Consider the following 72,089-nt stretch of genomic DNA (forward strand, 5'->3'; position numbering starts at 1 on the left):
CTTCGTTGAGCAAAGAGGACCAACCATCGTCTCTTATACTTTGCAATCGTTGCTTGGACACTTTAACCAATGTCATAGCATTTATAATGTCTTGATCACTTCTTTGTAGAGCTTGAGACAACTCATTAGTAACTCCTAATATACTTTTCATCAAATGTAAATTGAATACAAATTCAAAAGATTGAATATGATTCAATAATTGGCATGCTTCAGCTCTTTGTTCAGGATTATTTCCATCTTCCTCAATAACTTCAAGAACTTCTACCACGGAAGAAAAAATAGAAATCAAGCTAAGTATTGTACCATAATGTGAGCCCCATCGAGTATCACCTGCCCTTTTCAATGTTGTTTCTTGATTTAAGCCACGCCCACTAGAAACATCTCCATTTTGTAATGCAACAATTGTCTTTTGCATTTGACTTTCACGAAGCATGTCTTTACGTTTACAAGAAGCTCCAACAATATTGCACAAACTAGCAAGCAAATTAAAAAGTAGTGCAATTTCGACCTGTTTCTTTGCAACAACCACAAGTGCTAATTGAAGTTGGTGAGCAAAACAATGAACATAAAAAGCACAAGCATTTTCTTTCAAGATCAAACTTTTTAAGCCATTAAATTCTCCCTGCATATTAGTAGCTCCATCGTAACCTTGTCCACGTATTCTTGCTAAACTTAAATTATGCTTTGTTAATAAAGATTCCAAAGCTACTTTTAATGACAACGCATTTGTGCTAGAAACATGGACAAGGCCAAGAAATCGCTCCATTACAATCCCTTCTTTGTTCACATACCGCAAACAAACAGCCATTTGCTCTTTAACAGAGATGTCTCGAGCTTCATCAACTAAAACAGCAAATAAATCATCTCCAAGATCATCAATAATAACTTTAGTAGTTTCACTTGCAGCAGCTCTAACAATATCTTTTTGAATTTTAGGTGCTACTAGCTTAAGGTTTCCACGAGCATTTTTGAAAACACGATCAATCTCTGTATTATGTTGAGCAAGAAAGTCAAGAAGCTCCAAAAAATTACCTTGATTATTTGAATTGTGCGATTCATCATCACCACGAAAGGCCAATCCTTGTCGCAATAAGAACCTAATGCACTCAATTGTTGCTGTTAAGTGAGTTCGGTAATCTCTTTTAGCTTGGTCTGAATGCTTTTGAAAAACAACTTCAATATGTTGTTTTTGCTTCATGAGTGCTTCGCATTTTCTTCGAGCTTGATTATGAGCACTATCATGATTTCCAACATGTGTTTGTAATCGCTCCTTCTTTTTCCAATTTGAAAAGCCCTCTTTTACAAAAGCATCACCACTCGCACCATCAGGTTTCATAAGATAGCAACAAAGACAAAATACAGCATCTTTTGAAATACTATATTCCAACCAATTGCCAAATTCATCAAACCAATCAGCATTAAATCTACGGAGAGAAGTTCCAAAATATGTTTGTGCAAAATCATGTTCTCTTGGTTGACAAGGACCTTTTTGCAAATAAGCTCGTCTAACTTCATCTCTGTCATTTGGATCATAATTTGAAATTTTGGGTCGTTGTCCAGGATCAGCTACCAGACTTTCCACATTGAATTCTAAGAACTTCTTTTTATTAGAAGAGAATAATGGAGTGACTTCAGATTCTAGTGGTAGCTTTCTTTTGAAATATTTCTCCATTACTATTTCTAAAAATAAAAATATATATTCTAAATTAGTAAATTGATCAATTCACTTTAAAAATTTATATGCAATCTAATTACATATAATAGAATAGAACGAAAGATAAACAAATAAATAATAAGGATCACTAAATTGAGAATAAAATAAAATATATAAATTCATGAAAAGAATAAAAAATAGATTAATACTTAAACTATAATTGTTTGAATTAAAATTTGCAATTGAAAATATCAAAAAGAGAAACAATGAAATTGAAAGATACATAGAGTCATAGAGAGCTATATAAAATAAAATAGAGAATTTAAAATTTACCTTTTGATGAAGAGAAGATGACCACTAGACAAGGAATAGAAAAAGAAGATTGAAAATATGAAACTAAGAAAAGGGTTTAAGAGAATAAATGAGTGACGGCTAGGATTTAAAAACAGAAGAAGACTAAATTTAATTAGGTTAACTAATAGTCAAAATCATAAAAAAATAAAATGGGCTTAGACTTTTAATAATTGGGCTTAGTTTATTTGTAGTGGGGTCATTTAAAATTTAAAGTGGGGGCATATTATATATATATATATATATATTTTTTTTTTTTGAGTTTAAAAATATCAAATGTCACTGGGGGCAAGTGCCCCCCCATTCATGAAGGTGGGTCCGTGCCTGACAAGAACACTACCCTGCAAGTCCTTTGAGAGATGACCCGAGGTTTAAATACTTCGGTTTATAGATTTTAGGGGTTTGTACTTGTGACAAACAAATTTTTGCATGAAAGGATTATTGTTGGTTTAGAGACTATACTTCAACGAGATTTCATTTGTGAAATTCTAAACCGTCAAAAATCCGTTCATCACTACTACAAAAAAAATCATAATTTTCTAACCAGAGCAACTAATTAAATAAAATCATGCTAAATTTTTTGTTAATTACCAAATGTAGTCATTGCACCCTAACTTATCAACTAATTACCTATCATTATTAATCATTTATCACTAGTAACTCCACAAACAAACATTAAATTAAATCACACCACATACATAGTTACTGAATTTAATTAAGACAAACAATTTGACCAAATCCAATTTACTAAGTAATAAATTTTAACTCCTAAATTTAATTGATTACCTTATTCGAAAGCTAACACATTGTATTATATTTTACAAACTCTAATTGTTAATCAAAAATCCTCTACATTAATCGCCACCCTAAATCTTTCTTTATTTACTGTTACCAAAAATTTCTATCACTTATACTGTTATAACTTCTAAAATTAATTATGAATGTTAAATAATTAATTATAATTTCTATAATTATTACAAAAATTTCTATACATATATTATTTTTTATTAATCTATAATTGCTCTAACTCAAATATTATGATTGATTAAAATATTCTCCAACCATATTTACATATTATAATAATAATAATAATAATAATAATAATAATAATAATAATAATAATAATAATAATAATAATAATAATAATGTCACTTATATATATACTCCTAACTTGAACTACTAACACCAATAATTTTAATTAAATTTCTAGAAATATTCAGTATATTTATTTCTAAATAATAATAATAATAATAATAATAATAATAATAATAATAATAATGTCACCCTCTTAACTTAACTTGAACTACTAACAACAACAATCTTAATTAAATTTCTAGTAATAATCAGTAAATTTTTAAACAATAATAATAATAATAATAATAATAATAATAATAATAAGCTAAAACGCTAAGACTACTACACCACGCATGCCGCAACAACAACTAACTATAACTAAAAGTCTAACAACTGTAATTATAATTTTAAATAATAAAAATAATAATGATGATAACATTAACAATAATTATAATACTGAGGTTGTTATATATCTTCTAAACTACCTCAAACAATAACTATAATTAACTTTCTAACAACACTAATACTAATTTTGAAATATTAAAAAAAATTAATAAATACACTTACATAATTATCATAATTGAGATAATTTACAATATGATACCCAGGACGATCAACATCTCTATATCTTTTCTTCTTCAGCATCTTGATCTGTTTTGTATGAAGGAGTTGTGTGTGTTGTTGAAGGATGAAGAAGAAGGAAGAATGTGGTTGCTGGGTGGGTGGGGATAAATAAAAACGATGGTTTGAGGGAGTTTCGGAGATAGGTGTGGGAAGTAAAGACTTCAATGCTGGTTGAGGAGGCACCGTCCTGGGGAGCAAGGGGGCTGCGACGCGTGGAAGGCTCTTCACAACTCGGACCCTCCATGTTGTGTGTGCAAGACGGACCGTCCGATTAGCTCCCTCCAACACGCACGGTCCGATTTCGTTCAAGACTGATCCCACACTGCAGGTAAAGCACAAAGCTTTCCCATAACGCTGTGTTGCCCCAACGTGACCTCCATATGAAAATTAATTAGCGAAAATAAACATGTGGTGTTAATGTTATTTGTCAAATTTAGACCGTAATACATGGAGATAGTCAAAAAAATAAAATTTGTTTCTATTGGACAACATAACTTTTTTATTGTACAAGATATAATAAGCACAAAAATATAGATGATGAATAAAAGAAGAAAAAATAAAGATCAAAATTTTAAGTTTAAAAAATAATTGAAGAGAGTAAATCATAAACTTAATTATCTTTTTTAATATGTTATTTTTTTTAATATTACGTACGTATAAGTTGATGCAATTTATGTTAAGTAAAATGAGAATATTTTATTTTTTTAACTTATTATAAATGTATTTAAAAAAATGCGTAAAACATGTATTTTATCATATATATATATATATATATATATATAAACTGTTATAATATTATATTTATATTGTCTATTATATACAACTGTTGAAGTAGAATTGTTCACATCTTACCGTCAATAAATAATATTTGACATGACCGTAAAAAAATGTTAATATTAATATTCATATACTTTGTACATAGATCTATGACACAAATAATTTTTATAGCTATATATCTTGATTTTATATTTACACCAAATAGATAAATTTGAATTCAAGAAGTTGAAAATCTTCTTAATCAATGAATATTTTAAACTTAATTATATTAAAATGATTATTATTATTATTTTGTAATATTTTATAATGATGGTTGGTTTAACTTATTATATATTATTAAAATCAATTTTTTGTACTTAATAATGAAGCTAGCATGTCATGTTTGTGAAAGTGTTTTTAAATTTATTCTTTCATCCACTAAATCAAATCAATTATAATAAATAAATTATAAAAATTGATTTAATAAATTTATATGATTGAATAATTTTTTGATAGTATTTATTTTTGTAACTTTAGTTAGAACGATAAAAAATTTTATATGTCCATACGCGGATGCAGGCCCATACATTTTTCAGAGAGTTGGACCACCCTTGCGCCAACACTAAGCTCCTGGCATAACCTCATGCACGCGTATGCGCACTGCACGCATACGCATCGATACGCACAATTTGCAATGCACGCGGACGCGCACATGCCACATGCGTGTCGATCCACTGACGCAGTTTCCAGGCTTATAACCCGAGAGTTGTGCTGACTCTGGGCTAGCACTAAGCCTTTGGCCCAACTCACCTTGCGCGGACGCGCACAGGACGCTTCCGCGCCACTCACTCATTTTCCCACCCACGTGGACGCGCACCGTGCGCGCACGCGTGGATTAAAATGATTAACCCTATCCACGCGAGGAACCCAGCGCAGTCGCGCAACCTTCACTCCCTCTTCTCTTCAACGTTCACTCTTCCCTCTCATTCTCTCAAACCTCCATAGCCACCCCAATCCCTGTAACCACCCACCACCGTGCCGACGACGCCACTACCGCTGCCTCTCTCCTCCAGCCTCTCTTCTTTTCTCTCTTCTGTGTTCTCTCTCTCACCCTCGGCCTCTCACTCTCACTGCTTCACTCCGGACCACTACTCTGCGCGCTGCTCCCTACGCCGCCGTGAGTCCGCCACCACCACTACTGGGCGGCGCTATCATCAACCATCTGCGTCCTCTATTTTCCTTTTTCATTTCTGCTTCAACATCCCAGGTTACATCTTGCCCCCATTGCTCTGTCTTTACTGTTTTTCATTAACTCTGGTATGATTAGCTTAGTTAGTTAGTTGATTACTTCTGCTTGTTAAGATAGATAGAAATGTATGTTGTTAGTTAGCTAGGTTGTGGTTAGATGATCATAGGCCTGATAATTGCTCCGTATTTGTTAACCAACATGGCTGATTGTACATTGCCTTGTTGAATAATGGATGGTGTGTTCTTCTGTGTGTATACATCTTGTTATTGCTATGCTGCTATGTCACTGCTGCCCTGCTGAATTCTAGTTGTTGAGTTGTGTTTCATGCTGTCTGTGTATGTATTCCATGCTTCTCTCCTGCTTGATGAAATTCCTGGATACATATATGAATTGTTGTTGCTTTTTGTTATTCGGGAACATCCGAATTACTACCGGAATGCTGCCCAAATTTCTGGAAACTGTTTGTTCTTGAAACTTGACACCTAGAACCGAACTTGTAACTTTTAAAATTCAGATTTCTTTACCTCGCCAAGTTCAGTTCATAGGATGAATTGGTCGGCATTTTCATATCTTTACTTTGTTTCCCGTGATATCATTCGAACCTTTACGTGCTTTCACTTTTCAAGTTAATCAAATGCCTTTTGAATTGTGCTACATTCACCATTTGATTTAACTTGACAATTTTCTTGAACACGGTTCGCTCTTTTACAATAATTGGTGCATTTCACTTGTGTAACCCACTTGATTCAAATTGGTTTCTAACTTGGTTTATGTTACACAAAGTGCATTTTACCCTTGGTAACACCAATTATTGCATAATACGCGACCGTGACATTGATTGATGACTTACTTTCAATTAATTGCTTCTTTTGCAATCTCATATTTCATCATCAATGACTTCTTCTCCCTCATGATTGTGAGTATGCTCGTTATCCTTAATTTTGTGCATTTTTCTTAATTAAGCAAATGATCGTCACACCCCTAACCTTTGAACTAGTTTTTCTAACTTTTAACTTGCCTAACATACTGATTTTCTTTTTAGTTTTCAACTAACTCTTTAACCATTCTTTTTTGGTATGATGCTCATTGAGCTTAATGAACAAGCATGATGTGATTGTTGTTGCATTCTTGGTTTGTGACCTTATTTTCTTTTCTACCTTGTGATTACTGGCATTCCAAGAATTATCTCTTCTTCACTCACTTCATGAATATATCTTACCTTGCTTGCTATTCCTCTACTTGGCTAAATGCTTATATCATATCGCATATGTCTTTTACGATGTCGAATAGAGGAAAAGCCAAGACTACTACCTCAAGAAAACGGAAGGCACGTCATGCCTCTACTATCTCCCCTAATGCCAACTATGCCAAGAACCCACTTAATGAAGTGGATAAGGAGAATCAGCAGCTACCGCCCACTGACACAGCCAGGTTTTCCAATCTGTACTGTGAGCTTCGTTTCCCTACTTATCGGAAGAAAAATTTGAACATTGAGAAGAAATTGGCCCTGCCCAACGACCTGAGATGCTCCATTAATCCCTGTATTCAGGGATTGGGCTTAGGCTTTGTTGATAGGGATTTGGGAAGAATAAACACTTCATGGGTTAAGGAGTTTTACTACAACTTCTTTCGCACAACTCTTGATTCAGTCCACCTAGGGCAGATCTTAGTGACTGAGACTGCTATTGAGGGTGTATTGCATTGCCTACCTTGGACTGGTGACACATGTGCATACCAGCAGGCAGAGATAGCAATAAATGCTATGACCTTTGATTATGAGGCACTGAAGTGCGTTATTGCCACACCGAACACCCCTTGGGCGATGGATTCTGACAACAAGAGGCCCAAGGGGATGTTATTTACTTATCTGTCTAGAGAGGCTAGGACTTGGCAACAGATATTCGCCCACTATGTCCTGCCTACTACCCATTTTTTTGAGATTCCGATGGATATGCTTCTTCTGATTGGTTGTGTTATGGAAGGGAAGGAGGTATATATACTTCCTCCGGTTGATCAGGCGATGCATGTGGCGAGCACACATCCGTGGCCTACTACCATTTTTCACATTGATCACTAGGATGATTGAGTTAGCCGGTGCCCTATGGAGCGACGATGACGTGACACCACCCCCAGACGACGACAAGGATGTTACTATTCCGTGGGGTACATGGGTGCACGAGAAGCCCCCATCCAGGCGCCGCTCTCGAGCTAGAGCAGCAGTAGAGGCAGCTAGACCTTTATCTTCTACCGCAGCGGCAGGACCATCTTCTTCAGCAGCAGCAGTAGCACCTTTACCACCACCAGCACCCGAGCCGACCTATCTTCTGGTTCAGCGTCTGGTTCGATTCATGGAGCGCAGTGAGCACCGTATTATGCGGCATCTTGATATAGTGGATCAGGCATTTGCAGCACAGGGTGTTCAGTTACCCCCTCTTCCCGACTCTCCCACTTCCGATGAGGAGGATCACGAGGCAAAGCACGAGGAGGAACATGTTGGGGAACCGACTCAGCAGGAGGCACCTCCACAGACGCAGGCTATCCAGGATACTCAGCAGTCTCCCGAGGAGCCAGTGCCCCAGACTGAGCCCCAGCCGGAGCCAAATGCGACTGTTGACCCTCACCATGAGCCCGATCCGTAGCATTGGGGACGTTGCTTCATCTTAAGTGTGGGGAGGTCACCATCGTCGCCGTCGGTGAATTTGGTGAACATTTTCGGACATTATCTCCTAGTTTATGTTATTTTGTTTTATTTTGCACCTTTTGGATCATTGTACATATTAGTATTGTGGATTGTGGATACTTTTGTTTAGTTTGTTGGATTTTACACTTTTGCTTTATATATGCACTTTTGCTTTATATAGTTGTTTTAGCTTGTTTTAGCTTTTGGTTGTGATTAGAAAAATATTTTGAATTGTTGAGACCTAGTTGACCCTTTTTACATATGACACCGTTTTGATTGAAAAAGGGATTAACTAAGAAATTTTTAAAATTTTTCAATCACAATATTGCATTTGCATTTAGAATAAGCCTAGCCAAAACAAGGAGATCTTTCCAAAGAATTTATCTATAGGGCACCACCCCAATTGATTGAGAAATTTTTGATGAACTTGCATGAATTCATATTTTATGATGCATGTCTTGAGCTAAGAACACAATAATCTTGAGTTTTGAGCCTAATTGTGTGGTTACATCTTATAACCACTTATTTTCCTTCTTGTGTGAAATTGTTCTCTTCCCATGATTGTGATAATTGATTTGCTTAATTCTATATGTCCAATTATTCCTTGTATTCATACATTTATATGATTGAGGTCATTATTTCACTAGTTCACTTACCCAAATAGCCTACCTTTTACTCTCCATTGTCAACCAATTTTAAGCCTACGCTATACCCAATTGTTCTTCATTTTAGCACATTACAAGCCTAAAGCGAAAAACAATAAAAATCCCTTGTTTAGATCTTTGATTAGTCTATGCTAGTGAGAGTGTTTACTATTCAAGTTTGGGGAGATTGGAAACATTGGTTGGGATAAAAGGGTGTTTTGTATTTCTATATTTGGGAATTAGGTGCATACCCATGTATTGATTAAATGTATAGATCTTATACATTGATGTTCCTGTATGTAGCTTGAAAGAAAGAAAAAAATGAGAAAAATAAAAGAAAAAAAAATTAAAAAATAAAGGTGAAAAAAAAAAGAAAGGAAAAAAATGTGAAAAAGAAAAGAAAAAGAACAAAAACAATAAAAATGGGACAAAATATCCCAAAGTAGAGTCCAATAAGAGTCAATGCATAAGTGTTGTGAAAATCAAAAGAAAATGCACGAGTATGTGAAAAGTGAAGGATGTGTAGTTAGGTTAGTACTTAATTGTATAGGTTATTATATAGGTTAGGTGGGAAAGTTTAGGTTAATCAAAGATTCAAATTCTAGTCCACTTATCTATATATGATCCTACCTTGACCCTAACCCCATTACAACCTTATGGAAAAGACCTCATGATATTTGTATGCATGCATTGAATGATTGTTGATTGTTAGATGAAGAACAAATTTTGAAAAGCATGATTAGGGGAGAATTGAGTGAATCAACCCCTAAACACTTGAGTGAATAGAGCGGATACACATCCGGTGAGGGTTCGATTGCTCAATTACATGTATTCACCACTATCATCTATATTCATGCAAGTTTGTAAATCCTTTTGATAATTCAATATAATTGTGGGTTGAATTTGATTTCCATTGTTTAAGCCCTTGTGCTTACATATATTCTCTTGGAGGTTGATTTGTTTTGACCAAGCATCTGCATTCATATAGTTAGTTGCACTTAGATAGTTTGCATTTAGATAGTTTAGTTGCATTGAATAAATGTCATACCCTTTGCTTCATTCTTGGTTTAGCATGAGGACATGCTAAGGTTTAAGTGTGGGGAGGTTAATAAACTCCATTTTTAGGGTTTATCTTGTGTTGAAATTAGAGCATTTTGATAACCTTTCCTCACATTTATTCAATGAAATAGCATGATTTTGTGATTGTCTCCTTATTTGTACTTAGATGTGAAAACATGCTTTTTAGACCTTTAATTTGATTATTTTTTATCTTCCTTTGATTCCACTAGATGCCTTGATGTGTTTGTTAGTGATTTCTGATTGAAAAGGGCTAGGAAAGGATCAAAGGAGTGAAAGGAAAGCATACAAAGTGGAGAAATCATGAAAAGTCAAATATTTGGAAAACGCCCATGGACGTGCGCGCACTATGCGCCTACGCGTGGATCACGAAATGCTCCATGGATGCGTACGCACGTTGTACGCGAATGCGCCGAAGGCCGCACGTGATTCTTTTAGTCAAACTCGTGCCTGGCGATTTTAAGGGGTTTCTGGCCCCATTTGGAGCTGAGTTTTGGGAGAGAAAAGATAAAAGGAACCAAGGATTAAAGGGGAAGGAATCACTTCACACCATGAGACACACATTACAACTTTAGATCTAGTTTTTAGTTTAGTTTTCTAGAGAGAGAAGCTCTCTCTTCTCTCTAGAATTAGGATTAGGTTTAGGTTAATCTCTCCTCTTAGATCTAGGTTTTAATCTTTGCTTTCATCTACTTCTACCTTTTAATTCTATGTTTCTATATCTTGTTCTTTCATTCTCTTGTTGTAATTTCTTCTATTTTGTTTCTATACTTTGTTGTGGATCTACTTTTGTTTCTCTTATTTTTTTTTAATGCAATTTATGTCAATTGTGTTTTCTTTGATTGTTGTTGTTAATTCTTTGCATCTAATTGTTGTTAGAATTCATTCTTATTGTTAAAAAATAATTTATTTTTTCTTGAAAATAGATAAAATTAACATTAGTTAACACAAAAAAAATTAAAATGGATTAAAGTGAGGTTTTTTAAAAGTTATAAAGGAGAGGAATTTACATTTTATAAATAGAAAAGATGAGAGTGTCATTTTAACATTTCATAAGAGAGAAAAGTGATATTTTCTCTAAAATAAAATATTCTTTTTACGGACTCAAATATGCTACAGACATAAACACTTAATTATGAATCAATATCATTAATCTTACTGGTAAACAGAAAATAAAAATTCAAAGTTACTCTACAATCAACAGGGGCAAAGCTACATACATTAAAAGGGGGGCAATCGCCCCCCTAATTTTAATTTTTTACATATAAATTATATGTAAATTTCAGTTTAGCCTTCCCTTAAAATTTTATTTTAATCTTATTTTATTGTGTAAATATTTTTGGCCCCCTCTAATATTTCATCTAGTTCCGCCCCTGACAATCAATAAAATTTACATACATTACAATCTAAACTTAACACGTCAGCATGTAATACTTATTTTGGGCATCCTCACAAGAGAATTTCCCTTCAACATAACCATTTCCTAATTATAGTTTATAGGTAGCATATGCAGTTTTCAACAAGACATACATAGATTGTAGTGCCACTCTTGGGATTTGATTTTGGTCTTCATGAAACGACTCACCGCAGTTGTTCTTCCAACTATATAAGGGGCCACGGGGAGGGATGATGCTACTTTTCATTAACGTACCACAATATACATGGCCACTGCTTTGCTGCTTGTATACATAACTTATGTACGTAATCTTAAGAGTTAACACCTATTCAGTGTGAGATAAATCACATACAATTACTCAATATTTTCAAGTTATAATAAAATCAAAATAGTTATTATTGTTTGTGGGACTTGATTCATGCGAATTGGGGATTCTTGCTCACCAAATATAGCCACAAGTTCACAACTCAGCACATTCTATTCTCAAAAATTTTTTCTTTTTTTTTTTTTCAAATTTTTTTTGGGTCTACAAATTCTTAGATGTGACGTTCGAGCTTCCTTTTTTTTTTCCCTCTTGGAGCTTCCTTTTGTTTTTGGTCCTCAGTGCATAAGCTTGCTCAATGTAAGCATATTGGATCTACGGAAGGTTAAGCCCATTTACAATGGGGGCAAAAGTGAAGAAGAGGCCCATTTATTAGAAAAATCATGTCTAATTTTTTTACCAAGTAATAAATATCCTTAATTAACCAAGTTGGGTTGGTCTAGTGGTTAGCTCACTAGTCCGCTTAAGCAAGTGTCGGGGGTTCGAATCCCGCCTTGTGCATGCAGCAACCCATTGGCCAGCGGCAAACCCTTAAATGGAGCTCAGTACCGCGACGGATTAGTCCTTGATCTGCCGGGTTGGGGGATACCGTGGGAAACCAAAAAAAAAAAAAATAATAAATATCCTTAATTAACCAAAAAAAAAAAATCCATAAAACCAACTTGAATTGGCGAGTAATAAATTAATAAGAAAAAAAGGTATATATGTGAAAAGTTTTAACATTTTGGATGGTGAAAGAAGGCTAATAGGAGAATAAGCTCATGTGAACTTGTTACTGGTATATGTTGATATGTATGTAGTAAGAACTAACCATGTTACGTGTATATTAAAATTAACTATTAAAATTAATTAATAATATAAAATTTATGTTCAAATATAAAATATATATTAAAAATAAATTAAACAATACATATATTTAACATAAATACATAGTGACTGATTTTAATAATTGATGTCAAATATGAAAATAATATTTTTGAATACAAAAAAGAATAGATTGTATAAACCTCTGTATTACTATAAGAAAAATAGCAGCATTAATATGAACAAACTCAACGCATTAATAAGGAATGTTAGGCAATGATTACTAGACATGTATGTATTTAACAAAAATTGCGATTCTTGATTCTTCAATGGATAGTGACAGTGATTTGTGACATGATCTGTGAACGTACGTAACCCATGGATAAACATATAGCTTATCTCCCCTTATACTAAGTTACAAATTTGATTTATTTAGAACTTGAAAGAATTGTCAATGCAAGTTCATGTGTAGACGTGTAACTCACTCGGACACACTTACACTATTTGAGAGAGGATAATGGTTCCTTTTTCCAATTTCAAGTTTCAACCATAAACATTGATTTTTTTGTTGCTATATGGTCTAAGGATATATGGTTGCTGAGGAACAATCAACAATCACCACTCATTTCTTCCATTAACCAAACCAACATTATTCCCATCTTTCTTTCTTTCTTTCTTTCTTTCTTTCTTTCTCTCTTTCTTCAATCATGGCCAAGCTTCCTGAATAATCCCATTCAGATTATACTAGTTAGTTACAAAGAAGACATGAATCTCTCAGCTTATCGCCTCTCTTCAACAAAATCTCCTTCTTTTCTTCCAAGAACTTGTTATCATACCAAAATAATCAACCCAACCACTACTAACACTCTCCAACAAAAGCCTTCTTTCGCCATTCTCAGGTTCAAAGGAGCTTCAAATAATAGCAAACTCTGGGTGAACCCTTTCGCTACCTTATCATCTTTCGCAGAAGGGGAAGAAGAAGAAGAAGAACTGAATGGTCAGCATTCAACAGCAACAGAGAACAAGGAAGAAAAAGTAACAGGTTTTGCACAAGCCTTCAACATTACTTCACGTACAGCTTCAGCTATCACAATATGCATGGCAATGGCTGCACTCACACTCCCACTCTTCATGGGATCTTTGGGACAAGCTTTGCCCTTCAAGACCAAGCTTCTCTCTTACATCTCTCTCCTCTTCGGATTCTACATGGCTTGGAACATTGGCGCCAATGATGTTGCCAATGCCATGGGCACTTCCGTCGGCTCTGGTGCCTTGACTCTCCGCCAGGCCGTGCTCACGGCCGCCGTGTTGGAATTCTCCGGGGCCCTGTTTATGGGGGCTCATGTCACAAGCACAATGCAGAAGGGAATTCTTGTCGCTAATGTATTCCATGGAAAGGATACTCTTCTCTTTGCTGGCTTGCTTTCTTCTCTTGCTGCTGCTGGTACTTGGTTACAGGTAAAAACTATAAATTTCATGCGCTTTCTTATCTCAATTCCAATAATTAATTAAATATACTTTTATTTTCCTACTTGCAATTTGCAATATACAATGTAAACTGCAAACAAATGCTTTTTTTCTTTTTTCAGTGTGATTGATAATGTGAATTTTTCCTAACATAGTACACTGTTTCTCCAGTTGTTTTACTTCAGCAACTAGAGTATTAAAGAATTATAAGTAGACAAAAGGGAAAGCTAATAACAAGATGGCTAGTGAAATTGTAGTTATCGAAAGATCTGTTATTTGAATAACTCAGCTGGATTCAAACACCAAATACTATTCCCTGCCTAGAATTTCAAAGTCAATGAATCACTTTTAATAATCTTTTTGTTATTGGAAAGACATTGGTATAATGTCCCTTGAGTATAATTTGGTACCAACATATAAAGTGTGCGGCTACTTGATTATTTGTCTAGATTTTTTAGTGTAACATGTATGATATGTTCAATGCAGTTTGTCTCCTTTTTCTTTTTTCCCCCCTTAAGATTCACAATAGTGTTGCTGTAATCAGAAAGTTAAAAAAGGATGAACAAAAAAAAAATCAACATTAAAATTGATGATTATGTACTTTTAAACATAGTTTTGTTTATATTTACAACTATAAAATGAGCCTTTTTGACAGTTACTAAAGAACAGAACAGAATGATGTATGCAAAGAAGCAATGCATTTGAATAGGTATTTATGTTATGGTTTTGTGCAATGCAGATTGCATCATACTATGGTTGGCCAGTATCTACTACACATTGCATAGTGGGAGCAATGGTGGGGTTTGGTCTAGCCTATGGAGGCGCTGGAGCGGTTTTTTGGGGTTCGCTGGCGAGGGTGATTTCTTCTTGGGTTATCTCACCACTAGTGGGAGCAGCTGCGTCATTTCTTGTCTACAAATGCATCCGGAGGGTATGCTCTTTAATGCAACTTGCAAAACATTCAAGGTTTTAACTTCTGCTGATTTGGTTTCAATGATATATGATACTTCAGTAAAATTAATAATCAAAATGTTAAGAAAAAAAAAGCAGTATAACATAAGGCTTTTATAGAACAAGGCAGATAATTTACAACTAAGTTTAGACTACTCTATCTGTTTTACAATTATGACATGGGAAATAGATTTGATGGTCAGCACAGATTTATAAAACAATCTTAATAGTTGTGATTTGTGATCTCATGCTTCTACCAATTACAGAAACTTTTTAATTACAAAAAGGAGATCATGAAAACTGCTATTTAAGGTCTCCAGAATCTTATGAAGTTATTTTGGCCTACAGTTTGTGTACAGTGCACCAAACCCAGGACAAGCAGCAGCAGCTGCAGCACCAATTGCTGTATTTCTTGGAGTAACTGCGATTTCCTTTATGGCATTCCCTCTTAGCCAGAGCATTCCTTTGGCTCTGGCACAGGCCTTAGCTTCCGGAGCGGCCGGTGCTTTTCTTGTCTACAGAATCATCAGAAGACAACTTGGACATCTTCTTGCCAAGTCAAACACTCAAGAAGAACATCCTGAGACCAAAGAAGACACTACTGTCCACCAAAACATAGGAGGATTACTATCTGATGTTGCAGGTCCAAAGGGTACTCAACTGGAAATAGTTTATGGTGTATTCGGCTATATGCAGGTCCTCTCAGCATGCTTCATGTCGTTTGCTCATGGTGGCAATGATGTCTCCAATGCCATAGGTCCATTGGCAGGTGCACTAGCTATCCTTCAAGGTGCTGCCAAAGGAGGCACTGCTACTGAGATTGTTATTCCAATCGATGTTCTTGCTTGGGGAGGATTTGGAATCGTCGCGGGGCTAATGATGTGGGGTTATAGAGTGATAGCAACGATTGGGAAGAAGATAACAGAACTCACACCAACAAGAGGTTTTGCTGCTGAGTTTGCTGCAGCTTCTGTTGTTCTGTTTGCTTCAAGGTTGGGGCTACCAATCTCAGCAACACACACTCTTGTAGGTGCAGTTATGGGGGTTGGGTTCGCCAGGGGTCTCAACAATGTGAGAGCAGAAACTGTGAAGGAGATTGTGGCTTCCTGGGCAGTTACTATTCCGGTTGGCGCTGCGCTATCTGTGTTATACACATGGATCTTGACTAAGATTTTGGCCTATATTTTATGAGTTGAGTTCAAAGATGTGAAGAGTGCTTGTGTTTTTGAGATCAATAAATTCATCTTAGTTGCGCCGACTTTCACATGATTTTTTTTTGTGGTATGGATTGGAGATGAGGATTGATGTGGCAGCACAGGTACATTGGGGTAGGTTCTTAACTAAGTTGGTGAGGGATGAATCTTTTATGTTTGGATCCTAAGCCAAGCCTGTGATTAGTTATGCTGATTTCCCATCAGAGATGAACTTACCAAGATAATGTGAGTGACAAGTTGTCTTAGTAGGTTCATGTTACAACTACAGGTTAAAATCAAAGCTTCAGCACAAGCATTGGAAATACATTATATCTGTACTTAATAGATTCACATTAACATTTTTTTCTTCAGTCTATTTCTGTTTATTCGATTGTGTTTCTAGACTTCTTGATGTTATGAAAATTTTGCAAGAGTAGTAAATCAGGCAAGTAGAGCTGAAGTATGAGATGAGCTTTTTTAAGAAGAAAGAAAATTTGTTGAAGATAAACAATGCAGCTAATACCAAAGTAGTAACCAGTAACATCTAAAGCGATGTAAAAAATTGTCCGGTTCAAATTTGGCATTATAAATCCATATTCCATGCAAGAAAATAAAGAAGATAAATTTGAATATTGAGTTGTGATAGAGATATCATAATCCAAAAAGTAGCAGCTGAGGCATTGTTATTCCAAAACTGATTCTACATTTTTACCAGTATTTTCATGTAAATTGCACTACACATCTCCCTCATTTCTAATAAAGTTTCTATCTTATGCATAAGTAAACAGTTTTATCAAATACAAGGGTGGAGATGAGTTTTAATTTTATTAAGAAGATGTAGCAGGACCTATTAGAAATCAGATCCGTGAGATGAAATCAGTAATAAGTGGCAGGCAAGGCATAATACCATACCAGAATAGGGAGTTACACAAAAGAAAAAGTAAAACCTTAGCAAAATATCATGGTGATAGCTCTTTCACACTTGGGAGGCTTGGTTGCCATCCCATACTTCTATATGATCTTCCCTTTGGGAGAGGTGGCACAAAAGGACTCCTCCCCTTTAGCCCTTTTGGTCTCGAACAAGGTCTCGCCGATCTCTTCTCCTTAGGGACATAGAAGTCCCTTGCAGAGGAAAAAAGAGACTGTTCTTCCTCATCTCCACCTTGAGATCCATCCACCATTGTGTCCACTATCTCTTCCTTCTCATCAACTAGTCCATTTGCCACTTTGGCTTGCCCTTTGTTGCATTTTCCACTTGGAGACAAAATTGTCTTTGTTTCCAACCTCTTTTGGCCTGCAAATCCATTTGGCATTTTCATGTTGCCATTCTCCTTTGTGAATGTGATCTCATCATGTGTCTTTCGGCCGGCTACTCCATTCTGAGCTTTGAGTTTGTGTCCACTTGGGGACCTGGCCTTTTTGTCCATCTTTTCCACCGCCACCACCCCATTCGACCTACTGGTTTTGCCTTGCGCCGGAAACTTGCGTTTGAGCTTGTCCACATCCTTGAAGGAGATTAGGATGTACTTGTGACCAGGCTGCAAAACCTCTCCTTCATTGAGCACTGCATTGTGAGGATCCTTGAAGACTTGTGGCAGCGCAATACACATCCCATGATGCTTTCTCATCAACTTTGACACCGGAACTGCATGTTTGTACAGATCCTTTTGTCCACCTACATGCTTTATCTTCACAAATAACTCCCTTGATCTTGAGCTTAGCTCTGAGGAAGCCTTGCTTCCTTTGGCCTTGTTTTTCTTCTTGTAATCTTTCTTAGTGTCCTCTACCAGGCCTAACTTGTGAACAACACGCTTCAGCATAGCCTGCAACCGAAAGTTTTGCAGCCTATCTGATCCAACATGGTAATTTGGGAGATGATGTTAGGTAGCGGAAGAGCGAAAGCAAAGAAAATGGCATTTATAGTATGATTTACCACCAAATATCATCTTGTTTTCAACGGCCGGCTATGAAGCAGTGATGAAACCAAGGCATTCAAAATTCACAAACAAAATTGAGGCATGTCTTTTAGCTATGTCTTCTTGGATGAGAACAAAAACTGTCTCTAGAATAGATAAGAAGGAATTGAATTGGTTCATCAAAATTAACTTCATGGTTTTATAGTGTGCCAGCTCTGCAGGCACATCCTTGTGCCAGAGTCATACTCCCACAAACCTGACATGACTTGGCGCTCAAGCTTCTTCAACCTCCCACTGATCCAGTTGTTGTGGATAATGAAGCATCCTTTCTTCAAACATGCTGCACTCACATTCTTCTTCTGCCACAGATCTTGGTATGCACCATTTGGAAAAAGGTCTCTATCTAAGAAATATACTGTCATGTTTGTTTCGGATTCAACACATCGATTATCATCGACACGGTTGGATCCTCCTGTTCCACACAGCATGTCATAGAAGCTTGGCTGCTCAGATAAGCTTGAAGTTTGTGCATGCCTCACCACTTTCTCCATTGCAGCAATGGTTTGACCATCAGAGTGAGCATAATAGAAGCCAGAGTTCAAGCGTCTCGGAAGGTTTATTGGTCCTGCACAAGCAAAAACAGAAGATCATTTTTAAAACATATTAGAAAAATTGAAAAAATTTTTATGCATTCTTGTTACTTGACTGCTTTATTTTCGAGTGAGATTGAAGAATAAGCACCTTTTTTATTGAATTCATCAGACTGTGCAGCAAGAACAGCAGGACCAAAAGATTGAAGCAAGGGAATTGGGTTTTTGAACCAATATGTATCCACATCACTAAGAAGAACATTGTAACCTAGCTTGAGTATCTTTAAGACCATTCTTGACTTCACTTTTGTCACCCTCTGGAAGCACTTTGTTCCAAAGTGACAGTCATCAAAACTAATATTACTTGGTACTAATGGATCTTTGAAAACTGGAATTCCCTATGGTAACCGAAAGCACGACAAGGGAAAGAGAAAAATTGCATTCAGATACAAAAGTACTACTTTGAAATATAAATTTTTCAGGCAGGAAATCAACACACACCTGCAAGATGGAGAATTGATAAGTTTCCTGATCTAGAGCACAAACAATGAAGTTTTCAATGGACAGTTTTCGCAATCTGCAAACCCAACTCATCAGCATATCCTTATAGCTAAATCCAGCAGTTGTGAGAACAATGGTTTTGGTTTCATCCGCCGAGATCGAAAGGAGTGATTCTAAAGAGAAAGGAATCTCCAGAGGCTCTGAAGTTTTCATTTGACCCTTTAGAGAGCAATCCAATATTCTGATGATCTGTGATTTCAGACAAGCAATGCAATGCATGGTGTTTTTCTCTAACCAAGAAGAGAAAATATTTTCCTTCCACAAGTTCATCTTTCTACTGTGTCGAATCGGATAAACAATGTTCTTATCAGTGTCAAGAATAATGTATTGTTTATAACACTTGAAAAGTTTGGGAATGCTAGAATAATTGGCTTCACTGAAGAAGAATGAGCCATAATGTGCACCTAAATGAGAATTTCCAATGTACTCCCATTCCCTATTTTCAATATCCTGGTCACCATTCAGATGGAAACTTGTGATGGTCAAAGTAGCATCAAACACAAATCTGAACTCAGATGACATTGCTTCATGAATAAGCCAATTGTTGTGTATACCCTTATTGTACAAGAAAGGAGGAAGAACTCCATTATGTAGAGGCGCATCATTGTTGTTCCATGCAATGATCATGCTTGTGTAGCATTGATTCCCCTGCCAATTCTGCTGAAGCATTTTCTGAATCTGAAAGAACAAGCAAAATTCAATATAGTATGTTCAACGAGTTTGTTGATCAATCATTGAGTTACCTTTTGTTACCTCATGGATCTTCACATGTTCCCCATTGTCTAGTAGCCAATGTTTCCCAGAATTGTCCAAATGAAATGGGAAGTGAGACACATTTTGTGATGAAGCAACTAGAAGCCAATCATGGTCAAGTTCATAAGCATGGTTTAAGGTGGAGATGAATCCGGAAAGGATAACAGTTTCAGGATCAACAATAACATATATGTCTGATGTGAATGAGTGTGATCTTGCAATCATGGAATGAAGAAAAGGTGTACCAAGGAAGCTGGAAACATAAATGAACAAACATGGATTAGAGGCCAAAATGAAGGAATGTGCTCCAAGAGTATGCAAATATTTCGCCTAAGCAATCAATATCAATTCATAAATACTATAGTTCAAAGTTAACAAACATACGTGAAATCAATGTTGGTATCAACCAAAACCCGGGAGCCAAAATCTCCAGAAAAGGAAGCAACAGAAGGATCCTTGCTGAACAAAACAACAGCAACATTTGGAGATAGAGCAAGCCATGATTGAACAGCCAGTGACTGCTTTGTCCCAGTGGAGCCCTTAAAAGGTTTAGGAGCAGTGAATATGGTAATCCTCAAACCTGTTGAATCCGATGCGACGTTGTTGTTGAGCTTGGAGATAGTGATTCTGCTCTGATCCTTATTGTGCAAAGGTAGCCTCTGAGTAGCATAGAGAGAAAGACCAATCAAGACTAACCCAGATAGCCAAATTGACCAGAGCTCCACCTTAAAAGATTCCTGCCAAGTAAAAAAAATAACACAACATTGACATGTTACAAAGTAAAATGAAGGACATGCTATGACACAGAAGAATGCAATTCAAGTAACAGAAGAAAAAGAACCTTCATGGTTTGTGTTTTGTTAGGAAGAAACTTTGTGATGGTTGTGTTCTGCCAAGTCTTATTGAAAAAGAGAGAGTGGTGCTTTAACTGAAGGAAACAAAGAAAGAAATTGCAAGCGTAACAAACCCACTAATAACACATGTGAAGTTTGACGTGACAGGTACGTTAATTTGGATGATAACTAATGAATTAATATATTGAATTTGGATACAAGAGTTAAGCTACTAGCTGGTCAAAGGTCAAAGCCGATATTATTTATATGTGAACAAGTTTCAAGAGTATCATAAGTTGCAAGTATTCTGCGTTACGAAATCACGATAGCAGGGGGCATGGCATGTGAATTCTTAAAATTCACTTCAAATTAGCTCATCACCTAGGCAATCTAGGTTTTAAGAAATATATAACCGTACAAGCAACCTTTATTTTAGTGTGATGGTGACACTTTCATTTCATGCTAAGGAAAATATGAAAAAACGGTCTGTTTATTTTGTTGTTCACTTTTGAAATTAATTTCTCAGGCTACACTTATAAAATAGTTCCATTTTAAATTTGTCATGCGTCTATTATTTTGTAATTTCCTTTTAATGATTTGTTACTGTTTAGAAAAATGAAAGCTTAAATTTCATTCTGACAAACAAGAAGGCCTTCCAGTTACATTTTTCAAACATATGCTAAGCAAAGCTTATTAATTATTATGCTTTTTTTCTTATTAATTTGAAAGAAAAATATAGTCTAATTTTGATATAGAAATAGTATCTCCCAAATCGTATTTCACTTTTTAATTTTTATATGACAGAACACTTGCAAGAATAAACATTTCAATTCAATAACATAATAAAGCATCACTGTCATTTTAAAATTTAAACCAATTAAATAAAATAGAATAAAAATAATTTGACACTAAATACTTAGAATAACAATTTGCAGGAATATAAAGTAAGAAAACTAACATCAAGAGCAAATCAAATTAATGAATAAATTATCTGAAAGATTCAGGCTTCAGCCACCACATCGAGCAGCATCGGAACACATTCTAATCTATCGGATATTTAGGTAAGAATTAAGACATTGAGAGAGGAGGGGGGCTAAATAGTAAATACATACCAGAAATCTAATTGAGGACACAGCTATGATTTCCTGTTTTTCCTTTTTACATGAAGAAACATTACAACACATATCCATATGTAGCCCAGTTTAACTACTCTTCTCAAAGAACAGTGACAAACCAGGGTTCAAACCTACAAAAATGGGACAACACGTGTCCTCTCCCAAATATCCTCATCAAGAGTCCTTGCAAATAGCAAACATCACAAACTTCGCTCTGAACACTTCAAATTTATGTTTCTCTTGCTTGGAACCTGTAGATGTAATGCCAATCATCTTTTCACCCTGGCATTCATCTTTGCCGCCGAACAGGTGATCTGGATCTTGACCTCCTTCCTCTGCATGAAAAGCGCACACAGTAAATATACAAAGCAGCATTGTAAAGTAAACATGAAGAAGCTTGACAAATTCACCTGAGTTATTTATTCTTATATGATGATGGAAGTTTTTGTCTCAAAAACATAAAATCTTAATCTTGAAAAACTTATATGCCAACAAACCTGGAATTATCAAGAGAAGAGTAGGGAGAATGCCTGCGCTGAGAACGCTTGCTATAAGGAGACCGCGAAACTTGTCTAAAAATGAAACCACCGTACTGACTTGGTGAGTTAAAAGTGAATGTGTTTATCATAAAAATGTACTCAACCTGGTAGTGTCACAACCCCATTGGGAGTAGCCTATAACCATTAAATCTTTTTTCTGTAACTTATGAATAAAATTAGAAGATACAATCAAAAGTTTACCAGATCTTAGAACCTCAATAATAACTAAAAATCTACCAACAACATACTTCTCTATCCTGATTAGATGCAGGGGATAAAGTCCTTAATAACCACATGCAAATAAATGCTACATTGTACATAAAACTAAGGGTTTTCTAGCATTTCTGTCAGTGATCATAGGCGGATAAATAGAAATAACATGCAAACTACACTAATCCATAAATACAAAAAAGATTATATTTACTAAACAATAAACCAACTGAATGTTAAGTATGAGCTTCAGAATCTTAAAACTCAACACAAATGTCAAGCCTAAATTTGATCGAACGAATAAAATGACTAGCCTATGGTACACAACAAATTATAACATCAATTTCAGAACCAGTAAATGTAATCTCATAAGTTTCCCAGCAGATGCATACTAATGATAGAAACATTTATCTATGTACATATATACCATAACAAAAATATAGACAACCAGAATATTTTATCACCAATAGAAGTAAATAAATTATTACACATGAAACTTGGCAAGTGACCAAAGTTGAAATCCATAAACAGTGCATAAATAAGTAGTACAATCATAAGTAAAGGTAATATGCTGATTTGTGAATGTTGAATGTTCCAATTTTGCTAAACTGACAATTATTAGTGAACGGTGGTAATATACAACTTTCTGGTCTTTATGATGTCAACAGAATCCTTCATCACAAAATTAAGGGATGAAGTTAATCTGCAGGTCGTAAAAAAACTGACCCAGAGATAAATCATTAAATGCACAAAAGTGGATAGTTTCATGGCAACTCATACACAGATGCACAGAAAGTATAAGAATGGCAATACAACAAATAGACTACTTTAGACCAAATTTTAGCACAGATCATCAGTTAAGTAAAGCTGTTTGTCGAATCACCACGATTCTATAAGAAACACAAGAAAAAAAACAAAAAAGAAAGAAGCGCGAGAAGAGAAGTAAAAGAGCATTCCCCAAGTTAAATGTGAATATAAAATAATACCTTCTCTTAGACCTGACTGGAGATGGTGATAAGTCCCGTCTTCTTGAATGTGGCTTCCTGCAATACAAAAAACGAAATGAGGCAACATGTGATAACAAGCTAAACAAGGTTTCAATGGAATCTGTTCTAAACCTTTTTGAGCCATCTGAACCTTCACCGCTTGAAACACCAGAATGGTTAACAGCATGGTCCCTGCTGGTTCTGCCTCTACTGCCTACTGAAGATGAACGTCGTCTTTTGTGCTTATCAGGGTTGCTTGCATCTTTTTGCCTAGATTTATGTTCCCCCTTATCTTTTGTATGTTCCCTTCTCCGGCTAGTATCTTCAAAGCCACTACTTCTATGGGGCTTGTCTGCTTCCTTCTTATCATCCTTGACATCATGAGAGGACTTTTTCCTCTCTGATTCCTTTGCCTTCTCTCCATGCCGTAAATTGAGCTCCTTTCTTTCTTTTGCCTCACTGTTGTAATCTCTTTTTTCCTTTCTCCCACGTTTCTCATCCTTTCTTCTATGGATCTCATCACTTTTTTCATCTGTCCCAGTCTTGTTAACATGTACCTCCTTAACAGACTCCTTTTCAGAACTCCTATCATGTCGATCATTTTTCTCTGATCTTCTTTTGCCTTCCCTAACTGGATTATCATCTATTGCTTTCTCCACGGCAGCATTCTTTCCAGGCAATTCAGATTTTGGTAACCCTGAAGAATCTTTAGAACTAAAACCATTAAATCCATTGTGGCTTCTTTCCAAGGCTTCAGTCCCCCTATTATCTTTAGAATTTGAATTATCCAATTCTCTGGTCACCTTATTACCCTGAAACTGATCAGTAGCAGCCCCGTTGCTAGTTCTGGGTTGTAATGAGCCGGTTTTGACCGGCTTATCCTCTAATTTTGTTTGACTTCTTCCATGCTCTTCAAGTTGAGAGCTGCTATTAACAGGGAAACTATTTGTATCTTCCAAACTTTTCTTGAGCCTTGACCGATTAGTAGCATCTTTTGAAGGAGTTGGCACACTGGAACTCTCAATTTCATCATCTCCATCATCAGCATCAGAACCATAATTTCCAAGACCTAAAACATCTCCAGGAGAGCTGGAATTAGATTTTTCAATGGCAACATCATTCTCAAACTCCTTTGCTTTGACTGGAACTAGAACCTTTGCAGATGCCTTAGGAACTTGAACTGATGATGGTGGAGATGCTGATGGCTTATGGTTTGAAGTGGCACCATTATGACCCACTGCATACAAAAAATTTAAAATTTACATATTAAATTTACTAGACCATGAAGTTGGCACATAATCATTTGTATAGATATATATTTAAAAGGAGAAAAATAGAGCGCATCACACTATCACCTTCAGCAGTCAGACCATCTTCATCAAGAACTTTTGTTGCAATTTCATCAAATAATTCATCAGTAACCTAACAAGAAGATTCAATTAGAACTACCATAAACTACTATTCTGCTACCTAGATAGATTTTAAATGACAGTAATTTGCTTATTAAACTAACCTTTAAAAGAACTTCCGTAAGAACTCTCTTTATTTCTAGGTTGATTGCTGCAGTTCTAGCTGCTTCAGCAAGATCCTACATATTGAACACATTAGATCAAATTTGATGAGAATAATGTTCATGTAAATAACAAAACAGAAAGAATATGAAGGGAATCATTCTGTAGAAGCAAACTGCAATTGGCAGAGAATGGAACCTCTTCATCCTCTTCCTCATCTGATCTAGAGGAATCAATGCTCTTGCTATCTGTCTCATCACCCTTTGCATACGTTTTACCAATGCCATCATCCATAGATGTTTCCGCTTTTGGGTGCTCTGCAGAAGGAGCAGCAATGACTGTTTTCTTTATTTCCTCTCTAAGCCAGTTAGGGACTGAAGCCTGAAAAATAACAACAAAATGAGGTTTGATGATGCATATATTGTCCAAGCAGTAACCTAGGCAATATAGTTACCTTCTTCGGACGTTCTGGAACACCATATGGATCAGCAGAGAAAGCTGCAGTAGGGTGAACTGCAGCTCCTGTGCTAAGAGCAAAGGGTGCACTAGTTGGGGGAATTGCTGGAGGTAGTCCAGGTCCTGGAAACCTTCCAAATGGTGGTGCCACATGACCAGGACCAGAAATAGAAGGATCATGCTGTTAAAATTACCCGAGTGTCAGGCTATGTACATTCATATGAATACATATATGTATCTATGTAAGTAGCAAAAATGGTGACAAAATTAAGACCTGTGGCCCAGAGGCAAGAATTGCAGGTATTGGTGCATAACCACCGGCAGGGGCCACTGGAGCAGCCCAATTGTTCATAGAAGTACCCGAATCATGATGACTATAAGTCGACTGCATTTGCAGGTCACTATCATGACTAAACCTAGGTGCAAAGTCTAACGGTTGATCAGCAAGACTGATAGCAGGGTCCACTGAATTGCTGCCAGGTGCAAAGGTTGCTTGGAGAGGAGGTTGCACATGCTGTTGTTCTTGTGATGAGGAAACCGGTGGTGGGAACATTGTGTATGATTGTTGAATATGCTCAGCAGCCTCCTTACCTGTATATTAATATTCAGGTTACAACAATGGCAACAACAGCGCTTTTCACACTATGTGAGTTCAGCTATATGAGTCAAGCAAATATAGTTTACAAATAGGATTCAAGTTGTTTCACGATGGAGACAGTTTCCAAGGAGAGTCTTGAAGCAGTTTTGATAGTTTTCTTTTTGGTCATCTCTTCGGATTCTGATGGTTTTGAATTTTCCTGCAGGCATTTTTACCCTTTTCTAAACTTTCGGTATTAGTGGCTTATTTTGGAATTGGGTTTCTACGTGTACCTTATCCTCTCTTGTATTTATTCTTATAATTATTGATATTTCTTTTTCTATTTAAAAGAAACTTATAAACTCATATTAGTTGTCTATAACAAAATACTTGCAATAGGCTGATCACATATCTCACTTTAAAAGTTAGGAAGGATGGGGTTGAAAAGGATCTTTCTTTGAAGCAAAATGTAACAGGTTCACATCACATGTACTTCAGTATAGGGAAATGTTAGATAATCATCTACAAGCCATTTCCACAGTATGTGAAACAAAGCTTCACTGGCAATTTCAACATGCTAAATAAATAATTACCTGTAACAGAACTATAACTAGAAGGTACCTCCTGCTGATGAACTGATGGATTTGTAGGCAAGTTTCCCTGTTCAAATGGAACTGTTGGATCTCCAGTGTTGGTTCCATCTCTAGCACCATATGAATGTCCATCTGAAGTATATGAGGTCTCCAAACTGATAGATGCAGCATCCTGGGAATGTCCTGAGAGCCGTTGTGCAGATGCATCCAAGTAGGAAAATTGCTGATAGGTTGATGATGGATGGGACTGGTTTTGAACGTCAGTATAACGTGAGTCAGCAGATTGCTGATACTGGTCATGATAATGGTTTTGCTCTTGCACTCTTCCAGCAGGTGAAAAGTGTGGCTGTGGATGCTGACTTTCCATAGTAGACTTAGCAGCCCATGCTCTGGCCTTAGCAGCCCAATCTTCTTCATTATTTTGGGCTATTATTGCATAATTATTATTATTAAAGCAAAGATATACAAATTAGAAATTCAAAATAGGAGGGGGAGAGAGAGAAAGAAAGAAAAGGAAAGCAAGTTTCCAAAAGGCAAAATGGTGGCATGCAATGGCACACATGAGTCGAGGGAAAATAAAAGAGAGATGCTACATTGTTATCATTTAAATGACTAAATGCAAGTCAGTTATTGTTGGTTACAAACTATAGACGAAATTTTGATCAAGACATCTGTTCTCATCTAGCGCAAAATTCAGTGCCAACTCAAAACTCGCCGTAGTCTTATGGTTACAAACAAAATTAAGGCCACAAGATGCTGAAATATCTAGTAACAACACACAAAAACCGGCACAACATTGCATGCAAATGCTTGCCTCTCAATTCAAAAACGTTTCAGATCCCTACTTTTCCACTGAAGATTTAAACAAACAATATATAAACTCTTTTTCAAAAAAAAATTGATCCTCCAATAAAAAGTACAACAACTAACTAACCAGGATAACCTTGGTTGGCAGGCCAGCTTGGGTTGCTCCATTCCTACAAAAAGTAAGAAATTAAAAAATGAATGAATTAAAACAAAAGAAAGTGTAGAACCAGCTATCAACTAATCAAACTTCAGAATAATCAAAGAAGAAATAAGCCCTAGCCAACAACCAAGAAGAAACAAAACACCAATACTGAGAGAGGGAAAAATAAGGTAGAATTTTCACCTGATGATAGGGCTGCTGAGAAACGTGGGAGTGAGGGGTGAACTGAGGAGGAGGAGGAGGAGGAGCGTGAGAACGAGCGTGGGGAAGGGGAGGAGGTGGAGGCGGAGGAGCATGGAACTGGCTGGGATGGTAAGGGTAAGGGTTCGACGAAGGAGGAGGTGGAGGATACGATGCCGCCGGCGGATAATGCTCGGCGTGTTGCGGCTGCGGAGGCTGAGGCCACTGCGGCGGAGGGGAGGGGGTCTGAGAAGGGTGGTGGTACTGGAATTGAGAGGAGTACCATGGTGCTTGAGGAGGTGCAGGCTGACGCGGCGGAAGCGGCGGAAGCGGCGGCGGAGGCATCTGGTGGAAGTGGTGGTGGGGATCAGGCGGGTGGGGAGGCCTGATGTAGCCGTGGGATTGCTGGAAGGAATCCATGAGGAGAGCGGGGATTTGGGAGAAATGGCGCGTATAAGGTTCCAGAAAATTAGAGAAGCTCCGATTTGGATTGTGATAGGGTTTTGGTTTCGATCGCAAGAGAGGAGAAGACGAAGAAGAAGAAAGTCTTGGATGAAATTGGAAGAGGGTTCAGCCACTCCCCGTGAGGACCAGCGCTTCCGAACATAAACCTTTCGCTTACTCTCTCCTTCTCTATTTTATTTTTTAAATTTTTATATCTCATTTTATTCAATTGATTGATATTGTTTAAAAAATTGTAATCTTTTTTATTTCATTTAAAACTAATTGAGTTTTAATTATTACATTTTAATTTAAAACTTTATATTTTTATAATTTTTAATATTAAAAGTTTAATATTTAAATATGTATATAAAAGTGGGAATATAATATAATTCCTTACAAATATATATACTCTTAAAATGTATAAAAAAAAAAGCTCTTAAGTTTATAAGAATTATAAAGACTTATATTATTATAAATACTATCTAAGTCATAATCATGGTTTTAAAAAATTGGATTGAATCAACCTGTCAGATCGGTCCAATCGCAAACCGAACATCTTTATAATTCGGCTTTAAAAAAAACCATAAATCTAAAATTTATGTATGGATCACTGAATCATTCGATTAGACCAAACTAAGACCTAACCGATTTTACTTAAATTGTGCCGTTTTGAATTTTAATGGGAAAAAAAAACACTTGAAGCCCTACCCAGTTATCCTATCTTCTCCTTTTTTTCGAGTTAAACCCCACTTTAGTCCTTAAGATTGGCAAGTTACACTGATTTAATCCTTGAGATCCCAATTGCACTAAATTAGTCCTCCAGATTGAAAAAAATGCACCACATTAGTCCTTCCCCCTTTTTCCGTCACTGGAGCACTATCGCTGTTAATGACGTGGTCAATTCTTGCCACGCTGGACACAAAGAAACAACATCGTTTGTAATTTGGCGCTAAACACCCCTTTGAACAACATCGTTTGTGTGTGTTGAGAAATAAAACATCATCACCCCTCTTTTGTCTCTTCTCTTCGTCTTCAACTTCTCCATGAGTGATGCAGAAAAAAAAAATCTCTCTTCCATAAATGACATAAGTTATAAACTGGTAGCTGTAATAGGATTTCTAGAGGCCATTTGAACATGATGTACACTATACACTTGTCTGGAGAGTTCGTTTTCCACTGCAAGGATCTTCTGTTTCGTCAACGAAGTTAGTGAGAAGGAGTAAAATTTTATTTTTTCAAATTTTATGGAATGCTTTGATGTTTGTTGATCATGGTTGATTGTTTTGTATATTGTCAGTCCACAACCTTGAAGTGGATTCTATGCTAGGGTTTTATTTTGATGTTTTGGGTGACTGTGTTTAGGAATTTTTTTTTATGCTCTGTTCCGATGGTAGAACAACGAGTATCTTCTCATGATTGATAATTGTGTTTTATTTTGATATTTTTTTGTGCCATCTATGAATGTTATTGATGAAAACTATCTTAAAGTGATCAGCGTGTGTATCTGGTGTTGAAAATAAATTCTTTTGAACCATGCAGATGGATGTGCAGTTAGATATTATGTTTCACCATGAGAAAAAAAAGTGTTAGAAAGATGAAAAATGGATAACTATTTATTTGCTTGATAAGAATGCATTTGTTGGTGACATTGATGTAGATACTTTAGATGTATTTTGGGTGAGAAATTATTATAAGGAACTCGGATATGATAAGATAGAAGAATGTTGGTTGCATATTCCTAGGAGGGGTTTAGACAGCGGTTTAAGAGTTCTGAATTCTGATGATAAATTAAGAGAGATGTGTTTCATGGCTGAAAATAATGTTGATGTTTACTTTGAGCATGCAGTGTCATCACCATAAATTGTTGAGGGGAAGGAGATTATTGTTTATGTTGATGATAACCATGATGAGCTCAGAGTGGTTGGTGATGAACCCGGCAATGAACCCCTACCAAACAAGATCCCAAACCAAGCTAATAAATCCACTGCCTCTGCTGATAAGACTCAATTCTCCAACAACTATGAACCAACAAATCTTAGTGCTAATAAGCTCACTGCCTTTGTTGATAATACCTCACCACCCAACAACACAGAACCAATAAATCTTGGTACTAATAACCCAATATCCCACAACAATGAACCCACTACCACATCCAACTCTAATCCTAACCAAGCTACTACTGCAAAGCCTATTAGCAAGACTCTTCCAATTATCCCAAAAGCTAAACCTAAGTCAAAGGCCAACTCAAAGCCAAAACCTAATACTACATCTTCTTCCAAGCCCAAGCCAACTCAAAGTGTGTGTCCAAACCTAAAATAAATTGAAAGTCCAAATCCAATACTAAAGCCTATTGCACAAGGTCTGTTTCAAGAGTGAGGTAAGTCCAACAACCACACAAGAAAAAATAAGTTCTGATATTGCCTTCTTCTGAAAATGAACACACCATAGAGGACAGTTCATATGAACTTGGGAGAGATGATAGCTCAAGTGGTGGTGACATAGTGGGAAAAATTATAAAGCCAAGAGAAGAGACATTAAGAGGCATGCACCTGCAGAGACTTTTGCAAAGTCTAAAAGGAAGTTAATTAATGATGATGATGCATTAGTGGTGGATGATAAGGAATGTGAGGTGGACTTAAGTTTCTTACAAGTCCCTGTCATAGGAGATGAAGATCTGGACAATGCTTTGGACCCAGTAACAAAATCTGATGAGGCCAACTCTTGGCACTCCGAGGAGATGAAGATTCTCCCCTTTAGAAGATGAATTTTCAGAAGAAGAGCCTGATGATGTTTTCCTAGTATTTAGAGATGGTATTCGGTTTAGTGATTTAAAACTTGAGGTGGGAATAAAGTTTAATACAAAGTATAAGTTCAGAGAGGTAGTGAAGGAGTTTACAATTCAAGAAGGTAGATGGATTCAATTTATTAAGAATAATACTATGAGATATAGGGCTGTGTGCAAGATTGAGGAGTGCAATTGGGTGGTTTATACCTCACGGGATCATGAGAAAACATGTTGGCAAACTAAAACATTCAATAACGACCACACGTGTTCTAGAGAAGCCACCAACCGAGCTGCAAATAGGAATTGGTTGACCAGCAAGTTAGTGAAGAAGGTTAGGAAGTATCCTAACTTTAGACAATGTGAGGCAGTTGTGTACTTTAAGTCTAAGTGTGACCTGGTGTTAAATAGAAGTTCTATTTCTAGAGCCTTGGCATATGCTAGAGCTGTGGTATATCAAGATGAGAAGGCTCAATATATAATGGTGAGGGACTACGGTGAAACACTCTTAAAGTGTAATCGGGGATCAACAGTGAGAATTGACACTATCCTACAACTAGATGGAGAGGTGATTTTTCAGAAGATGTCTGTTTGTCTTAGTGGCTGCAAGAATGGGTTTAAGACAGGGTGTAGACGATTGATTGGATTAGACGGGATATTCTTTAAAACACAAATTGGAGACCAGATTTTATCACCCGTGGGTCAGGACGCAAATAATCACATATATATTATAGCTTGGGCAATTGTAGATGTGAAGAACACGGATAATTGGAAATAGTTTTTGGAGCTACTTCATGAGGATTTCGGAGACTATAAAGAAAACAAATAGTGCTTTATGAGGGACATGTAAAAAGTATATTCATTAATCATCTTTTTTTTCCTTTCATAGTACATTTTATTATTCTAAAATGATTTCATAATTCATATTTTTTAATGTTTTCAGAGTTCTTTGAATTTAGAATTTCTTTACGAGAGGCAAAAATACATGACACTAATTAAAAATGAATTAAAGTTATATGAAATTGATTATTTGTTATTGTTATTTATTTTTCAATTGGAAGCTGGATTATAAGTAGTGTATTTGAGCTTGCTGTTTAGTTGTAGGATTTCAGGTTAATAATTGCTAGTTAATAATGCTGTTCAGTTATTTGTTACGTGTTAGTCTGAAAAGGATTTACTTTCTGAATGAAATATTTTACACGGAGATTGTTATTATTCCATGTGAGTAGTCTAATACATAGACAAAAATAGGAGACGATTTAAAGGTAGGGGACCATTTCAGGTTCATTAAACAAATGTTAGGGACCATTACGGGCTCATTTATTGTATCTCAAGGACTATTTTGTATCATAACAAAAGTTACTTAATTGTTGTGTTCGCATGCAGGGCCTGATTTCTGCTGTCCAGGAGGTCATGTCGCATGTCCACCATAGATTCTGCATGTGGAACCTATGAAAAAACTTTAACAAGTAGTGAAAAGATTTAGAACTGAGGGAGTTACTCTGGGAATGCGCAAGATCAACCACATATCAAGAGTTCTCTGATAACATGAAGAAGATTAAGAAAATTAATGAAGATGCCTGGAATTACTTTAACAAGTGGCCTAGAGAATTATGGACAAAGTCAGCATTTAGTCATAGCCCAAAGCTTGATAACATCTGCAATAATGCATGTGAAGTCTTTAATGCAAGAATTAAAGAAGTAAGGGCCAAGCCAATTATCACTCTACTTGAGGAGGTAAGAATGTTTGTGATGAGAACGATAGCTAAAAATAAGGTTAAGCTTGCCAACCATGTAGGGAAGCTACCATTAATGCTTCAAAGTAGATTGGACAAGATCAGAAAGGAGTCTGAAAATTGGATGCCAACCTGAGCTGAAGATGATGAGTATGAAAAGTTTGAAGTGCATGGATATCCAACAAACATGGTAGCGGATTTGAGCAAGCGGCTGTGCACATGTCAGTTTTGGATGTTAACAGGTAATTTACTAGCATTTATATCCTCTCTTTTTTGCGAATAATTAATACTTTAATGATACATTTGTTTGTTATTTTCTTTATAAATGCCTTGTGTGCATGCTTGTACGGCTCTTGCAAGAGTGAATAAGAGACCTGAAGATTTTTGTCATAAGTGGTTCACTATGGACTCATATAAAGACACTTATATCCATTACAAAAAAATTTTGCCTGGACAAATTTTTTGGGAGAAATCTGAGCACAATAGGCCACAAGCACCAAAGACCAAGAAAAAGATTGGATCACTCACAAAGAAAAGGAAAAAGGATGCAGATGAGAGCAATGGAGGAAGCAAGAAATCTAAGCTTATCGAGGTCCTAAAGAGACGACTTAAATCCTTCACTTGCAGATACTGTCTATAGAAGGGGCACACAAAGAGGGATTGCCCAAAGAAGAGAGCAGTTGATGTTGCAGCTGCAGCTATCGCTGTTGTTAAGACAAAACCCAATGCACAAGGAAATACAACACCAGGATCAACTATTGATCTAAATTCTGTTGCACCAGAAGCTGTTGATGTTCCTGCTCGAGCTCCTCCAGATGCACCTGCTCAACCAAACTACTCAGATGCACAATAGTCTCAAGAGGTAGTTACATTTAGTTTAACAAACCACATGTAAAATTATTGTGCACAATTAGCCTAAATTTATATACTATTTAAATGAAATAGGCTCTACCTACGAGGCCATCCAAATTGTAGACCAGAAGGAGGTCCTCACCACCATCAGGATTGGTCACTATGGATCCACTATAAGAAACAAGCTCAACCACAGCTTCCAGACTGCAGCTTCTTGAAATTTATCTCAACGCCCGACTTCAAGCCACCGAAAAAAAAGAAATGAAGATGTAGTTGATGGCAGTAGATCATTTTGAATGATACTATGAATTTTTTTTGTGAATGATATTTTTATTTTGTGGCTTAAGTTTACGAAAGTAGACCATTTATCTATTTGAATACATTATATGATATGATGGCAGTCTCTATCCTTACTATTGGTTTATTTTAAAACTCATTGTTAAAACTCATTGTTACTTTTCTTGAAACTCGTTGATATGGTAATATATTATTATTATTATTATTATTATTATTATTATTATTATTATTATTATTATTATTATTATTACTATTATTATTATTATTATTATTAGAGTAAAGTATCGTTTTTGTCCCCAACGTTTGGGGTAAATCTTATTTGTGTCCCAAACGTTTAAATCATTCTATTTGTATCCCTAACGTTTGTAAAAGTGATTCAATGTTATTCTGCCGTCAATTACACATCATGAGCACTTTTGTTTGAGTTTTAAAAATCTCTTCTTGAAGTTAGAATACAAATGTCTGAGATAGAATCGATGATCCACTCCGAAAAATAACTCGTTAAAAGTTGAAACTAATTCCTATATAATTCACTTTTCTATGGACATAATTAAATCTAAATACAAATAGTGGGTATAATATTAAAATCGAACACATTCAAGTGAGACCTAATTGAGAATGAATACATCCAAATGAGAATAATTGAAAAATATAATCTGATTTGTTAGTATAATTGGTAGTAGGATAACATTGAATCACTTTTATAAACGTTAGGGATACAAATAGGACGATTTAAACGTTAGGGACACAAATAGGAGTTACCCCAAACGTTAAGGACAAAAACGATACTTCTTCTTCTTCTTATTATTATTATTATTATTATTATACATTTAATTATGCTATTGTAGATTTTTTTTTGCAATATTTTTCAATAATTTTGTTGGATGACAAAAAAAATACTTATTTTATGTTTATAACAGGACTAACAACTTGAACATTTGACAATGACACTTTTTCTTTCTTCTACGACACATTAACCCTAAACACATTAAACAAAATCATGCTCAAACTTTAAATACCAACATGAAACCAACAATAAACATTATAAATAGAACCAACAATAACATGTACTTTTTTGGGTTCTAACTTCAGCTTCTAACTTCTTGATTATCCAAGCCAAATTCACCTTCACTTGGTCAACATTCTCGGTAGAAGTTACCTTTCCACCGGCATCTTCTTCTCCAATGTTAGCCCAGACAAATAAACCACACCACCTCTTTCCATTGACATTGTAGTTAGGACATTCAATGAATGGCTTGTTAGCATTAGTCTCTGTTGTGGATCATCGAAGAACAGGACGACAGCCACACCCACACCATTGTGAAACACTCAATGCTCTACTTTGACTGAGAATCCTTGTGTTAGACCGCATAGAACTCTGACTCCCACTTGCAATCATGATCCTAAAACCAGAAGGGTGCACAACGAGTAAGGAGACGAAGAACCAGAAAAAAATGGGAAGAACAAGAGGAATAAGTAAAGGAAGCAATTTAGGTTATAAAAGTGGACAAAGACCAAATTGGAGCTAATCAAATTTTATGTCATGTCATCTAACCGTTACTGTGTCCAGCGTGGCAAGACTGATGACGTCAGTGCTCCGGTGATGGAAAAAGGGGAAAAGACTAACGTGGTGCATTTTTTCCAATCTAGAGGACTAACTTAGTGCAATTGGGATCTTGAAGACTAAATTAGTGCAACTCGTCAATGTCAAGGACCAAAGTGGGACTTAATTCCCTTTTCTTCAGTTTAAACTTCAAAGTGTCACGCTCAGACACCATCGTCTTCGTCTGGTCGTAGTGTTCGAAGTTTTCAATCCACCAATCGCAGCTTCTTCCTCGAGCTCGGCGTGTTGGATTCTGTTCTTCGTTTGTCAGCCACAACTTCTTCCAACCCACCATCGTCATGCTCGTCGCCTGGCTTCCGTCTCCGGCGCACTTCTACCTCTCTGCTCAGAAGTCAAAATGAAGGTTTACAATTTTGCTAGTGCTATTCAGATTGATATTTTTGTTTATATTTTATTTTTCATTATTGGCTCTTTGTTATTTGATTTAGGATTCTGCTGCTAATAGTGCTATTTAGATTAAATTGTTTAATGATTAGCTCTATCCATTGTTACTGTTTTATGCTATGCTGAAAATAATTTAGCTAAAATTATGCTCATTACTACTAGTTATTGTTAATCTTTGAAAAATTTTATTAATTTTTGTTATTATACTGAAATGATGCTCTTTACTAATGTTCATGATTAATTTTTGAAAAAAATTATTAATCTTTGTTAAAAATATGCTAAAATCATGCTCATTGTTAATCTTTAAAAAATATTATTAATTTTTGTTAAAATTATGCTGATTATTATTGCTCATTGTTAATCTTTAGAAAAATTTATTAATCTTTATGAAAATTATGCTGAAACCTTATTAATACTTGTTAATCTTTGGATTTTTTTTATTTGACTTTTGAATTTGTATTTGCTAAGATTATAAGACTTTAGTTGATATAATATTTTAAATATGGATGACATTTTAATATTTATATTAGACTATAATTATGTTTTAACATATTTACTTATATTTTATTTATAATTTTATTATAAAATAATTTTTTTGATTGAACTGGTTGAACTAATAAACTAGTAACTAAAACGGTTTAATGATCGGTCCAATTTTTAAAACCTTGATCATAATATAATCATCTCTTTCTAAGATTAGTTTTGATATTATTATTAATTTAGGAGTGTTCATGGAGCGGATCCCTATCTGCAAATCCGAAGTGTTTATCTGAATTCAATATGAAAATTTCGGATATTAATCCGATCTGCAAGGCTATCGGATCCGCATATCCGTAGATCTACAAAAAATAAATAAATAAATATTCTTTTATATTTTATTTCAATTAATCAATATCATACATGTTGTATTATTTTATTATTTAAAAATGTATGTTTAATCATATTTTCATAGTAAACTTATTTAAAAGGGTGAAAAAGATGAATTTTATTGACAATTTTGTAATAAAAAAAAGCTTTTCAAAGTATTGTTATATTATGTAGATATATCCGATATCTGATTTGATCCGCATGAAAAAATACGTGAATACTGGATTCGATCCGATAATTTTAATGCGGATCGGATCAAGATTTTGGTCATATCCAATCCGCGTTCACCCCTAAATTTAAATTTGTGCTTAGGGATGTCAACGGGACAGGGCGGGGCGGGGGATATCTCCCTGCTCTCCATTTCCGCCCCTCATATTTACTCCCTGTCCCCATCCCCGTTTTCCACTGTGGGGGAATATTGCTCCCATCCCTATTCCCCGTGGGGATCCTATTCCCCATCTATCTGATAGTTCTAACTAATTATTAATTTTCATATGAATAGAGCTGCAAGTATCCATCTTATACAAAAAACAACAAGATTTTATATAAAAAGTCTAAACGACAGGATGACAACTTCTTTTGAAATGACGTAGTGGGGAGACGTAACGGCGAGCCAGAGGACAGAGCAATGGACGAGGTGGGAAACGCGGCAATAGAAGGGAGAACGGACACAACGACAGAGTTACGGAAAGGAATGCCGCAAATAGAGAGCATGACGCGATGAGGGTGATGGCACGGTGAGGTGTGACGATGCGGTGAGAAGGGAGAGTGGCGAGGGGGTGACTGCAGAGAGGTTGGATAGAGTATGGAGTATGGACAACATTAGGGATCTCTGAATTGAAGAAAGGTTATGCAACTGAGGATTAAGAGTTTTGTGTATATATATATGTTTTGGATTTCGGAGATTAGCAGGGACAGGGCAGAGATTCCCGCTTGGGTCCTTGCACCTGCCTCGAAAAAATTTTATTCCCCATCTCAATCTCTGCAAAAAAAATTTTCACAGTTAAATTCCTATTCGAAGCAGTCTCCGCAAGAATCTCCGCGTCTTAAGAAGTTTTGCCATCCCTATTTGTACTTTAAAAAAACCGGTCAACAAATAAAAAGAAAGAGAGAGCGTCCCATTCGAGTAAGGACATTGTGGGTTGGTTTGAGTCGGTCCAAATTGTCATTGACATGTTAAAAATTGAAACCATGGCCCGAGTTCAATTTTTCCTATGGATAAGATCTAGTAATAAAATTGGGTTCATCTTTATTTAGACCATATGTGTTTATCCACTTAACTTAATAACCAAAAAATTTAACCAAATTTGTTACAATAAAGTGACATTTTTTTTTGTTAATTTTTCTTTTAAAATAACACACCTTAATTATAGAATAACTAAAGAAATAATTGTAATTCATTGTTATTAATTATTTGATCCTTGCTAAAACTTTTTTCCAATTTTTAGCTATCTATTTGATTTTTTATGTGATCAAATAAAATTTATTTTATTTAAACTAATATATTTTCTATATAAATGCCAACAAAACTAATTAAACAATGAAATAAAACATATCTACAATCTAAAACACTTTATAATTTTTTATTTATTAATTAGGCCATTAATTAATAAATTTTTTATTAAACTATCTCATCATTAGTATATATATATTTCAATTTATTTTCTATTATTTAGATATCGGGTATTTTTCGTCTATGTAAAAGGAATTCCAAGTTTTAAATTTTTGATACTTTTATTTTATTTAAAAAAAATTTAAATTGTGTATTCTCTATTTTTTTCTACGACTAAATTATCAAGATAATACTAAAAAATTTACGTTACTCCGAAAAGTAACTTCAAAATGTTAACGACAAATAAGTTTTAAAAAAATTTAAAAATATAACAAAAAATTAAATATTAAATATATATTCTAAAAATAAACTTTAAAGATAAAATTTTGATGCAATTTGTTGTAAATATTATTAGAAAAATAAATTTTTTTATTTTTTAAATTTGATAATTTTATGTCAAGTAAATTTTTAAAATTTTTTTATTATAAATGACTAAATTTTTTTAAAAAATAAAAAAATCTAAAAATTAAATTTCCTTCTAAATTTTTATATATAATTTTAAATATTTATTCAGATATTATCACAAAATTTTAGATAAAGTAAAAAATATAAATATTATTTTATTATTTATAAAAAATATAATATTTATTATTTTTATCATATTTTTAAATAATTTAGAGATGAGAAAGTTTAAGAGCCAGTAATTTTATTAAAATTTGGCCAACACTTAATTAACAAAAGAAAATGGTGTAATTTTGCTATATTAAAAATACTAATAATGATTAATTGATGACTACAAATCATAAAATCTACTGACCTCCTAGCATTCTTCTTTAGACTATGTTTGGTTGGAAAGAAATAAATAACGAAAAAAATTGAATGAATTTTTATTTTCTTTAAATATGTTTGGAAGGAAAAAAAATATTTTAAAAAAATAAGGAATAATATTAAAAGTAAAAAAAAATTAATTTTCTCTCATTTTTTTTAATATTAAAAAAAAATAGTAAATTTCACTAATTTTTTTTTTTAATTATCTCTTCAACCAAATAATATTCTTTTCTTTTTTTAATTTTTTTTCTCTCTTTTCTTTTCTTTCATTTTTTCCTTCAAAGGAATATTAGAGATGATGTAGTCGATAACATGTAACAGACTGTTGGGTGACTTTTTTCTCATCTTATAAGAGCCTTGAAAACGACATCGTTTTGCACGGGAAAGGTGGCACACGGCACTGGCCAACACATAGCCACGTTCCAATATTGCACCAATAACACGACAACACTGGCGCCCATCTTCATCCTTACAAGTCACAACTTCCCCCCCAACATAAATATCTTCTCCCCTCGCTCTTCTCACTTCTCACTCAAACCCCTCCCCTTCCCGGCGGCTTTTCTTTCTTTCTTTTCTCCTTCCTCTTGTTGTTTCTGCCATGGCTGCGAATCTGGGCCACCTGGCACTCTTACTAGACATAGCTTCCCCGCGGAGCATCATTCTCGACAGGAAGCTTATTCGCCCCGCCGGGATCGACGTTGTTTTGAGCTTGTCACCCAGAAGGGACCATGAGGGAGAGTATCGGAGCAGCAACAACAACCTCCGCGCGGTGATGGCCCGGGGGAAGTCCAACTCCGAGAAGAACGGGGTCGGGTATGACGCCGAGTCCAGCGACGAGGACAATAATGGCGGCGGCGGCGGGTTCTGGGAGACTGAGGAGTGGGAGAATGAAATACGGAGGAGAGTGAGGGATTTCGAGGACAGGAGAGCGCTTGAGAAGAAGGCCGAGGAGTTGCAGAGCCGCGGCGGCGATGGGACGCAAGGAGGAGAGGAAGGTACGGAGGAGACCGAGGAAGAGAAGAAGATGAGAGTGAGAAGAGAGCTCGAAAAGGTTTTGTCTGTTTCAATTGACCTATCGGTGATAGATACATGATGAGATGGGATCTTAACTTTTATGTTTAATGAATGAATGTGCCGTGCAGGTGGCTAAGGAACAAGAAGAGAGGAGAGCGACGGCTCAATTGATGTTTGATTTGGGTCAGAAAGCTTACGGAAAAGGCATGTACGGACGTGCCATTGAGTTTCTTGAAGGTGCACTGACTATCATCCCCAGGCCTACTTTATTTGGTGGTGAGGTTGGTTGGCTCACTTCTCTCTGTTTATCTCTCTAATTGATGAGTGTAGGTGGAGGGTTTAGGGTTAATTGTTATTTATTTCAGATTCAAATATGGCTTGCTATGGCTTATGAGGCCAACAACCGCCACAAAGACTGCATTGATCTGTACAAGCAACTAGAGAAGACGCACCCCAGTATTAGCATCCGCCGTCAGGCCTCTGAGCTTCGCTACATTTTGCAAGCGCCCAAGCTCAAGATATCACAAGAGGAGATGGTCACCATACCCTTGATTGGTTCTAGTTACGACAGGTTCTTTCCTTCTTACCATAATCTTTATACAATCCTAGTTTGTGGCAAGAAATTATTTTTCTTCTATGTGGTTTACTGCTCAGTGTCAAGATTTCCAATTATGCTGATGCATGATTCACAACTAGACAATGAACACAAGCAACTTGGCTCGATTTCCACAAATATCATTGCTTTTTTATTCCCTATCAATCTTTTTCAGTGGTTATATTGACCTGTATAGAGTATAGGTGATAGAGAAGGAAATTGCATTTGTTGCAACTTGCTCAAGTTGTTGCATCATACTGTTCATGTCAAATCGTCAATGTGTAATAATCTCTATTCATGTCTTATTGTCAGTGAGCTGTGTCCCAATACACTGAACTGCCATCGGCATTTGTCACATTGTGGTGGATCATAACTATTAACTGCATATATAGTAATTTAAATTGCACTTTGTTACTTTTGTGACTTGGAGCATATTAGAAAAATAATCTTTTATTTGTTGCCATGCAATGTAGCTATGCGGGAACATGGAGTGATAAGTACAAGGACAAGGATCGAATAAGTGGATCGGTTACCAACCAGCTTCCATCTTCAAGAGATTACCTTGGGGATTTTCTTGTATGGAAACCTCCAATTGGGTTAGAGAAAAGTAGAGCTTTCTGGATTGGATTGACAGTATGGTTGGGTTTGGTTGGTGCTGCCCTCATTATTCAAAAATGATCATACACTTATACATACACATTTTGCCGTCTCCAATTTCTCATCTATCCGTTCTACTTAATTACCTCTTAGATTTTCTTTTTGATTTGTATATACATAATTATAATTATATATAGATTCTAATGTGAAGCCCCATGTCACTGTAACATTGTTGTACCGTTTGTACTGGTGGAATATATTTGTAAAATTAATTACATGCCGTCTTATTATTTTCCCAGGCATAGTAATTCTGCTAAACCGTTTCCAGTTTCTAATCACACAAAAAAATAATTATTTCATTATTCGAGTCTGATTCGTATGAAATGTCATCTTTAGAAGGTTTAGGTTCCTCACATCAAGTGGTCTGTAACCAATTGAAAAAAAGAAGAAATGATATTACAGCCGCGAGAGAAGATAATGGAGTGAGTTTACTTGGAATCTTTTTCCAGAAGGGTGGGTTGAACAGCTTCTACTTATTATAACATCACAATATTAATATTACGAGTTTTTATTCACTATTTATTGGTCTTAACCAATCTCAAATTTAAATATACTTATTGCAAGACATAGATGATAACTAATAAACTAAAGCATTGCGTGTATTTACTTGGCACTTAAGAATATGATCTCTGTAGTTGGTTAGTTGTGGACTGTCAAGTGTCGCGTATTGGCGGCTTTTGATTAACTTGATAATTGAAGCTCAATTTTTCCGTATTGTCAAGAGATTAACTTTTTCTTTCTTAATTAAAAGAGATTAACTTGACTATAGTTATACAGTTATAAAATTGGTGAAACAACATCAGTCTGAATGCTCATGGAGCAAATCAAATCAAAATCAAATTAAACTTGTCGTAATTTGATCACCTAAAGAACAAAAATTTTTGTGATGTTTTCTGGGCCAACAACATAACAGGTTCTTCTTTATTTCTGGCCCGACATTATCAAATAAAGGCTCAGAACCCAAATATAGTATGGTTCTTGGCGGCGAAGTCCGAAGTGAAGGCGCCGCGCTTCCGTCCTTGGCGCTTCCGTCTTGGCAACTCAAGCAAGGCGAGAACGACGGGGAGAGCAGCAGGTCCGCCGGCGAGGAATGAGTCTTCAGAAACGGGATAAGGTACCGGTAAGGAGCTACAGCTGCAGATTGGGGAAGGACAGCTCTTCCAACTCCGGGTCGGGTCATAGGATTGGGGATCCGATTTTCTGTGGTTTGGGCTTGTCTGTTGGCCTGGACTCTAAAAAAAAAAAGCCCATAACACCAAAACCCTAGGAGTAAAACCATAAACCAAAAAATCTAAATCCATCGTCACGCAACTATAAAATACCCCAAACCCTAATTCCTCTATCTCTGTCCGCCGAACCCCTACATTCAGAGTGCTCGCTTGAGATCCGAAGATGACAACTCGCTTCAAGAAGAACCGCAAGAAGCGCGGTCACGTGAGCGCTGGGCACGGTCGTATCGGAAAGCACCGTAAGCATCCAGGAGGTCGTGGTAACGCCGGTGGCATGCACCACCACAGAATCCTGTTTGACAAGTACCATCCCGGTTACTTCGGTAAGGTAGGTATGCGGTATTTTCACAAGCTCCGCAACAAGTTCCATTGCCCAATCGTTAACATCGACAAGCTGTGGTCATTGGTCCCGCAAGAGGTGAAGGATAAGGCCTCCAAGGAGAAGAAGGCTCCATTGATCGATGTAACTCAGCACGGTTACTTCAAGGTCTTGGGAAAAGGTGTGCTCCCTCAGGACCAGCCTGTTGTCGTCAAGGCTAAGCTTATTTCCAAGGTCGCCGAGAAGAAGATCAAGGAGAACGGTGGCGCCGTCCTTCTCACCGCTTAGGTTACCTTTTAAACTTCATTTTCTTTTTCTTCATTCAGGAGTTTTAAGTTTTGTGATCTGTTGAGACTCTGGTTTCTGATCGTTTTAATTTTAATTAAATGCTGTTATGGATATTTTCCGAATCGCAATGCTGTCTTATATTGCTAAGGATATATATATATTTTAGAAAAGTTTATTTCATATGCGCTGATCCGTTGTTTCAATTAGATTAGTTAATCTATTAATCCAGTTTGCGCAATGGAAATGGTTCTACAGGAATTCTTGGAGAAATCTATTCTAGGTTTGTCTTTTGATCTGTTTAATTCATATACGCAACCAAATCTATTCTGCAATCTGTTAAGCTGCGGTGGTATGTGCAGAGAAGCTATGAAGTTGCTTAATTTTTAGTAGGCTACGGATTAATAGATTGTGAAGAAGCTTTAATACTCGGGGGGTAATTCACGGTTTTCTTAAAAAAAAAAAATAAATCTGACTAAGTTGTGCTGCACAAAGTGAAATGCTGGAACCCTACCCTAATGGAGAGTGCGATCATTATTTAGGTTTTGCTAACTTAGCGGAAATAAATTGAAGTTGACAAACTTGATTGGCGCTTCACGGTTTCTAATTCTATCAAATAATTAGAAGCACAATGTTATTATTGAACAAAGAATCAATATTTTTAACCGCAAAAGGATACAGAAGGGTGTGGATTGTGGAAGGAACCCCTAATCTAGGAAGCTCGAGCCCAATTGTTGCCTTTTCTATTTGGGTTAGATACAAACATTCTTTCCTTCTTTTCAAGCAATAACTGTTTGCCGCCAACGACACTATGAACGAATTTTACATGGACTCAAGCAATAAAGGTCCAAGGGCCAATTCCTAAAAAAGTCTCGAATTAAGCCACCAATTCTTCCCCTAAGCTAGCATGGAAGCGATTAAATTCATCAGTCCACTAATCAATATGCTTCGGCCTAAAATCAAACTTCCAATGTAATTGTTAAGGATAATCTTGTTCCGCCATTTTCAATAAATAATGCATGGATATTGAAAATACAGTAGTCGTAATAGTATTGGGATTTTACACCATAATAAGTTATCTTCTCACAGGAAGGGGGAAATGTTTTAAGTTTTTACCTCCATTCTCCTGCTGGACTTCGCTTGGACTAGAGTGTGAAATTCAAACTTTTGTTCACTTTTTTTTTTTTTCAATTTATGCAAAACGTATTTGTGTAATATTTTGTTATCATTGGAAGGTTACCTCTTTTTTTTTTTGTTGGTAGAATCATATGGATCTACCTTAAAGTTATATATGATATTTTAATACTATAGTCCCAACACAAAACCCAAGAGCTTCTCTGAAAACCTGATAGCCCATAGAAAATATAGAATTTACAAATCAATTCCATCCCTAATCCTACCCTTCAGCCACCTCAATCAACGATATTTGTTCCAGTAATTCATGGAAACCTGGCCTCCAGTTGGATGACTTAGCCCTCCATTAGATTTTTTCGACTTCTATGGGGAACACAACCTGGATATGGAGCGCTATACTTGGATGCAACAAAGCTACTACTACCAAAACAGAGCAACAACCTCTAAATTGATTCTTTAATTTCCTGCAGATTGCAAGCCGGGAGGCAAAGTAGCATGGTGACATAAAAGAGAGTTCAGAAGGGATGAGTGTTGAGAAAGAAACAGGTGAACTATTGTAAGGCGATAATGGAAGACAAAAGAAAGGAGAGGGAAGGGAGCTGCCGCCGTTGAAGAAAAGGATGAGCAGCAGCAACCCCATCCACTACAGCCCTATCGTTCCAGACTCAGCCACCCCTCAACCTGTTTGAGGGGTGGAGATAGAGAAATGCTAGAGGATTATCACAAAATTTATTGTTTTTGACCATCACATTTAAGTATCAACTCAATTTCTTTGGTTTTATAATTCAGTAACATACTTTAGCCCATATTTTTAAACATTGATAGCTAATTAATGGTCAAAAATAATAAATGTTGATTACTTTTTAGCATTTCTATCATACGAGCCAACGAGGCATAACACTTCTAAATTATACAACTGGGCTAATGTTGGCCCTTGAACACAAGTTTGACAAAATGAAATTAAATACATAAAAAATTTGGTTCTAGAATTTGCAACACTTTCATGTTTGCTGATCATTATTTGCGACACCATTGGATTTTGAATCTTTATGCCCACCCCACTTCTTTATTCTATCTTCTGCAAGGGAGGCCTGCCATCAACACCCAAAACTAGCATGAATATAAGATAATGAAATTGGTTTGCATGCAATGTGATATGGTCTGATCTTCACAAAGATCTTACCTCTTTGTCCCAGTCAGTTCTATATACTATGATGAATAGAACACAAGTTTGGACAATGGTCCCCGTGAGCATCCCAGACCAGATCCCCTGGAAATATCCATCATAACATATCACAGGACTGAATAATAGAGAAGGCAAATAAGGGAAGCAAGAAAAAGGCTTACAATGACACCAAAGTCAAGCGCATAGCCCAAAATAAGTCCAAGAGGAACACCAAAAAGATAGTAACAAGCAATGTTGACATAGGCAACAAGACTCTGCCACCCTGCCCCAACGGCAACACCTGAAAGAACAGGCTGAACATTGTTGATGATGATGCAAAAGGCCAACATTGGTGTCAGCTCCATCACCAGTTCCTTCACCGCTGAATCATTCGAGAACAAGGAAGGGTATTGCTTCCTGAACATGATAAGAACCAGTGACATTGCTAGACCCAGCACAAACGATGTTATCACTGCTACCACTAGCGAGAATTTCGCTGCTCTTGGGTGTGATGCCCCTAGTTCATTTGACACCCTCACACTGCCCACAACTCAACAAAATTAATTCATCTTAATTGAACAATAACCACTTTACTCTTTAGGATGAAGCTTTTGTGTTACACAATAATAAATACCTTACTGCTGCATTCATTCCAAAGGATACCATCACGGTCCAACCCAAGATGTTCATGCTGCAAATCCATTGCTACAAGGTCAGATATGATTTCACCAAACTCAAATAGGCTATTCTCATAGCACAATTAATTAAAGTATCCCATCAGTTAATATTCAAATTAATACTGAAAGATTAAGTATATGACAATTCCAACGTGTGCTTAATTTTTCAAGGACAAATTTAAAAATTACTTTTGGCAAAAACACATAACAAAGTAGTGTGCATGGTCACGTCCCAGAAAAAGTATGCATGCATGGTAAAGGAGGAAGAAACAAAAATAGTTTAAATAAATAAATTAAAAAAAAAACAATTCTTATTGTATTGTATGCAATTTCAGTTTAGATAATACTTAATGGAGATAAATTCCATTGATTTTTCTAGAATTTTAATTTAGAATTGTAGGTGTGTGAGATCCATTACTAAAGTGATCAGAATTTGTATGTAGTTTATACTGGATTTGTAGCATGTGCATCCATATGTATCGGTAAGGCCGTGTGTGAAATGTTCTTTCTGTTTTCCATGAGGTCCTTCTTTGCTTTTCCAAAAATGCTTAAACCATGGTGCTGGTGGGGTCTGTAGCATTGTGATATATATTCACTAGACTCCAAATTAAATAATTGAGGGAGTTTAAAGTTTAAACTTCTCACTCTTAACTCGATCAATCACTTTTATATCAAGGAAAAGAAAGAAAACGACAAATGTTTGTCTTTTTCTTGGGAGGGGAAGGGTGTGGAATGATTCAAAAGGTAGTTTTGCATGAAACATTACTTTAAATTTTATTAAGTTCACACTATGATATAAATACTAATGATGGATAGTGATGAGAAATCATAATTTATATAACGGTAATTTTAAGGAGATAAAAAAATAATCCAAACTTATTTTATTTATTATTTATTAATTAATATAATAATTAATGAATAATAAATAAAATAAATTCTGATTATTTTTTGATTAATTTATTTTAATCATTATATAATTTTATGATAGCTCCCTCTTGGTCCCTGCCTCTATGCTTAAATTAATGAATTTCTGTCGCTTGGCTGAGTGGGAGCAAGTGCCTAGTGGCAGTAAGTTTTCATTTTGAATTTGCTATCTATTCCAAATGTTATATGTAAAAAAAAAATTATTAAATTAATTATTATAATTAAATTAATCACCCAATATTGTTTAATGTGAAGATTCACACATAATTATTTTTATATTAAATTAATAATTAAAAATTTTTATATAATAATTTAATTAAATTTATTAAATTATTTAATAATCTTTAAATATCAATTTAATGTAAAAATACCTGCATCTGAATTTTAATGTTTTTTAACATATTTATTTTTTCAATAATAAAAACTTCACGTAAAGTGTAAAGAAAACTGCATCTGGATTTTTACCTTCTTCCATTCATCAACCAATGAGTGCAATGTTTAGTATGAAATAGGAACTACTATTGGAGGCTGTCCCGTGATTATGATTTTTTCATTTTTTGGTACAATAATAGAACCGAATCCCAAAGCATGCTATTCTCTGCGTTTATTAAGTGTTTTTTTTTTTTATTGTTTTTCAAATTAAATTTATTTTTTAATTTCAAAAGATCATTAATTAATTTTTACCTATTATACCATTTATTATTAAATAAAAAAGTTAAAAGACTAAAACGTTACTAATAATGAGAGAAAATTATATTAAGAATAATTTAATTCTTTTCTTTTGATTATTTATATTTTCAAAAAAAAATAATGATTGTTTTAAGAGAAATATAGAGAACTATACTTTTTATTTAGTTAATATTAATTAATTTTTTTAATTTGAATGTTTTTATTTTTTGTAGGATTTAAAATTTATAGTTTATAACTTAAGATTTAGGATATTAAAGGTTTATTAGAATTTAAAATTTAAAATAAATAAATTTTTTTTAAAAATTAACTAATATTAACTGAAAAAAATTAATTTTCTAACATTGTTCTTTATTTAATATTTTTTCACAACTAAAAAAAATACCTAATATGAAAGGAAGGGGTATTATTTAATAATATTAATTAGTTAGAATGATGAACAGTTGACCAGTTAATTAAACAAAGTTTTATATTTATATTACCTGTAATTTAGCTGACAAGTGGCTTTAAGCCTTTAAAGTAATATAGATGGTTTTATATTGAAAAACATTAGTTTTTAAAGTATTTATTATATAAAAAATAAAAGTATATGTTATATATATATATATATATATATATATATATATATATATATATATATATATATATATATTATTAAATTTTTTCAACAAAATAACCTTAAAGAAACTTCTTAGAGAAACTTTCTTTTAATTAGTGTTTAACTAAAATGAGATGCAATAAACTATTCTTTATCATAAACCTAATCCAGTATCTGACAAAATAGAAAAAGGATAATATCATTTTTTGTTTTTATAAATTCATAAGAATATATAATATAAAAAATCGCATATGTGAAGTAATATTATTAAAAATAACAATGATAATATCATTTTTTTATAAAATAAAATAAAATCATATTGATTTTATTACTATATCTTGCACAATATAAATTTAGATTTAATAATTCATACTCGGGTACGGTATACTTATAATAAAAGATTTTTACATAAATATATTTTTTTATGGCATGCATACTCATTCACTTTAGGTGTTGTACCAACTACCAAGTACGAACTTTATTATGTGTTGAAATCAGAAAGACTTTTATAATTTGTTTCATATTGATTTTGTCATTTATGATGATTCCAAAGGCATGTGGATACGTTGGTTTAATCATTACTGCATTAGGCACTATTGTAACACATAAAATAAATCTTTGTAGCAATAACAAAAGGGAAAAAAGGGTAACTTTAATTTATTTCCGAATGAATATTGATTAGCGGAGTGATTGATGAGAGGGGTCTCACCAGATAGATAAGGCATCAACTGAAACTTCTGCATTCTTCAGATATCCCGCGAACAGAATTAGTGCCATAAAATACCACATTTCCAGGCTGCAAACATATATATACATACTGTTAAAGTAAAAATTATATATATATATATATATATATATATATATATATATATATTATATTAAATTTTTAATAAATTGATTAACTCAAAAAAATATTAATCTAAAATAACAAAAATAATTATAATTGTTCTTACTTTATTTTTAATATAACTAAATATTATTTCTTCATTTATGTTCTTAAATAATTATTTAATTATTCATCATCTCCTACTCAATTATGAAATATGAAATTCACTTGTCATAGTATTTATTATGATATAAATAAAATTTATTTCTAACCAAAATAATTACTCTAGAGTCTACACAAGACCATTTTAATAAAGATTATTAATATATTAATATATAGATGATATATTTAATTGTCTTAACTAAATTTTAAAGAAATACTAATCATTTAAGTTATGTCTAATTAAAAAATTAAGATTCAATTTGATTATTAACTAATTCGTTAGTATGATAAAGTTAATTATCACTATTTATTTTTTTTTATTGAGTTGATTAATTTATTTATTTTTAATATTTATATTAGATCAAATTTAACCAAATAAATTATTATTTCTTAAGTTTAAAAAATAAATTTTTAATATAAAATTCAAAAAAATAATTTATATTTTATTTTAAGAACAAACATAACACCACAAGAGAAATAATATATAAATATTGGTGGAGGCAAGTGCCCCTTTCCACAACGTATATATCAATCAAATTCATCTAATTAATTAGTCTGCCAATTTATATATACAAAAATATTATTTATACATTAAAATTAATTATTAATATATTTATATATAATTATATATATAATTTAATTTATTTTTAATATATAATTATATATTTATATTTTAATATATATTATTTTATACTAATAATTATTTTTAATAATTAATTTTAGTGTATTTTTAATTTAATCGGTATATATATTATGCTAACATTTATTGTACCAATAAATGCCGTCCACATGTATGTCGCGATCTTTGTAGTGCAAGCACGAAGCATGGGAAACGAGTTAGATTCTGTCCTCTATTATTTATATGTTGGTACCAAAAAGCGTCAAATCAAATTAAATTTTTTTTGGGTATGTGAGAAACTTATATTAGGTATGGAGTATGGTCAATGTATTCTTCACATTTATATGAATATTGATTGATGTATGACCTATTTAATTCGTTAGTTATTAGATAAGACATAAAAAATGTTACTTAAACAATTAGAATTTAAAGTCACCAAAAAAAAAAAAAAAACAATTAGAATTTAAAATACATTTCACCAATCAATGCAAGACGGACCCAGGTTAATAAGAAGGGACACTACTTGTCTCCGCTAAGTTTTGAAAAAAATGTTAATAATTATATACAAATAAATATATCTCTTGTCAAATTTGATTTAGTAAAAAAAAAAAAATAAACATTGATAATGCTCTTTCTAAAATTAGTTAATTATCAAACTGAATCTTAATTTTTTATACATAAGTAAAATTAATAGTAATTTTTAAAAAAATTGTTGAGATAAAAAAATATTATTTATACATTAAATAATAAAAAAATCAATTTTTAGACATTCAATATTAACTAACTTTTTTTAATTGTAAAAAATCTTATTTTTAGAGAATTTAAAATTCAGAATCTACCATTTAAGATTTATGATTGAGAGTTTAAAATATAAGATGAATAAAATCATTTTAAAAAAGATAAACTGATATTAATTAAAATTAATTAAAAAATAATTGTTTAATTAAATTTTAATTAATATTTTTTATTTTAATTCTTATATATAATTATTCTAAATATAAGTAAATTTTTTTTCTAATACTTATATACATAATTTTAGTTTTAAATTATAAATATTTTTTCGTGTATTTCAAATTATGAATATACCAATCTTGAACAAAATTTATTTTGTAACTTTGTCTCATATGCATCAGGCAGCATATGACCAAGAAATAAATAAATTTAAATTTTGATACCAGAGCATAACTGCAGATGCAAGGGAGAGACGAACGAATCCCCAGAGATTCTCAAACGCCTTTAGCGAGAAGCCACTCCACGCGTTCCCGCACGTGCCGCTCAGGATGTACACAAGCTGCGCCACCACTATGAACCACCAGGACCCGTTCAGCACCACCGCGGCCCCGACCAGCCCCCAGCCCAGCCTCAGCATGAGCAGCCAGCTGAGCAGCAGATGCATCACAAGCGCCGCCGCTGCTATCCAAGCCATGACCATGATCTTGCTTTGCGCCTGCAGGAACTTCTGGATCGGGAAATTCATGGCGTATGCGAAGAGCTGCGGTATCATCCAGACGGCGAACTCCCCCGCCGCCTTGGATATGGCGGCCGTCTGGCCAATAAAATTGAGGAGCGGCTTGGCGAAGACGTAGAGAAGGCTGAGGATCAAGCAGGTGGTGTTGAGAATGACCCATGATCGTTGCATGTAAATCCCTAACATCCTCAATTGTCCCGCTCCGAACGCTTGTCCGCATAGCGTTTCCAACGCACTTCCCATCCCAAGCTGCATTCATTTCTATCAATTACTCATGCCAAACATCATGCCACATACACTAATTTACTCTAACTTTATATTCAATATTAAATTCAATTTGTTACACACCAGATCAGACTACAAGTACAAATGTACTATTATAACGCCTATATCATTTGAGGAATGTTAGGGGCAGCAATTTTAGTATTTTATAACCATCAATTGATCATTAAGGTAGCGTTTGTTTTGAGGTACTGAGACAGAGACTGAGAGACTGTGACTCAGTATCGTGTTTGTTAGTTCAGAGACTGGTACTAAAATTTCTGTCTCTGTCTCTAAAATTTCAGTATTTCAGTACCTCCAAAAAGTAGGGACACAGGGGACTGGAATTTTTAGAGATGGAGACTGAAACTTTAATAACATTTTATACCTAAAATACTTTCATTTCAATTAATTAATTCCAATTTTACCCTTTGTGCAAATTAAATTAGAGTTTCATTCTTGTTTCAATTCATGTCTCCCATTTTGCACCAAACAGAATACTGAGATTTATTTCAATCCCTGTCTCTTAGTCTCTGTCTCTCAGTCTCAGTCTTTCCGTCTCTGTCTCTCCACCAAACGCTACCTAATAGTGTTTTTAATGGTATAAAATTACATCTAATAGTGAGAAATCACTCACTTTTATTTTAATGGTTAAGTACTAGTCAGAAAACACAAAAGTTGTTGCCCCTATACTTTTCCATATCATTTATGAGTAGCAAAACTCACAAATCACAATACAATATTTAAACAAGAGTTGACAGAGGTCTTGTTGGTATTTAATATCCCTTTAATATAATTACCATGATGCCGAAGCAGAAGCCGGCGATGACGGAGTTCTCGACAGAGACAGCGGCGAGCTCTAAGGTGCCAACGTGGCCAGCGAAGAGCTGAGTGATGGCGCCGAGTGAGTACTGGCAGACAGAGGTGAAGATGGCAGGGCCGGCCAGGTACCAGAGCTTCTTGGACTCGAGGAGAAACTCCCTGCCGAAGATTCTGGGGCTGCTGATCGGAGGGATGTCATGGGATTCTGTGGTGAATACGGCGGCGGGCGGCGGCGGTGTGAGAAGAGGGCGAGTGTAGTTGTTGTTATGATCTTGTCCCTCTCCCTCCATAAATGGATATGGACCTAGCAAGCTGGCTAACTAGAAAAGAACAATTGAAAATTGGGAAGACACGTTTAATTTATATGCATAAACAAAGATGGCCAGCCATGTTAATACACGTCTTATCTTACATCACTCACCCGTAACATACATGTTTTTTCTTTCTACTTATTATGTGGGATTTAATTAATGGGATTTAATATATTCATGGTTATGCCAAACGCTCTATACTACTTTTGTGTTAATGTTAATAAATCAATATATATTTCATATATTAAAAAAAAATAGTAGAACGCCTTTTAATTAATATTATCATTTTTATATTTAAAATATGAAAATATCTACGTAACTTTCAAAACAATAGCATATGTACTATCATCATTTCTTTCCTTTGAATTTCTATATATACTTTTGATAATTGATAATATTAATAAATAACACGAGTTACAACTTGTTCTTTTTTATATACATATCGTGTGTATTGTGTCTTGTTATGCAGATTGGATGTTCTAGACCTTAACATGGTGGTTACTTTTTGAAATTTATGTAGAAAAATTTTGACCGTTTGATTTTTTTATTGGTAAAAATTGGTACATAAATTAGATAGTCTGATTTGTATGAAAAAAAAATTAAAATTACATAGAGTTAATCAAACTGTTCGATTTTAGGGTTATTAAATTTTTTTATTTTACGCAAATTAAAAATAAATCACACCATCCGATTTACTTAAAAAAATTATTTTAATACCTAAATAGAAATCAAATCAATCGATTTATTTCATTATATATATACACAACTTGCATCCGAGTGATCTCTCTTCCTCCAGAACTCTCCTCCTCTTATATTTTTATTTGTGCTTCAAAAAATTACAGGTGAAGTTCATATATATTGATGTGAGAAAAAAAAAATTGATGATAGGATTATATTAAAAGTATATTATAATGTTCAGATTTTGTTACAAACTTCTGAAAGAATAAAATTTGTATGTGAGAATTCGTTAGATATTGTTGTTCCATTCACAATCTCATTTGAAAAACTAAAATGTGTGATTTGTGAGAAAATAAATTCTAAAATGTCAATGAGAGTATCATGTATTTTATACAAGTATCTTATACCGTATTTGGTGAATTTATTCAAATTCAAACTAAATATGTAACTGATGAAGCGAACATGCAAGAGATATTTTCAATGTATATTAAAAGTTGCTTTCAAATGTCGTTCATTGAGTTGTATATTAAATTCAAACAATCTAAAGCCAACCAAAATATTAAATGAGAAGATTACAACAGTGACAGTGAGGAAGAGTTTAAAAGCAATTATGAGGTCATTAACTCAGATAGAGACGAAGATCAAGCTGACAACACTATGAAGACAAATGTAGGAGAAGTGGCAAATGCACTAATAAACCAACATCCGTTTGAGGAGCCATCTTTCATGCGTGCTTTAGATTTAGAGGCTATACATGCACTGAAATTTTTTAAATATATAAATACAGGTACGTAATTTAAATATTTGTTCGAGAGATCACAATTTTATTATAATTTATATTGTTGAGCGATTAATTAATTATGTGACATATGAAAATATAATTAATTAGTATTTATTTATGTCTTTATTTGATTAAATTTAAGATAATAATTCTTTTTATTTATTTATTTATTTGATTAAAATTTAATTAACATTTATTTATGTATTTATGTTTTTATTTGGTTAAATTATAACTCTAATAATACTTATATGGTATTATATTCTATTCTATTACATGCATACATATATCAACAATACATATTCATAATACCACAAGCCTAATTATTTGTGAGATAGATAGCTTATCAAGTAATAATTAATAATTTACTGATAATAATTAATAATTTTTTAATAATAATAACTAATTTATTAAAATAATACTAAATTTAGTGTTAATTAGTTAATTTAATAACTAGTATGCATACATAAATACGGCTAATCTACAAATTATTTAACTAATATTATTAAAAAAAATTAAAAATACAACTACAATAAATATATTAATTAAATATCTAACAATAATCAATTAATTATTAAATTTTAAAAAATATAATATTTAGTAAATCTATTTTACTGAAACTCCACAATAATAATTTAACTTCTAAATTTAATTAATAAAACTAAAAAATATTTTGAAGAGTTTTTTATTTTTAAAATTATGATATTATTATTCATATTAAATATTTTATTAAATATTTTATTAATTTTTTATTAAATTATTCCTTACATAATTACTTATTTATTAATAAATAATTTATCAAATAATAATTAATAACTTTCTAATAATAACTAATTAATTAACTAGCATGCACGTACGACTAACCTAATTTAAATAACAATATTAAAAAATTTAAAAACTCAACTACAATATTTATGTTAATTAAATAGCTAACAATAAATAAATAATTATTAAAATTTAAAAAATATAATATTTATTAAATCTACTTTACAAAAATTATACAATAATAACGTAACTTCTAATAATAATTAATAAAACTAAGATATAATTTTAATAATTATTACAAAATATTCTAAATATATATTTTCTAATAATCTGTTACATCAGTCCAGTATTAACATTATCATTGACTAAAATATTTACTAACTAAATTTAAATATATATTTTTAATTACTACATTAATTATTATTAACAACCTTAATTTTTAACATTATTAATAATATTTCTATTAAACAAAATTTAAAATACTAATTTATATAATCAGAATGACAAAAATAATTAATAATATAAAATTTAGGATCATCTACATCTTTAAATTTGTGTTTCTTTGGCATTGTGATTTTTTAATGAAGATTGATAAAAAAAATTGCTGGCCAAGAGAAGAGAGAAAATGGTAGAGTTAGAGTTTCTGACAGAGGGAAAGAGACTTGAGAGAGAGTAGTTTCAGGAGAGTGAAGAGTAGTTCGAAGAGGAGAGAACTTAACCGAGGAGAGCCATCATGTATGCACATGTGACTAGTGTGATACAAATTAGACTATCTCATTTGTGTATCTTAAATCGAATTGTCTAATTATTATACTTTGAATTTGGACCGTCCGATTACTTTGATATTGACACCACAGCTGCATATAACAGCCAGATCTTTCATATTTATATTCTACATCAATCGTTTGTTAACTGTTAAAATAGTGATATTGCATTATAAATATTTTTAGCAATTAAATTTAATTAAATTGATAAAAGTCTTATAAAAAATTACGTGCATTTATTATGTAGTTCTTTGTTTTTGCATTTTTTAAGCATATAAATTTTATTACAAAATATAAAATTTTTTATATTATATACTAATTTTTTTTACTATGAATTAAAATTTTTATGTTATGCATTAAATTTTTTGTGTTAAAAAAAATAATAAAAAAATGATAACAATGACAATAATAATAATTAAAAAAATACAAAAAAAAAAAAGCGAAGAAAAAGTAGCAACGACAATACATACATACGTGCATTCAAAGATTTAATTGAGGCCTGAGGGCTTAATTTAAAAAATTTTAGATGCCTAATTTTGTTGTTAAAATAATATGCGATAATTAAAATAATTCACACGTGGATCTAGGGAATATTATCCTTCTACTCTTGTTCATATCCAAATAGATTTATTTGCAAAATTTCTAATATGACTTTTATTATATAAATTAAATTAAATCAAGAAGTATTACATTAAATATATATCAAATTAAACATTTGAAAAGTCATAAACCAAATTCAGTTAAGCATATACCGTCTAAAACAAAAATGGAACCTTTACTTTTATTATATATATATGTGGTACCAAAGAAAGCCCACACTACAGCAGCATATCATGCGAAGCTGTATCCACTCGGTACGAAAAAAAATGACATGTTATTTTGAGTATTATTATTTAGAATTTAATTTTTATATACTCGTATTGTAAAATAATTTTATACAGATAATAAATTGTATATTTTTACATTATAAGTAACTATTTTTTCAAATATTATTTATAAAATAATATAAACACATGAATTTAATTAAATTATTATATAAAATTTTTAAATTGTTAATACATTAAAATTAAATTTTATTATTTATTAATAATAAATTTACAATATTGCCATCACAAGATATTCATTGCATCGATCAGTAGCAAAACTAGATCTATTTTCTTTGTGAGATGAGAATTTGTTCCTTATATATTGATTATGTATTTCAGCCTACATATGAATATTTCATGATGGATATGCATGTGATGTCTCATAAGGACGATGTATATAAGGCTGCGTTTATTTATGAGAATAGGATAAGAAGATACAAAGAATAGAGATATAAAATTTTGTATTTTTGTATTTTATTTAGTAATAAATTAGAACAAAGTATGAAAATTTAATTTATTTATATTTTTTTATTTAAAAAATTTGAGAAAAAAATAAAATAATAAAAAATATAATTATAAAAAAAATAAAAAAATAAAAAATAAAAAATATTATTTATTAATATCTCTATTTATATCTCATTTGTCAAACACAATTGTGTGTTTTTGTGTCTCTGTCTATGCTCTACCCATCTTCAACACCAAAGCCCAACAAGGCAAATTCATTTCTCTATTTTATTATGGTATTAAAGTTCTGTTCATGCTCATCAATGGCCTAAACCTCCAATCCTAATAGACAATCTCCCTCTTCTTCTCCATCTTCTCCCACCATGGTGGCAAGGGACAATGTCCAAGGATGTGTGTTTGATGGAATGTTGGTTTAGAGTTCATCATCCGCACGCAACGTGCTTGTGCATGCATGTGTGTGCCTGCATGCCAATATGTATGATATTATTTCTGTATGTATAAAATATTTAAATATAAAAAATTAGTTATTAAATATTTATATCTGTATTTATACATATTATTTTATAAATATATTAAATTGATTCATTACAATAAAATAATCAGAGTTTCATATCAAAATAATCAAATTGATTATAAAAAAAATATTGGTAGACAATAGTTTTTGTGAATAATGTGAATAATAAGTCTAATAAAATAAAAATACATTATATATCTAAATTATCCACCTAAATCTTAATATTAAAATAATCATTCGCATACTTAGTGAATTGAACATCCATTATTCATGTTGTTCAAAAAGTTTATTGATTACCTAACATTGTCCTTGTACAAATTGAAGGCATAATCCCATACTTTTTATTAACAGAAAAAAGATACCCTTTTTTAATACTTATCCGCATTTGTTTTGAGGAAAAAATAGCTTGTATTTTGAGTATTCAACTGTTTAGGACTGCACATGGATCGGATCGGATCGGATATAGTTTAAAATTCTATTCGATCCGCACTGTATTCATCGGATCGGATCGGATATCAGATATCGGATATATCAATGTTTTCAAATTTTATTTGGCTGTTTTTACAAAAAAAAATTCATTTTTCACCTGTTTAAGCATATTTAATTCTAAAATATTATCAATAAAAGTTCTTTTGAATAACAAAAAAAAATACAAGATTTAAGTTTAATTATTCTAAGTCGAGGTACAACATAAAAAATAAAAAACAAGATATCATAAAATTCATAAAACAATACACTAAAATTCATATCACATTAGGGTTTATTTTCTTAAACTATGCTATTTATATGTGATGTGCGGATATGCGAATTTACGGATCGGATCTGCGAATATCACTGTCAAATCTACAATTTGATCCTACCATAATGCGGATCAGATCCGATCCGATCCGATAGCCTTGCAGATCGGATAATATCCACAAAATTCGAATCGGATGCGGATAATTACCGCAGATATGCGGATATTATCCGAGCCATGTGTAGCCCTACAACTGTTGCGCCTGTTGCCTAATGCCTCGCTTGGAATTTTAAACCACTTTATTTTGTCACGTTTCTTACGCTTATCGAAAGATCAAAGCTTGTGGACCATTAATCACCACAATGCTAGTCATGAGAGAATCTACTTACATAAATAACTAACTAAACAATTGTTTAAATGAACGTATTTTAGAGTTATATATTTTCTTTCCTATTTTAAAATAAGTGTCTTTAATTTAGATTTTACTTTTATACAGCACTGGCTCACGATGTATCCCCCTTGCACTACCAGAAATACGGGTATTACCAACGGGAAGATACCCACGAATAAAAAATAGTGGCAAATTATATGATCGTGATAATCACTTGCAACGTCTTGTATCTCCGTGGCTAAATTTTGTGGATTTTTTCGACGGTTTTATTTGTTCGTGGCTAACTTGAGATGACTTTCCTCATTTACCACAGACCTAATGATCACCGTGATGAATTCAAACGATTTTCACTTCAAAATTGTCTTTAATTTGGCGTTTTTCTCCATCTCTTTCAAAATATTTTTATGCAGTTTATACTTTTTCTCAATTTTTATGCAGGCTTTTCCAATTCTCCAATTGTTAATTTTTTCTCCCTTCTTCCTTTCTAGTGCTACCGTCGAAAAATTATACTCTGCCATATCTCTGAATCTTTTTTTAATTTTTCTTTCTTGATTTAAAAATAATTTTTTTGTGTGGTTGTGTTGTTCATTACTTTATAAAAATCATATTGTAATATAATAAAAAAAGACTAATTCATATACATACAATTTTACTATTTATATTTTTTAGTTGTCACTTTTTTTTATTCGTATTCTTTCTGACCAAATACAGTTTCAGTGTTCAATTTCACATTATGCATTAATTTAGAGACTTTAGTAATAAAATAAAATGATTCAATTAAAAATAAATGTTAAAATTATAAAAAGAGTATCAAAAGAGTACAAAAAAAGTACATATTTATCTTTAATAAAATAACTCTAGCTAATTCTAAAAAATAAAAAATATTAACTATAATTGATTAGAATAATAACTAATTTAATTACTCACTATTAATTTAGTGCAATATTAATGAACAAAGTTCTAACTCTTAAAATTCAGAATATTAGTTTTATAACTACATTTTATTATTCTATCTATTTATTAACATTTTATTAATTTAATAAAAAAATAAAATAAAATAAACTTTATGGAAGATATTTTTTAACTATGTACAACATTTTTATTCTTTTTTAATTCAACGGTATCAAATTTTTAAGTTTTAAGTTTATTTATTTTAATTTTTATTGATGCCATTTTTTTTAAATCTAACGGGTCAAAATTCTAAATTCTAATTTGTATGTAAAATTTTTAAAATATAATTTAAAGTTATAAAATTTATAATTTAATATTTTTATTAAAATTAAATTTTATTCTAAATTAAAAATGATAGTTACTTCACTAAACAAAATTCAAATTAACATTTATAATAAGATAAATGAAATTTTTAGCGATAATGTTAAATGTAACTAGTAGCGCACTCACCCAGTTTTTACGATAACTTCTTCACACTATTTTTTCTCCAAATTCCCTATTTGTTAGTTCCTGTAATTGATTCAAGTTTGATAACATGCAACCTATCCCTCTCGCTAATAACATTCTCTTCAGTTTCTCCAAATCCGTAATTTCTTAGCTCCTGCAACTAACTTTCAGAGTAAATCCGTTATGCTCAATCCGTTCCTGTTTAAATTCTGAGTACGATCGCATTAGACATTTTGTGGAAGAGAAAGGACCATGATTTGCAGCAGTTCGAGTACCGTCAGTTCGAGTCGCCGAAGAAGCAAGCAAAATCGGTAGAATCCGATTCTACGGCAAATCGCGAAGAAGACTTGAAGGAACCCTAGGTTGCTTCATTGCACCTTCTTCACTGTCACTCTCTCTGGAGGTAGTGCTCTGAATCTTGCCTCTCTAAAATACTGGTCGATTTAAATTTTCTCTTCTTGTTGTTGGTGGAGATGAATGCATTGTCTTGGATTTGCATGTTTTATTCATTTATCCTTTTGATGGTATAGAGAATGAATTTTTGGTATAAAGTATAATTTAAATGCATAAATATAATTATCTACTTAGTAGTACGTACTAATGTGATTAATTATATTCCTAATTAACTTTAGTTCTCCTTTATATGCTAAAATTCCTAAAATCAACATTATTTTGGTAATGCTCATAGCCATAGCAAGGTAGCAAATAAGAGTTATTATTTACATTTCTTATCATTTCTTGTGTTTCTTATTTTTGAGTCTAACTTTATGCATAAGAAGTTCCACCATTTAGATCACTATGGTAGCATCCATTCTTTAAACATTGTAATTTTTTATATACTTAAGAGCCTAATCTTTGTGAATATTTCTTTTTATATGAGTGTTATTTTGTGATCATAATAATGTTAATCAGTGTAGATCAAACTATCTCAAACGAGAGAGATTTTAGTTTGATGTATGAAGAAGAAGGAATTTCCAAGAATGGTAAGAAGCATTCTATACGTTGATCAATAGAAATGAGGTGGTAGTAAAAAAAACTTCTTAAAAAATTGTAAGGATACTTTATTTGATTTGCTTCTTTCAACCTTTCTCTCATTATAACACTAGACAGTAGTTGAGACTGTTTTCTTTCAATTATTAAAGCGAAGTTGTTGTGTGATTGAAATTTGAAATTATTTAATAAAGAATAAGAAAAGTGAATTCATAATTGAAGTGGAGGCTATAGGTCATGTTAGACATAAACATCTTATGTGCCTGCTTGGAGGGAGTTAACAGGTATTTATTTTTAGCAAAGTAAATCATTTTAAGTTATTATCTATGCTCTCACAACTCCTGAGTACATAGTATCTATTTCTTTGTATTATCAATAGCATTTTTATTTGTTTTTGTTTCAGTATTTAAGCTACTAATGGATGAATATGTGAACAATGGTAACTTAGAGTAATGGATGCATGTTGCCATGGAACAAGGGACACTTACCTGGAAGATCCGCATGCTCGATATGCTCAATATTTACCTGGTAAGTTCAACTTTCTACTCTAAAATATTGATCTTGTTAATTGCTAATACATTTCTATTTTTATTTTTAAATTCTGTCTCTAAATGATTTTGATTGTAATCTGATATCTTACTTACTTACATGAAACAATTGAATTGAAAATTGTTTAGTAGGATATAAGTCTAGCAATATATAATATATTGATTGATGAGGAGTTTAATGATATGTTTTATGTTGTGAAAATGAAAACTCAGTTTTATTGGGTATGCATTTTTACTTTTTTTTACATTAAACTATTATTTTAAATAATGTCTTGGAACATTTTTTTCATGAATTAAGAGATAACACAATCTTATTTGAATGTTTTTGTAGGTACTCCAATGAAGACGTTAGAGATCTAATAATGATGCATTCTGATACTTGATTTTGTAATAGTTTAAACTCATTTAGTTCAGGATATTTGCTTTTCAACATTATTACTTAAATTTCATATTTTTATTAATAAGAATTCTACTTATATGGATATGGCTAATTTTTTTTAATTTTATACAATATAATTTTGTACTAAGTAGCATCTTTATTATATATATATATATATATATATATATATATATATATATATATATATATATATATTTTAATTTATCTTTTATGATTAGCCACGGAAAAAACCATGGCTAAATAACCCATTAACATTAGCCACGGGCAAAATTGTGGCAAAAAAACCCAGCCCACCAATATTAGCCACGGACAAAATTGTGGCAAAATTATACTTGTTGATTATATTATTGTCATTTAGCCACGGTTTAGAGCGTGTCTAAAATAGTGAAAACCGTGGCTATTTAAATGTCTCCACGGGTCACAAAACCGTGGCTAACAGGCCAAAAACCGTGGCTAACTGAAAATGCGTCGCCCTTGTTAGCCACGGATACCCATTCGTTGCTAACGCTTGATTGCCACGGTTTTTCTTGATTTTAGCCACGGTTTTTTCTGTGGCTAATCACCGTATTTCTGGTAGTGTTGGCTCTTATATTAAGAGCATCATGGGTCATTATTGAAATATATATATATATATATATATATATATATATATATGAATTATGATTGGACAGACCTACTTAGCAATGCATTAGGTTCTTATTAAGTAAAACACAAAATACATGAATTTAATTTATAATATAAATGTATTTTTATATTTTTATTTCAATATCTTATACTTATAAATAAACACAATTCAATCACTTGTAAAAAGTAAAAAATAAAGATGGTCACTACTGCAACACAAATTAAGTAATCTTATGATTGAAGAACGAAGAATACTTTTTACTATGAGTGAAAAATAATGTTCTTTTTATAATTAAAAATATTTAAAAAATAAAAAATTATCCATATTACATAATATATTTTAAAAATTTAATTAAAATCTTCACTCTTCTATATTATCTCCATTGCATAATATTTTTAAAAAATTTAATTAAAATCTTCGTCACCTCAATTTTATTCTTTATCAAAATTCTTTTTCACAAGTTAATGCACTCCTAGTCCTTGTCACTCCACTCCTGGCCATGGTCTCCTGGAGTGCAGTGAAGTAGTGGACTCGTGTTCCTCGAGGAGTATCTTGATTATTATCATAATTGCAACAGAATGAAGGTGCTTCCTATCTTTTCCAGTTTTCCCTCCTTTGTTAGAATCAATTATTCACTTCTTTTTAAAATAATTGTTATTTTTATATTTTTTATAAATTAAAAAATAAAAAATATTATTCGTACATCAAAATCAACTATTAAGAGTAGCCACCAATGTATTTATATATAAATACATATATAATTTAATTTATTTTCAATGTATATTTATATTTTAGTATATATTTTATATTAGTGTCTGATTTTAATAACTAATTTTAATGTACATGTAACGTCATTTTTGTCAAAGATTGTGCAGCCCTTTCAAACAGTGGGGGATCTATGGGGACCGAATGCTATCTTTGGATAGGAGCTTCTTTCACTTGTCTTTTAGATTTGGTGAGTCTGTAACTACTATTACTTTCTTTATTCTTATTACTTTGTGAGTTCTTGGTTGTTTGAAATAATGTATTGGATTAAAGTGGAACTGTATTGTCCTAGTGGGTGGTTTTCTTGAACTGAGGGTCGGGTTTTATGGGTTGCAAGGGAGTCTTTATGAGCTGAAATGTAGTTTTGATGGGTTTATAGGCTGGTTTAGTGGGCTAAAAATTAGACTTTATAGTTGATTTATTGGGCTGAGAATTGGACTTTATTGTTAATTTGTTAGGCTAAAATTGGGCTGTGAGATTGGTCTAGTGGGATGAGAGGTTTGCTTGTTGGACTGAGAGTGCATTGTTATGGGCATCTTGGCAGGTTGAGAATGGCGCTTCTTAGATTGGGAAGAGTTATTTTGCTTCAAGTTTTCTGCTTTCACATTGACTACATCCTCCTCTATATTTGTTGTCTACTATACATGACTGTAAAATACAGTTCTCAAAGTACAGATTGATCACATGTTGGTTTCTCCTACAATCCTTGCACATTGCAAGCAAGTATGCATCTGTGACTAAGCTTCTCAACTCGGATGAAAGAGAAACTCCAGGAGCTTTCCGCCAATAGTTTTCAGCTTCAATGTATCCCAACTCCTTATAGTAACCCAATACAAAGAACACATCAAGCGTGTCTCTTTCAACACTCATCAACATTTCTGTATTGTCAGGTTCATATATCATGTTTCCATCAACATTCTTTTTAAACAATCCGCCATGGTGAAACATAAAAGTCATCGGAGGATGCAACACCCTACGACACATAGTCTTATGCTTAAGTCATAAAACTGAGGTGGCAAGGTATTATGACCTCTAAAAGTAAAAATATATATAATACTAGTTGAAAGGAATTTATACCGAGAAGCCTTTGAAGAAAAGATTAAACAAAAGCATTAAACAGAAAAGCGCATCACTCTCGAAAGCGATAAACGAAAACCGGACGAGGTAAGAGCCAAGCGACATATATATACACATAGGAAAAGAGTTCCAAAGATACAGATAACAAACTTCTGACTCGGCTCGCGAAGTCAAGACCGGCCAGAGCATATATATATATACACTTAAGAAGTCCCAAGGTACCCAAAATACTATTTACAAAACCTATTTCTCCAAGTCAACCTCTAAAAGGGACAAACATAAAACATATATGCAGTGGAGATACAAATATATACAATTCTATCAAAATAAAACTCCCAAAAGAACAGTTCTTCGCTTCAGAAAGCTCCTAGTATGCCTCGACGAGGTGCCCTCACATCCTGCATCTGAAAACCACAATATTTGTATGGAATGAGAATAGGAGGTTCTCAGCATGGTAACGCTGCCCACATAATTAACATATAATGTCGCAGAAAAGCCAGAGGCGATCCTAGAACTTCCAACAATAGATTACAAACTTAAAACTATTATTTACAACCATAAATAAGCCATAAACAAGGTGGGATAGCTAAGGGTTCAAAATTCTAACTCAAACCTAACTTGATCCTTTAGCTTCTCACCTTCCTCCATTCCTCCAGAACTCCATAGCACAGATAAACAAAATACAGACAAACCAAACACAAGTAAAATACAATTATAGCAAGTAGGCATAACAATCACATAGGCAAGTCCAATTAATGCACAACCATACAAAACAAATATATGCATATGATGTATGCCTGTCCTATAGCTGATGAGCCTCATCTGTCGGTTATATAGCCAAACTCGACATGTCCTGATAGCTAACCGTGGACAGAAACATCCATTGCGGAGCAAGTGAGCCTGAGCCACAACCCCCTTACTACTACCCGCTAAACCTAGAGCAAGTGGAATAACCACTACTGCTGCTACTACCCAGGCGGGTATTTAAAAGCTTGACCTGGAGCAAGTGGAATAATCCACTACTGCTGCTACTACCCAAGCGTCACGATCACTGACCTGGAGCAAGCGGGACGAATCACAATCCTTGCTACTGCCCAGGTATCTCAAACATACATTCATTCAGTCTAAAACAATCATCCTTATTATCAAATCTCAAGAATTAAGCCGGAGCAAGCGGGACGAACCACAATCCTTGCTACTACCCAGGTATCACAAACATACATTCATTCATTAATCATCATATCATTATATATCATGAATTTAGCCACCGCTCACATCATATATAACTTTACAACACTTCCTTATTAATCATCATCTACTTTACCTCTTTCTTAATCAACAAGTTATCTTTCTCACAGCCCTAATCATAGTTCACTACCCAAAAATCCACTATCAGACTTTAAACAAGAGCTACTAGGTTTTGAAAGTTAAAGAAATGGTTTAAAAAGCAAAAATTCAAGTTTCAGAAAAAAGGGGTTTGTGTACGTGGCATCCTGCCTGCATACGCGGAAGTGCGAACCCAAAGTGAAGTCCCGCATCGCGTGTTAACCTCCGCGTACGCAAGATACAAAATCCGAAGAGAATGGTCGCATTGCGTGCGAGTTCGCGTACGCGGATTCTGCAGGATAGGTAAAATGGTTAAGTGCTGCAGAATTTTAAAATTTCACACCAAATTTCCAACGCGCATAACTTTTTTATTTTAAAACATTTTTCATTTGTTCTTCAAATGGTGTAAATCTCTCAATCCAAATTTTCATTATAAATAAGTTTGATAAAAATCAAATGTTCGGAGGCCAAGTTACACCCCGCCAAAGTTGGCCAACAATCAAAGTTTTCATTAAAATACCAAACCTTTACTTTCAAAACATACCAATCCTATTCCTTTCAAAACATACCAAAATTGCCTCAAACCAAGTTCAATCCTTCCTCAACACCTCTCATTCACTTCATAACACACCAATTCACAATTAGAATCACTTCACACAATATTTTATATCCAAGACAAAATATATAAAATCATTAACATCATGCGTATACACATCATCAAACTCTACAAAATCACACTATTTCACCAACAACAACCTCACATTGCTAATTCCTCATAAATACCAACCAATCCCATATACAAGATTACCCATCACAAACATCATAGCCTCAACTACAACCTCAATATTATCAACCTTCGTACATATCCACCAATAGCAATCATCAACAACATAAATAATTCAATCTTATCATATGGTTATCTAACCTAAGTTTTTACGACACATGATATTTTAGTTATTAGAAATCGAAATCATACCTTGGCTGATTCCTCCTAACGCACAGAACTCCTCACTTATATACCACACCCCAAGCTTTGAAATCACAGCTTCTCTCCAAGCAAACCCCAGCCTCCAAGGTTAGCCTTCTAGCTTCCAATTTCTTAAATTGACTCAATCCAACAATCAATTTCAATCTATTATCATAATTACCACTATAATCAAAATAGAGTTCACTAATTCAACATATATAACAAGGATTTAAGGGGTGTTTACCTGACCCGCAGCTCAAACGAGCTAAACCTGACAATACCCGCAAGTTAATTCGAACCTAAACACCAATCGGAGATCCAGATTTGAAGTTATGATAAAATGAAACTTTGATCAAATTGGGACAAGGGCTTGAGCTCCCCTTTCCTACCAGCGTGTGTTTTGTGTTTTTAATGGGGAAGGGTTGAGTTTCATTACTTTTATACTTGGGCCTTGGGCCCAATATGGGTTCGGTTTGTTCGGTTCGGTTCGTTCAGTCCAATCTTGAGCCAAATTCTTTAAAATTAGTGTCAAAATTCATATTTTAATTAATCCTACCTCATTAAACTATAAAATTCTATTTTATAATTTTTTGAATTAATAATTAATTTATTGACTAATTATTTATAAATTCGCGAGTTTTACAGAGGACCTTCCATCTACAATAACAGAAACAAAAATACCCTTAGCCCACACCCCACAAATTGTCACTAGCTATTCTCAATCATAAGCAAACATACCCTAAACCCAAAATGAACATGCAACAAATGAAAAGAATCATCATTAAAATGAAACACCCTAACTAAAAATCATCACAAAGCTAGTAAAAGCAAAGCATTTTGACACACTCAAATTCTTTAAGAATAGTAACACAAACCGTTAGTCACCCCAAACCCTGCCCTAAATCAGAGGAAAATATACAGCACACCACTAGGAAGACATCACGCCACATAATGACTCAAAAAACATGAAATAGGCTTCATCCTTACCTCTAACCATCGCGATGGCTTCCTCCACAATCAATGTTGCTCCAGGAGACGATGAACTCTGTATTTAGTAACGATACCTTTTCTGCTTTAATCTTCAACCAACACTGACAAAAGTTGATGGCGTAGTTCAAATGCAGGATGAAAGGCTTAGGGCATAGTTTGAGGAAGACAATATATTTTGGAGCAAAACATAGAGAGATGTTTGTTATGAGATGGGGTGAGGCGTTGTAATGTTTTGAATCTCTTTTGAAAACTAAACGATGACGCATCAAGGCTTGGAGGTCATTCAATCAAAACTGCGTCGTTTTCATTGTCTGCTACGCTGGCAGTTAACGTCACACGTCAGTCAACGTTAGTTACCTCAGCAAAGGAGATGACGGAAGGACAAACGTGAACAACTTGATTATCTTTCGGGGACTATTTTAATTAATTTTATCTTCCGGAGATGAAAATAGAGATTGAGATATCTTTTAGAAACGATTTTGACTATTAACTCTTTATATGTAATATGTATATTATTAAATGTTAATATAATAAAATCAGACATAAAAGAATATATATATATATATATATATATATATATATATATATATATATATATATATATATAAGTAACTTAGTGTGTATAATGTGTATTGTAAAATATTGTTTTTTTTAGGGAAACTAGTTTCACAATTGTAGTCAAGTTTTATAAACAGTATAATAAATTCATTCATATTTATTATTAAATTTCATAAAATATATAACTAAAATACGAATAAGAATACAAAAGTAAAGTAATGACTTATTTTGAGTGTTCATAAAAATTCTAATTATTCACTTGATAATTTTACTATCAAAATTTTGATTATTTTAATGTAACAACTATTTATATTGGTAGTTGATTACTCTTCTAATATATATGGTTTAGATTTTTTTATAAATATTTAGTGGCTAATTTCTTATGTTTATAGAATATATATATTTTTTATTTTATTTAGTTTGCAAAAAATGTCACGGTGGACTCTTATGTCTCCTAAAATATTAAAATAGATTATTTTGATAATTTTAAAATAATAATAATATTTCAATAAATTTTAATAATAATGTTAGAAAATCAGTTTTTTAATAAAAATTAACTATTATTAATTTAAATACAACAAAAATAAAAAAAATTATTTAACATATTTAAAATTTGTAACATCATTATTATATTATTAGAATATCATACTTTCAACTCAACATATAATTAATCAACACACGGTATCAAAAATATCAATTCATTCACCAATATTCAGTTTCAAGACAGAATCAATCACATGCATAAATAATGCAAGACAAACACAATTAGATAGTAATTACAGTAAGTACAACAATTAACAATTAAAAAGAATTCATTAGATAGACAAACTGAAAAATTTAAGTACACCTAAATACTAGCAACCAAATGTGATATGATGCATATTTATCCAAACTCACGTGTCAGTTATAATATCAGACTCGATACATTCGATAGCTAACCCAAACATAGAACACCATATCACAGAACAAGTGTGACTAACTGCAATCCTTACATCTACCCATGCAGGTACTTCATACCGCAACCTGGATGCAAGTGGAGCAAAGCCATAACTTTTCTCAACACTCGCTTATTCAATTTCTAACTATTTCAACACCTAATCAACCAATTAAACCTTTGGCATACACATTCATACATTCCCAATTCACAATCAAACTAAATCAACCATCATTATTTCAACCATTACTACATAGTCACACCACCACTTACTTCAACTTACTAAATAGAAAATTTCTTACCCTATCACGACCTTAGGCCCAAATTTAATTTCACATATATATATATATATATATATATATATATTCAAGCTACCACCCAATTAATTCATCACCACAACAATTAAATATACCAATTTAGTAGAGACTCACATAATTCCAAAAATATAATATTCATACCAATATCGATTTATATCAATTTTCGATAATAAAGTTGTTTCAAGAAACAAATTCCTACCTTGTTGACGGTGGTTTTCAACCTTTAAATTTTTTTCAAAATCTTACTCAAACCTCAACCAAAACTCTACACGTCAAACCAATCTTCCAATTAACTTAATTTAATCTAATAACACAAAATTTCATACATTTCAATATAGGGTTTCACATATAATAGGAGAATCAACAGAGAAACATCCTCTTACCTTTTCTAATGGAACCTTGAAAAAAAACTCTGTTAGAACGCAAGATTAATTCTCCCCTAAATATCAAAATCATCATTTCCTCGATATCTCAAACCCAAACTCGAAATTTGAAGTAGAGATGGGTTCTTGAGATTACTCACCATAAAAATTAGATAAAAATGAAAAAGGAGACGAGAGCGACACGTGACCGCAAACAGATTGTCAATTGGAGCCCCGGATTGGAAGTTGTGACCAATTGAAAGAAATGGTGAATAGTGACCAAGAACTTGTGTTTTTTCTCTTTTCTCTCGAGTTAAACCTCAAAATGGTTCGTGAGATTGGCATCATGCATTAAAATCATCCTTGAGATTCTAATTGCACCAATTACGTCCCTGAGATTGAAAAAAGTGCACCATATTAGTCCTTGACCTATTTTCCATTAACGACGTGATGACATGGCACGACGACGTGGACTGTAAGTGACACGTGTCACTTCATGATTTGGCTACGTATAATGATATGATAATGCGGTGACCAGTGACATGTGGCATGCTGACATGGATGGTTGTGCCACATGTCACAATGTTATTTGGCCACGTGTCCGTTTGTGCCACGTGTCGCAACAGTATCCGTCCACGTGTCATCCATTATGTCATCGTTGTATATGCACCAAATTAGTCCCTCACTTTGCATTAAGTGACTCAATTTAGTCCCTAAAATTGAATGTCGTGCACCAAACTAGTCCCTTCACCAATTTTTTCTCATTTTTTTAAATTTAAAATTTTAATATCTTGGAAACACTAATTTCGATTCTATTTTTTCATATATCGTTTAAATACAAGTGCTTTCATAAAAATTTTTAAGATTTTACTTTTTAGTTTAAATTATATAACTTTTTTTAATAATTTAACATTGGTAAATTTTGTAATATATAAGTATGTTATTATAAAAAAATATTTATATGATTAATTAGACACTTTTTTTTCATAAAAAAATATGTGTTTTTAACAATAAATTAATAATTAAAATAAACATTTTTTTCTTATGAAATACACGTTTTTGTTATGTGTAAATGAGCTAGATTAAAGGCACTTCAAGCACCCTCCCTACCATCTTTGACCTTTGCAGTCTAGACGAAAAAGGTCGGAGATGGTAATGAGGGAAGCTTGAAATGCCTTCATGTCAACTCCAAGACGGCGGTTATTAGGGTATCCGCAAGAAAAAAATATTTTATAAAAGTATTGAAATAGGTCGAAGATGGTAGTGAAGGTGTTTGACAAGCCTTCACGTCAACTTTAAGTCGGCGGTTAGGGTATTCGCAAGAGATAAAATATTTTATAAAAATACTTTTATTTGAAGAACATGTGAAAAAATAGAATTGAAATTAATGCATTCAAAAATATTGAGAATTTTGAATTTAAAGAAAAAAATGAGAAAAAACTTGTGAAGGGACTAGTTTGGTACACGACATTCAATTTCAAGGACTAAAATGAGTCACTTAATGCAAAGTGAGGGATTAATTTGGTGCATATACAACGATGACATAATGGATGACACGTGGACGATTACTGTTGTGACACGTGGCATAAACGAACACGTGGCCAAATAACATTGTGACACGTGACACAACCATCCACGTCAGTATGCCACGTGTCACTGGTCACCACATCATCATACCATTACACGTGGCCAAATCATGAAGTGACACGTGTCACTTACAGTCCACA

At 33.3% G+C, this 72,089-nt stretch overlaps 8 protein-coding genes across 13 annotated transcripts in view; 4 read left to right on the plus strand and 4 right to left on the minus strand.

The window, feature by feature from the left end:
* Nucleotides 1–1,672, minus strand: part of LOC140177758 (uncharacterized) — a 2,370-nt gene extending 698 nt beyond the window's left edge. Inside the window, exon 1 of the mRNA XM_072210920.1 lies at nucleotides 1–1,672. This exon is cut by the window's left edge and continues 698 nt beyond it. Within this exon, the coding sequence (XP_072067021.1) occupies nucleotides 1–1,672 (1,672 nt within the window).
* An 11,371-nt stretch (nucleotides 1,673–13,043) lies between these two features.
* LOC112733855 (inorganic phosphate transporter 2-1, chloroplastic) lies at nucleotides 13,044–16,683 on the plus strand. Its single transcript, XM_025782953.3, has 3 exons — nucleotides 13,044–14,089; nucleotides 14,838–15,029; nucleotides 15,398–16,683. The coding sequence occupies exons 1-3, from the start codon at nucleotides 13,397–13,399 to the stop codon at nucleotides 16,238–16,240; spliced, it is 1,728 nt and encodes a 575-aa protein (XP_025638738.1). The 5' UTR covers nucleotides 13,044–13,396; the 3' UTR covers nucleotides 16,241–16,683.
* Nucleotides 16,684–17,030: 347 nt separating this feature from the next.
* LOC114925081 (beta-arabinofuranosyltransferase RAY1-like) lies at nucleotides 17,031–20,998 on the minus strand. The gene is made up of 6 exons (XM_029291756.2): nucleotides 20,904–20,998; nucleotides 20,447–20,799; nucleotides 20,063–20,315; nucleotides 19,250–19,987; nucleotides 18,900–19,146; nucleotides 17,031–18,783 (listed from the first exon to the last, which is right to left on the minus strand). Exons 1-6 carry the CDS (start codon nucleotides 20,907–20,909, stop codon nucleotides 18,350–18,352), a joined length of 2,031 nt encoding a protein of 676 aa, XP_029147589.1. The 5' UTR covers nucleotides 20,910–20,998; the 3' UTR covers nucleotides 17,031–18,349.
* An 851-nt stretch (nucleotides 20,999–21,849) lies between these two features.
* LOC112735510 (uncharacterized) lies at nucleotides 21,850–28,686 on the minus strand. Of its 6 annotated transcripts, none has more exons than XM_072212702.1 (12): nucleotides 28,033–28,686; nucleotides 27,826–27,859; nucleotides 26,883–27,308; nucleotides 25,987–26,303; nucleotides 25,711–25,893; nucleotides 25,455–25,637; nucleotides 25,259–25,333; nucleotides 25,101–25,167; nucleotides 23,878–24,982; nucleotides 23,746–23,802; nucleotides 22,508–22,582; nucleotides 21,850–22,345 (listed from the first exon to the last, which is right to left on the minus strand). In XM_072212702.1, the coding sequence occupies exons 1-12, from the start codon at nucleotides 28,447–28,449 to the stop codon at nucleotides 22,300–22,302; spliced, it is 2,985 nt and encodes a 994-aa protein (XP_072068803.1). In that variant the 5' UTR covers nucleotides 28,450–28,686; the 3' UTR covers nucleotides 21,850–22,299. The 6 variants fall into 6 exon arrangements, 4 of the variants coding, with proteins under 4 accessions (XP_072068803.1, XP_029147591.1, XP_072068804.1 ...); XM_029291758.2 differs by having other exon boundaries at nucleotides 27,817–27,859; XR_011870032.1 differs by having other exon boundaries at nucleotides 22,508–23,802.
* A 2,726-nt stretch (nucleotides 28,687–31,412) lies between these two features.
* On the plus strand, nucleotides 31,413–32,033 carry LOC112735511 (uncharacterized). The gene has a single exon (XM_025785045.1). The coding sequence runs from the start codon at nucleotides 31,413–31,415 to the stop codon at nucleotides 32,031–32,033; it is 621 nt and encodes a 206-aa protein (XP_025640830.1).
* A 7,672-nt stretch (nucleotides 32,034–39,705) lies between these two features.
* Nucleotides 39,706–43,677, plus strand: LOC112733857 (uncharacterized). Its single transcript, XM_025782955.3, has 4 exons — nucleotides 39,706–40,446; nucleotides 40,538–40,690; nucleotides 40,775–40,980; nucleotides 41,478–43,677. Exons 1-4 carry the CDS (start codon nucleotides 39,994–39,996, stop codon nucleotides 41,680–41,682), a joined length of 1,017 nt encoding a protein of 338 aa, XP_025638740.1. The 5' UTR covers nucleotides 39,706–39,993; the 3' UTR covers nucleotides 41,683–43,677.
* On the plus strand, nucleotides 43,054–43,677 carry LOC112733858 (large ribosomal subunit protein uL15x). Its single transcript, XM_025782956.3, has one exon. It carries the CDS (start codon nucleotides 43,054–43,056, stop codon nucleotides 43,495–43,497), a length of 444 nt encoding a protein of 147 aa, XP_025638741.1. The 3' UTR covers nucleotides 43,498–43,677.
* A 1,382-nt stretch (nucleotides 43,678–45,059) lies between these two features.
* Nucleotides 45,060–53,412, minus strand: LOC112733856 (protein DETOXIFICATION 30). Its single transcript, XM_025782954.3, has 7 exons — nucleotides 52,816–53,412; nucleotides 51,462–52,003; nucleotides 49,389–49,475; nucleotides 46,428–46,484; nucleotides 45,976–46,333; nucleotides 45,812–45,898; nucleotides 45,060–45,719 (listed from the first exon to the last, which is right to left on the minus strand). Exons 1-7 carry the CDS (start codon nucleotides 53,125–53,127, stop codon nucleotides 45,630–45,632), a joined length of 1,533 nt encoding a protein of 510 aa, XP_025638739.1. The 5' UTR covers nucleotides 53,128–53,412; the 3' UTR covers nucleotides 45,060–45,629.
* Nucleotides 53,413–72,089: the final 18,677 nt, after the last annotated feature.

Source organism: Arachis hypogaea, chromosome 13 (genome assembly GCF_003086295.3).
Source record: "Arachis hypogaea cultivar Tifrunner chromosome 13, arahy.Tifrunner.gnm2.J5K5, whole genome shotgun sequence".
NCBI lineage: Eukaryota > Viridiplantae > Streptophyta > Magnoliopsida > Fabales > Fabaceae > Arachis > Arachis hypogaea.

Excerpts from the sequence above, each read along its gene's own strand:
- LOC112735510 (XM_029291758.2), bottom strand. The coding sequence starts at position 28,449 with ATGGATTCCTTCCAGCAATCCCACGGCTACATCAGGCCTCCCCACCCG. Across the intron at positions 22,583-23,745 it reads CCAGTCAGGTCTAAGAGAAG|ACAAGTTTCGCGGTCTCCTT; the intron begins GTATTATTTTAT and ends TTTCATTTTTAG. Across the intron at positions 22,346-22,507 it reads TCTTCTCTTGATAATTCCAG|AGGAAGGAGGTCAAGATCCA; the intron begins GTTTGTTGGCAT and ends CTTTTCATGCAG.
- LOC112733857 (XM_025782955.3), top strand. The coding sequence starts at position 39,994 with ATGGCTGCGAATCTGGGCCACCTGGCACTCTTACTAGACATAGCTTCC. Across the intron at positions 40,447-40,537 it reads TGAGAAGAGAGCTCGAAAAG|GTGGCTAAGGAACAAGAAGA; the intron begins GTTTTGTCTGTT and ends TGTGCCGTGCAG. Across the intron at positions 40,981-41,477 it reads ATTGGTTCTAGTTACGACAG|CTATGCGGGAACATGGAGTG; the intron begins GTTCTTTCCTTC and ends CATGCAATGTAG.
- LOC112733858 (XM_025782956.3), top strand. The coding sequence starts at position 43,054 with ATGACAACTCGCTTCAAGAAGAACCGCAAGAAGCGCGGTCACGTGAGC.
- LOC112735511 (XM_025785045.1), top strand. The coding sequence starts at position 31,413 with ATGAGATATAGGGCTGTGTGCAAGATTGAGGAGTGCAATTGGGTGGTT.
- LOC112733856 (XM_025782954.3), bottom strand. The coding sequence starts at position 53,127 with ATGGAGGGAGAGGGACAAGATCATAACAACAACTACACTCGCCCTCTT. Across the intron at positions 46,334-46,427 it reads GGAATGAATGCAGCAGTAAG|TGTGAGGGTGTCAAATGAAC; the intron begins GTATTTATTATT and ends AGTTGTGGGCAG. Across the intron at positions 45,899-45,975 it reads CGCTTGACTTTGGTGTCATT|GGGATCTGGTCTGGGATGCT; the intron begins GTAAGCCTTTTT and ends GGATATTTCCAG.
- LOC112733855 (XM_025782953.3), top strand. The coding sequence starts at position 13,397 with ATGAATCTCTCAGCTTATCGCCTCTCTTCAACAAAATCTCCTTCTTTT. Across the intron at positions 14,090-14,837 it reads CTGCTGGTACTTGGTTACAG|ATTGCATCATACTATGGTTG; the intron begins GTAAAAACTATA and ends TGTGCAATGCAG. Across the intron at positions 15,030-15,397 it reads TCTACAAATGCATCCGGAGG|TTTGTGTACAGTGCACCAAA; the intron begins GTATGCTCTTTA and ends TTTGGCCTACAG.
- LOC114925081 (XM_029291756.2), bottom strand. Across the intron at positions 20,316-20,446 it reads GATACCAACATTGATTTCAC|CTTCCTTGGTACACCTTTTC; the intron begins GTATGTTTGTTA and ends TTATGTTTCCAG. Across the intron at positions 19,147-19,249 it reads ATCAATTCTCCATCTTGCAG|GGAATTCCAGTTTTCAAAGA; the intron begins GTGTGTGTTGAT and ends CGGTTACCATAG.